Consider the following 70,984-nt stretch of genomic DNA (forward strand, 5'->3'; position numbering starts at 1 on the left):
CGAAATCAACGCCCAGGTTCCTATTTTGCCCGGAAGCATCCAGAACACACGAGAACCGCCAGAGAGGGGGCACGGGGCCACCAAACCCTAGGCCGGCGCGGCCAAGGGGGGGGGAGGGCGCCCCCCTATAGTGTGGCCCCCCCAGAAGTCCACCGACCTTGCCCTTCCGCCTATTTAAAGCCTCCGTCATGAAAACCCTGATACGTTCGACGAAACCAGAGAAAGCCTTCCAGAGCCGCCACCATCGCGAAGCCAAGATCTGGGGGACAGGAGTCTCTGTTCCGGCACGCCGCCGGGACGGGGAAGTGCCCCCGGAAGGCTCCTCCATCGACACCACCGCCATCTCCATCAACACTGCTGTCTCCCATGAGGAGGGAGTAGTTCTCCATCGAGGCTCGGGGCTGTACCGGTAGCTATGTGGTTCATCTCTCTCCTATGTACTTCAATACAATAATCTCATGAGCTGCCTTACATGATTGAGATTCATATGATGATATTTGTAATCTAGATGTCATTATGGTAGTCAAGTGAGTTTTACTTATGTGATCTCCGGAGACTCCTTGTCCCACGTGTGTAAAGGTGACAGTGTGTGCACCGTGTGGGTCTCTTAGGCTATATTTCACAGAATACTTATTCACTGTTATGCATGGCATAGTGAAGTGCTTATTTATATCCCTTTATGATTGCAATGTGTTTTGTATCACAATTTATCTATGTGCTACTCTAGCAATGTTATTAAAGTAGTTTTATTCCTCCTGCACGGTGTAATGGTGACAGTGTGTGCATCCGTGTTAGTACTTGGTTTATGCTATGATTGTGATCTCTTGTAGATTACAAAGTTAACTATTGCTATGATGGTATTGATGTGATCTATTCCTCCTACATAGTGTGAAGGTGACAGTGTGCATACTATGTTAGTACTTGGTTTAGTCGAATTGATCTTTCATGCACTCTAAGGTTATTTAAATATGAACATTGAATTGTGGAGCTTGTTAACTCCGGCATTGAGGGTTCGTGTAATCCTACGCAATGGTGTTCATCATCCAACAAGAGAGTGTAGAGTATGCATTTATCTATTCTGTTATGTGATCAAAGTTGAGAGTGTCCACTAGTGAAAGTCTAATCCCTAGGCCTTGTTCCTAAATACTGCTATCGCTGCTTGTTTCTTGCTTTTCTTTGCGTTACTCTTTGCTGCGTTACTACTGCTTGTTTACTGTCCTGGGCAAAGCACTTTTCTGGTGTCGTTGCTACTACTTATTTATACCACCTGTATTTCACTATCTCTTCGCCGAACTAGTGCACCTATTAGGTGTGTTGGGGACACAAGAGACTTCTTGCTTTGTGGTTGCAGGGTTGCATGAGAGGGATATCTTTGACCTCTTCCTCCCTGAGTTCGATAAACCTTGGGTGATCCACTTAAGGGAAAACTTGCTGCTGTTCTACAAATCTCTGCTCTTGGAGGCCCAACACTGTCTACAGGAAAAGGAGGGGGCGTAGACATCAGACCCCGACCACGACGAGAAAGAAATAAACAAAAAAAATGATTGGGATTAAGAATTATATGGGTAATAATTATCTTTGTAGTAAAACAATGTAAAAATAAAAAATGTGCATAATTGGCTGTGCCGACGGCCGTGGTTGTGTCGTGGGCCACCGTCGGCACAGCAGAAGAGGGACCCAGCAGTCAGTCCCTGTGCCGACGGCCGCTATTGCGCCATGGGCTACCGTCGGCACAGTGTAGACGGCGCCGTGACAATCTAACGGCTGGGCCCGCCTGTCAATACGTGTATCGACGATCGGAGCTGTACCGACGGTGACCTTCGGGCGCCATCGTCCTGTGGGTCCGCTTTGCGCCGATGGTGACCGTCGGTGTAGCCAGCAGTGTGCCGACGGCCGACCTGTCCGACGGTCAGCTCCGTCGCCGGTCGACGAGGGCTTCTGTGCCGACGGCCCCGACATTTGGCCGTCGGCACACGGCGTGTCTCCCGTAGTGTTTGGAGATGCATGTTCGGTGTTTTGGGAATAGTAGTATCTACATCGACATGAAACAAGTAGTATGCTAGTGTATCTTATTGATGTGATGCAATTGCGTAGCGTTTTCACTAGGGATGTTGCTTCTAGAACTCAGAATATAGTTGGTTTCATTCTATTGATGATCTTACTGTTGTTATTTTTGACCAGCTACTTCGTGGCAGTAGTAGCTTTGCAATGCATGGGGAGCCTCGCCATGGCCGTTGTGGATGTCTATGCAATTCTTGTCGGACGTTCCTTCCAGACACCCCGAGTTGTCAGCATACTTAGCATTGGGGACTGGGTCATGTTTTCCCACCACATGCGTTTCTAGTTCCCCGAAAAGGAATCCACATTTTGACCTTGATGTTGCTCTCTGCAGATCACAGGAGCCCTGACCTTCAGTGCTGCATCTGCAGCCTCAGGCATCACCGTTCTCATCAACGATGACCTGGAATTTTGCTATGATAATCCCTAACCAAGCTTTATGTCTGCTACAGCCATGGCTTTCCTGAGCTCATTTGCGCTTGCACCGTGTTGTGTTCTGAACTTGGGCCAGGTGATATACAAATTACAGAGACCGTAGTCTGCAGAACAAGAATCAGGAGACAGAAGGCGAAAAGGAAACCCTCCGCCCCCAACCCTAACCCTCCCGCACCCGACCCCCCGCCGCTGCCACCGCCGGTAGCGCCGCCGGGACAAAGTCCCTCGGGGCGTGGCGGCGACGGGGGCCTTCCTCGTCGCCGCGTGGAGATCGGCGGCCGGATCCCCACCATCTCGATGCTTGGCGGAGGACGCGCGTGGGATGGGCGACGGCGGCGGCGGCCTCCTCCCATCGGCTGTCCCCTGGGACCGGTCGGCGCGGGTGGGATGGGCAGCGCTGCGGTCTCCCTCTTCTCGTCGGCTTCCCGCAGCACTCCGGCAGGGGTTGGTGGTGGGCGGCGGCCAGACCCTCGGTCTGCGCCATGCCATCCACCCCCGCCTCTCGTTGGTGCGTGGAGGCGATCTCGGGTGTGGTGACCCTGCATACCACTGCATGTTGTAGTATGCCAGTCGTTGATATAACATTCACGAAGTACCATTCCGCAAATATTACATCACTCGGAGTAGTACAACAGAACATAGCAGGTCCATAACTCATTCATTTATTATTACAAGCATAATATACATATTGTCTCGGAGCTCCTCTTGGGTCATAAGAGGGATACTCCTGGGTTCGAGGCGAACCCATCTTAACTTACAATATAGAAGTTTCACTAGGTTATACATTTATTTCAACGAGCAGTTAAGTACTAAGAGTTCGCACTGCTCGGATACTACTACTACTCGGTTATTCTAGGCTTGATCTCCTCCGGAAGCCTCCCCGGTTCCGTAGACTATAAGGTAGTCTACGCCTTCAACACCTCCAGAGAGGTCTGGTTCTTCATAGCCGATGATCTCGGCTCCTTCAGGGTTGTCGTAGTCCTCCTCCAGACGGTTCAGACAATCTAAGCAGGGGATTTAAGAGTGGGATGAGTACGAGCGTACTCAACAAGTTCATTATAGATAAGAGGTGTTTAATGCACTAGCTACAATATTAGACCAGAAAGTCTAATACCAATGCAGGTTTTGATAAACATTTCTTCAAGAGGTTGCTTTTATTTCAAAGAACTATGTCCGTCAGCCTTCACCGATTTACTAGAACTTCATGGAGCTCCTTTCCGGCCGCGTTCGCAGTTCCATATCCCGGAACAGGGAGTGACAGGTCACGGTTCTTTACACTCTGCAGAGGTGTGTTGCTTTACCCATAAGAGATCTTAACCTTGGTGCCAACCGGGCAGCTTTCCCGTCCACACTTCCTTCGGTGTGAGGCCCGGTATAAGGTCATAGCCAATCATATTCCTCCGCTACCTCACACACCCACCCTTTGTTGCAGGCCCCGACCCTGGGTCCTCGCCGGTCCCATTATTCCCATCTTTCAGGGTGGACCCCGACCACGACGATAGTTCTGGGCTCATACCATAAACTCCTTCGCCGGTAGCTGCAACCCCTCATAGACCGCAATACCGTGGGGAATATTATGGCTTCCCAAACCTACCGCTTGCACTTCGGCGACAAGTGTGCTACGGACAAAGCCGTGGGGACTTTTTTTGGCCTCCCCAGCCTACCGCTTGCCCCGACAGATGAAAAGTGTGAAGGAGATATGCCCTAGAGGCAATAATAAAGTGGTTATTATTTATATCTTTAAGTTTATGATAAATGTTTATATATCATGCTATAATTGTATTAACCGAAACATTAGTACATGTGTGATATGTAGACAACAAGAAGTCCCTAGTATGCCTCTTAAAACTAGCTTGTTGATTAATGGATGATTAGTTTCATAATCATGAACATTGGATGTTATTAATAACAAGGTTATATCATTATATGAATGATGTAATGGACACACCCAATTAAGCGTAGCATAAGATCTCGTCATTAAGTTATTTGCTATAAGCTTTCGATACATAGTTACCTAGTCCTTATGACCATGAGATCATGTAAATCACTTATACCGGAAAGGTACTTTGATTACACCAAACGCCACTGCGTAAATGGGTGGTTATAAAGGTGGGATTAAGTATTCGGAAAGTATGAGTTGAGGCATATGGATCAACAGTGGGATTTGTCCATCTCGATGACGGATAGATATACTCTGGGCCCTCTCGGTGGAATGTCGTCTAATGTCTTGCAAGCATATGAATGAGTTCATAAGAGACCACATACCACGGTACGAGTAAAGAGTACTTGTCAGGAGACGAGGTTGAACAAGGTATAGAGTGATACCGATGATCAAACCTCGGACAAGTAAAATATCGCGTGACAAAGGGAATTGGTATCGTATGTGAATGGTTCATTCGATCACTAAAGTCATCGTTGAATATGTGGGAGCCATTATGGATCTCCTGATCCCGCTATTGGTTATTGGTCGGAGTGAGTACTCAACCATGTCCGCATAGTTCACGAACCGTAGGGTGACACACTTAAAGTTGGATGTTGAAATGGTAGTACTTGAATATGGAATGAAGTTCGAATATTTGTTCGGAGTCCCGGATGAGATCCCGGACATCACGAGGAGTTCCGGAATGGTCCGGAGAATAAGATTCATATATAGGATGTCATTTTATGTGAAATAAAATGTCGCGGAAGGTTCTATGGAAGGTTCTAGAAGGTTCTAGAAAAGTCCGGAAGAAACCACCAAGGAAGGTGGAGTCCACATGGGACTCCACCTCCATGGCCGGCCAGCCCTAGATGGGGTGGAGTCCCAAGTGGACTCCACCATAGGGGGCCGGCCCACCCCCCACATGGGAGGTGGAAATCCCACCTTTGGTGGGAGTCCTAGTTGGGCTAGGTTTCCCCTCTTATGGAAGTTTTTGGTTCGGGTCTTATTCGAAGACTTGGACACCAACACTTGGGGATCCACCTATATAATGAGGGGCCAAGGGAGGGGGCCGGCCACCCCAAGACCACAAGCTGGCCGCCCCCCTTGAGTGGCCGGCCACCCCCTCCCAAACCCTAGCCGCCCCCTCTCCTCCATATAGCCCGCGTAGCTTAGCGAAGCTCCGCCGGACTTCTTCACCGCCACCGACACCACGCCGTCGTGCTGTCGGATTCAAGAGGAGCTACTACTTCCGCTGCCCGCTGGAACGGGGAGGTGGACGTCGTCTTCATCAACAACCGAACGTGTGACCGAGTACGGAGGTGCTGCCCGTTCGTGGCGCCGGAACCGATCGTGATCAAGATCTTCTACGCGCTTTTGCAAGCGGCAAGTGATCGTCTACCGCAGCAACAAGAGCCTCATCTTGTAGGCTTTGGAATCTCTTCAAGGGTGAGACTCGATACCCCCTCGTTGCTACCGTCTTCTAGATTGCATCTTGGCTTGGATTGCGTGTTCGCCGTAGGAAAATTTTTGTTTTCTATGCAACGTTATCCTACAGTGGTATCAGAGCCGTGTCTATGCATAGATGGTTGCACGAGTAGAACACAATGGTTTTGTGGGCGTTGATGCTCTTGTTATCTTTAGTTTGAGTACTTTGCATCTTTGTGGCATAGTAGGATGAAGCGGCCCGGACTAACTTTACATGACCGCGTTCATGAGACTTGTTCCTCGTTCGACATGCAACTTGTATTGCATAAGAGGCTTTGCGGGTGTCTGTCTCTCCTACTATAGTGAAGATTCAATTTACTCTTCTATTGACAACATTAGTATCACCGTTGTGGTTCATGTTCGTAGGTAGATTAGATCTCTCTCGAAAACCCTAAACCACGTAAAATATGCAAACCAAATTAGAGACGTCTAACTTGTTTTTGCAGGGTTTGGTGATGTGATATGGCCATAATGTGATGATGAATATGTATGAGATGATCATTATTGTATTGTGGCAACCGGCATGAGCCTTATGGTTGTCTTTAAATTTCATGTTGAGTAGTATTTCAAAGTAGTTGTAATAGTTGCTACATGAGGTGAACAACCATGAAGCCGGCGCCATGAACCTTGACGCTACGCCGACGATGATGGAGATCATGCCCGTTGATGATGGAGATCATATCCGTGCTTTGGAGATGAAGATCGAAGGCGCAAAGACAAAAGGGCCATATCATATCACATATGAACTGCATGTGATGTTAATCCTTTATGCATCTTATTTTGCTTAGATCGCGACGGTAGCATTATAAGATGATCCCTCACATTAATATCAAGATAATAAAGTGTTCTCCCCTCGTATGCACCGTTGTAACAGTTCGTCGTTTCGAAGCATCTCGTGATGATCGGATGTGATAGATTCAACGATTCACATACAACGGGTGTAAGCCATGTTGCACACGCGGAATACTTGGGTTTGCTTGACGAGCCTAGCATGTACAGACATGGCCTCGGGACAATGGAAACCGAAAGGTTGAACACGAGTCATATGGATGATATGATCAACATGTTGATGTTCACCATTGAAACTACATCATCTCACGTGATGATCGGTTTTGGTGTAGTGGATTTGGATCGTGTACCACTTTACAACTATGAGGGATGTTGTATTAAGTGGGAGTTCATTAGTAATTAGATTAAAACATGAACTAATTATCATAAACATAGTCTGAGTAGTATTTTGAATTAATTTTGTAGTATTGGCATCCGTTTACTACTATGCGCTAGTCTTGTTACTGAGATAGAAATACTGTTAAAATCTGATAAGAAACTTTACGGATTGGTACCGTATTGTTAAAGAATCAAGAATTGATTAAGTCCTATTGCAAACTTTCAGTAAACCTCACATTGTTGATTCAAAGAGCTATGATTTCAATTAGTACCTAAAGTTATCTTGTCTCCGTGAAACTTGAAGTTCAAATTTGTTTGAAAAGTAAGGAGCTGAGAATTTAGTTTTCAGAAATAATCAAGGTATGAGATATAAGTGATATCTAAGACCTTATTGCAAGATGATAGAATATATTTTGGTGAGACTACATGAACTCATAAGTTTTTATGGGAATGTATGAAGGTTGAAGACGCAAGGCGTCACAATCCTCCAACTATTGGGGCACTAACGATATTCACATATCCATGAAGTGACCATCCTTAATATGCACCGTTGCGAAGACTCGTCGTTTCGAAGCATCACGTGATGATCGGGTGTGATAGATTCTACGTGTGCATACAACGGGTGCAAGCTAGATTTGCACATGCAAATACCAAGGTTAAAACTTTACGAGCCTAGCATGTACAGACATGGTCTCGGAAAGTCGTCATGATATGATGGATAAAATTATGAGTGAAATTGTTCATCATATTACAAAGTTACTAATAAATGAAATCTGGAACACTTGTCATATGATGATCAATTTCAAAGTAAGAACCTCAAGGTTATTGGTATTTGACCAACAAACCTAGAAGTTAATGATGTTGAAGTGTTTTTCTGAATAATGAGGAAAGCTAAAAGAGAAACTGCAAAAGATATTTTGGCAAAAAGAAAAGAAAAGACTAGAAAGTCTAGCTCAGGTGTATATAAATGATATACATGTTATGGTTGTATTCCTAGTTAAGTCACACTATGAAATTCTTGGGTATTAGTACTATATTGGTTGGTATGAAGTGTCATACAATACAACGCAATACAAGAATACAATGGCCTAAGTGATTGACAAAGAATATGATACGAATGCACGTCTGGAACAAAATAAAGTGTTATTATGTTCATCGTTAGCATTCTATCTAGCCCTTAGAATTTATAATAAAGAACTTAATAATTGTTATTTTGCTCTGGTCAAATGAAAACAATGAGTTGTTCATATTATGACATTACTCCATGTACGATGGATAAATTATTATAAATCTTAATGGTGAAACACACATACATAACACTGACACTAAAATGCCATAAGGCAAATGATTTGAATTCCACTTATTTGTGGAACCGCCATTTAGGTCATGTTAGAAAAGAACGCATGAAGGAACTCCATGCAAATGGTTTTTTGGAGTCATTTGATTTTTGAATCATTTGGCGCTTGCAAATCTTTTATAAAGAGAATGATTAAAATACCGTTCATAGGCCAAAAGTTGAACGGGCAACTAACTTAGTGAAAAATACATGATGATGTATGTGGTTCACTAGGCATAGTTGTGTGCGGGAGATTCTTCTACTTCATGAAAACGTTCAAACAATGAATTGAGTATATATGTGGATATATTCAATAAGGAAAAGTTTGAAACATTTTGAATGGATTCAAATAAATTTCAGCATGAAGTGGAAATCATCGTAATAGAAAAGTCAAATATCTATGATTGGATCATGGTGGAAATATTTGAATTACGAGTTTTAGCGAACATCTAAAAGAGTTATGAAATTGTTCTACAACTCACGTTTCTTGGAGTATCATAGTGATGATGAAGTATCCGAGAGATGTATCCAAAACTTGTTGGATTAATGATGAGATAAAATATTATGACGCCATTATATTTTTGTGGATTATGCTTTAGTGACTACCGCTTTTACACTTAATAGAGCATCATCATGATCCGTTGAAATGACACCATACAAGTTATGGTATGGGTATGAATCCTAATAGTCTTTTCTTAAAATTTTGGTATGCATAGCATAAGTAAATAAGTTTACAACCAAAATCGGATGAATGTCTTTGTTGGTTATCCCAGAGAATTGATTGGGAATTCTTCCCACTATGTAGACAAAGACAAAAGTGTTTGTCAATGTTTCTTATTTCCAAGAAATTGTTTCTAGTGAAGTATTTGAGTGGGAGGACAATATAATTTGATAAGGTTTATGAACCTGAGCATAATGATCAGTGTAGCGCAGCATCGGAAATTGATTCCGGAAGCGACCACGACGATCATGGCTCCCATGACTACAAAGTGTTTTAGCCATGGAAATCGAAGTACATATTGAACCTTGTAGGTATGGTTTACTTTGTGATCAAATAAATGATTTGTGGACAAAGGATTGATTATGAACAATGATAAACCAACTACAAACAAAGAAGCTATGATGGGCCACGACTCATTAAAATGGCTATACGCCATGAAATCCAAGATAGATGAATACTTTTTGAAAGTAAATGGATCTATAAAATTGATGGACTTGGATGAAATATCCTTGAAGAAGCTTGACTTGTCGAAAAGTTGTTTACGACAAAGTTCAAATAGTTGACTACAACAAGATTAGATCTTCCGTAGCAATGCTTATAGTCTATATGGATTATTCTAGTAATCACTACATATTTCTTTTATGAGATATGTTAGTAGGATGGCAAAATACATTACTTATCAAGAAGTGTGTATTAAAGGTGTATACAAGATACAACCAAGAGTTTTGCTGGTCCGTGGAATACTAGATAAGTATACGAACTTCAATTGGATGAAGTAAGTATCACGGAGTTAGAATCTTCACCAGATGAAATAGTCAAAGAGTTTTTTTTGATTTCATCAGAGACGATGAAGAGGCTTACATTTGCAAGAAATTAAGTGGGAGCGCTAAGACATATTTATAATACTTTATGTAGGTGACATATAGTTGGTTATAAATTGTGTAATTATATACTTGATTAAAAGGTTTCATTGAGAAATTAATTTCAATGAAAGGATATGGACTGAAACATATCTAGTGTCAAGATCTATGAAGATAGATTGAAACACAAAATAAGTTTAAGTCAAAGTACATAGAATGGATATTGAAATAGTTCAATATAGAAATATTAAGAAAATGTTCTTGTCATATGAAGGTTTAACAAGACTTGAGTGTATCTGACACTCGATGAGTAAAAACACATGAGTGATTTTAGATCACGGATAATATGTACAAAATCAGATATCTTGTGCTCTAAAATGTTATGAGCATATACCGGAATGATTCATAAGATGATCATGGGACGACAGTAAGAATATCCTTGAGTACTTTAGAAGAACTAAGGATATATATATATATATTTTTGTATGAAGAAATGACAAACAAATCACTGTAAGATGTTACACCGATATTGTTTTTGTCACATATAAAATATAATTTCAATCTCAAATTAGACTAAGTGTTATTTAAAAGGTAGCACAATGAGCTAGAAGTTGTCTATGCTAGATTTAGAAGAGTTCTAAATATTGTGACAGAATCTACAAAAGAAGGCAAAGTATGTCATTGTTTTGACAATGACATAGGATGTTAAGTCAAGAGGTTCTTTGAGAACTTGGTGTATTTCCGACAGAGTCAGAACTTTGAAGCTATATTGTGTGTGACAATGTTAGTGACATATTTCAGACCGCGGAATTAAGGTTCCACCAGAAAACCAAACATATTTAATGCCGACTCATTTGAAAATGAGTGATGCGTTGAGACGCAAATGAATTACAAAATACATACGTTTCTGAGCGTGTCAGATCCGTTGACTAAAACCTCTCCCGTGAGCAATACATGATTAAACACCGAAAGGCCAAGGTGTTATATCTTTACAAATGTAAACTAGATTATTGACTCTAGTGCAAGTGGGAGACTGAAGGAGATATGCCCTAGAGGCAATAATAAAGTGGTTATTATTTATATCTTTAAGTTTATGATAAATGTTTATATATCATGCTATAATTGTATTAACCGAAACATTAGTACATGTGTGATATGTAGACAACAAGAAGTCCCTAGTATGCCTCTTAAAACTAGCTTGTTGATTAATGGATGATTAGTTTCATAATCATGAACATTGGATGTTATTAATAACAAGGTTATATCATTATATGAATGATGTAATGGACACACCCAATTAAGCGTAGCATAAGATCTCGTCATTAAGTTATTTGCTATAAGCTTTCGATACATAGTTACCTAGTCCTTATGACCATGAGATCATGTAAATCACTTATACCGGAAAGGTACTTTGATTACACCAAACGCCACTGCGTAAATGGGTGGTTATAAAGGTGGGATTAAGTATTCGGAAAGTATGAGTTGAGGCATATGGATCAACAGTGGGATTTGTCCATCCCGATGACGGATAGATATACTCTGGGCCCTCTCGGTGGAATGTCGTCTAATGTCTTGCAAGCATATGAATGAGTTCATAAGAGACCACATACCACGGTACGAGTAAAGAGTACTTGTCAGGAGACGAGGTTGAACAAGGTATAGAGTGATACCGATGATCAAACCTCGGACAAGTAAAATATCGCGTGACAAAGGGAATTGGTATCGTATGTGAATGGTTCATTCGATCACTAAAGTCATCGTTGAATATGTGGGAGCCATTATGGATCTCCAGATCCCGCTATTGGTTATTGGTCGGAGTGAGTACTCAACCATGTCCGCATAGTTCACGAACCGTAGGGTGACACACTTAAAGTTGGATGTTGAAATGGTAGTACTTGAATATGGAATGAAGTTTGAATATTTGTTCGGAGTCCCGGATGAGATCCCGGACATCACGAGGAGTTCCGGAATGGTCCGGAGAATAAGATTCATATATAGGATGTCATTTTATGTGAAATAAAATGTCGCGGAAGGTTCTATGGAAGGTTCTAGAAGGTTCTAGAAAAGTCCGGAAGAAACCACCAAGGAAGGTGGAGTCCACATGGGACTCCACCTCCATGGCCGGCCAGCCCTAGATGGGGTGGAGTCCCAAGTGGACTCCACCATAGGGGGCCGGCCCACCCCCCACATGGGAGGTGGAAATCCCACCTTTGGTGGGAGTCCTAGTTGGGCTAGGTTTCCCCTCTTATGGAAGTTTTTGGTTCGGGTCTTATTCGAAGACTTGGACACCAACACTTGGGGATCCACCTATATAATGAGGGGCCAAGGGAGGGGGCCGGCCACCCCAAGACCACAAGCTGGCCGCCCCCCTTGAGTGGCCGGCCACCCCCTCCCAAACCCTAGCCGCCCCCCTCTCCTCCATATAGCCCGCGTAGCTTAGCGAAGCTCCGCCGGACTTCTTCACCGCCACCGACACCACGCCGTCGTGCTGTCGGATTCAAGAGGAGCTACTACTTCCGCTGCCCGCTGGAACGGGGAGGTGGACGTCGTCTTCATCAACAACCGAACGTGTGACCGAGTACGGAGGTGCTGCCCGTTCGTGGCGCCGGAACCGATCGTGATCAAGATCTTCTACGCGCTTTTGCAAGCGGCAAGTGATCGTCTACCGCAGCAACAAGAGCCTCATCTTGTAGGCTTTGGAATCTCTTCAAGGGTGAGACTCGATACCCCCTCGTTGCTACCGTCTTCTAGATTGCATCTTGGCTTGGATTGCGTGTTCGCCGTAGGAAATTTTTTGTTTTCTATGCAACGTTATCCTACAAAGTGTGCTACGGTAAAGCGCGTCCGTTGATGTACAAGAGGTGGAAATACGATTGACTATTCCGTCCCACTCCAGATCTTATGGTTAACACGGGTATTACGGCACAAGAATCACTGGCGACATTTGTTGTTTAATCCTAGATGGATATAAACCCTTGCAATGGAACCTCCACCATATCAACACAATCCATGGTTCCATTGCCCACCACATAGTCATATTCATAGTTATGAAAATAGTGGTTTTGGTTTTTTATGCAATAGTGATAAACATAGTACTTTGCAAGTAATTTGGTAAAAATACTCGAATGACATGAGCAAGTGATGAACTTGCCTGAATACTGCAAAGTGTTGCAGTTGGATGGTGTGGACTGACCCTTGTCCTCTGTTTCTGAAAAATAACATCATTGTCCGATAAGGGCAATGGTTAAAGAAGCAATTATGCATGATTCCAGTTTTAGGGTTTGTTTTCCCCCTCCGATGTCGTTATTATTTCATGTGAGAGGTTAATACTAAGAATCATTTGGGGATACTTTGTTTAGGGCAAAATACAACCTTGAAATGTTGTCAAGGTGTTTTTAAAGTCCAAAGGAACTTATGGACTTATTTTCATTTTTGAAAATAATATATGTGATTTAAATGATTATTTTAATCCTCAAATTAAGTCTTATTTTTAATTGTCTTCCAAAATTCCATTTGATATTTTATTATGATAGAGGATTTTATGCTGAGTGGTTTTCATATTTTTATTTATTTTTTTAGAGCCCTTAACCATTTTCTATTTATTTTCAAAGTTTATGGTTTATTGGAAATGTGAAATGACTAATTTGCCCCTGGACCCACCTGTCAGTGCGGCCCAGCGGGTTAGGTCGAACCCGAGCCACCCGTTCGGCTCGGTCGGCCCACTCGTCCCTTCCTCTCTTCCTCGCGCAGAAACCCTAACCCCTCCTCGTCTCTCTGGCGACCCGCGTCGCCACGCCGTCGCCGAATTAATCCGGCCGTTTCCGGCCATCGCCGCCGGCGAGATCGGTGTCAATCGAACCGCCGTTCGACGGCGCACCATCTGGTCCGCGTCGATCTAGCTGTCGCCGCCTCATCGTTTCGCGTCCAACACTCCTGCTCGCCTGGCCGTGGTGATCCACGGCGATCTCGTCGCCGCCGATGTTCCTGGTGACGTGGCGCAGCCGTGTGCCTCGCCGTGGTGATGCTGGGGCTCATGCGCCTGGCGACGCCCTTTGGCTTTGGGCTGACTTTGGCGCTGCCGTGGTCGGCCTGTGCCGCCGTGCCGCCATGGGCACGTCGCGGTGCTCTGCTCCAGGTACGTTCGCCTCCTTCTCTCCTGTCTTCTCTACCTCCTTCCCTCACTCTGGATGCCTGGGCATCCAGCTTGTAGTGCTGCTGCTGCTACGCCTCTGTTCCTTGCGCCATGCTTGCTCTGGTGCTGTGCTAGCTGCTGCTGCCTACATGCGCCATGACTCCTAGCTGTTGTGCTTGCTCTACTGCTATGCGTATGCTGCTTGCTGTGCTGCAACTGCCATGCTTGCCCTAGTCTATGCGCGTGTGCAAATCTTACTGTGGTGTGTGCCTCCTTTGTTTCCTATCTCTGCTCACCCTTGTGGTTATACATGCTATTATCTGTCTAGATGCTCATCTGAGCATCACTAGCCATTGCTGTTGCTTGCTTGCTTGTGCTGTGCTATGCTCTGGCTCCCCTGGTTCACTACTGTGAGTGATTCTTGCTGTTTAGCAAGTACCAGTGCTGCTTGGGTGATGATTAAAGGTTGTTGGCTCATGGTAGGCTTGGCCTTGCTTAATTGTTGTCCATATACATCAATTCCTTGATGATATGCTTCTGGATACAATAAAAAAAGTTTCTGTATTTGTCTGTGATTCAATTGTTGCTTAACTGTGGCTGTTTAATTTATATGATTCCTGTGTGATGCCAGTGATGCCCTAGCATGCTCTGGCATGCTCTAGCAAGCTTCTGATGATCCTGTGATCATCAGTTGCTTGTAAAAGCTGGGGTGCTCCATCTTGTGCCTTACTAGTGCTCAATTTGAGCTGTGTGTGGTTACAGATTAGTGCGGGTGTGTGCTGTGGTTGGCTCAAGCAATTGCTGTTGCTTGCAGTGATCAATTGGATCCACTGCAAGGCTCTGGTGTAATGATTATTTGTATACATCATTTATCTGTGTAGCTTGGCAAGATTTATTTGATAAATGAAATGAACTGTTTCTGCAGTTATGATTCTTTAATTTAATTGACTTGAGCTAGAGGGATGCCAACACTTGTTGGGGACCCTAGCTCACTCTGAACCCTCTGGGTGATGATGGGTGGCTTGGTTGGTTAGTTTTGTGGTTGAGGTGGCCTCAACAGCAAGTATTTGCTGTTCAGGAAGCTCCCACCCCTTTGTTGGCTTGCTGTGGCTTAGTGAATATCTCACTGTAAATCCTTGTTGGTTTTCCATTGACCTTTGCTGTTGACAAACAAGAGTAGACATAATCTGTCTATCTGTCTGATGGCTTGCTGGGCTTTAGGTGCTAGATGATTTTGGATGGCTAGTTAGGGATTAATCCATGTTGGATTTCTTTGGTATAGTCACCATGCTGACATACCAATGTTCCCTTGGTGATTTCCTTCTGGCTGATCTCTAGTTTGCTTGCACCAAAAGGCTTAGTAGCCAGATGATGATACAAACTGGGTACTCACACCCCCTGTCTTGTGTGTGTTTGATGCACATGCTTATTTATGAGCAAGATAGATGCTTGCTCATGATTCTATGTGTATACCTCACTCCAGCTCCTAGAATGAGTTGTTGGTGTAGAGGATTTCTTCTGGTTTGATCTGTTTGCTTGTCCTGCTCCTCCTGGCAAGCTTGGGATGCTTGGTTTGCTTCTGTTTCTTACTGGAATAGGTTGAACAGTTGTGGCTGTTCTTCATGTTCTTGTTGTGCTAGCTGTTCTTGGTGTTCTTACCCTGGTGATGCTTGTCGATGAAATGGCTAGGGTTTGCTGTGAATAACTTTTATACTGGCCCTCTCCATGCCTCTCTTGGTCGACAGCACATGTCTGGTCACTTTGGTGACCCTCCCCTGGCCATGTGTGTGTGGCATGCATGCAGCACTCCCTGGCTTGCTGTTGAGCATGCACTCAAGTTGTGTAAGCTGCTTGTGTGTGTGTATGGGACTTGGCTCTGGGATGGATCAGCTCGGCTGATCTTTGGTCATATCCTCTCCTATTACTTTGTTTTTGCTAACCTGCCAAGTGGCAATGCCACTTGGCATAATGCTATGTTTGATTGGTGTTTTATGCAGGGATCAAAATGATGATCCAGATGGACATGAAGATCATCAAGTCCAAGGTCAAATGAAGATTACCTTGTAGTATTTAGGATATAATATTAACTTGTACTCTTCTTTTATTTTCTTCTTCTATTTTTCTAATTTGTGTAATGTGTTGTAATATTTCATATTTCTATTCTGAATATTGTAATTGACAATGTATCATGTGTGATTATCAATAAAGCTCCCATTTTCCTTAATGAGCTTTATATAATTGTTGTACTATTTATATTCTTGATTACTTATAATTGTTTATTGAATTATCTCAAGTTTGTATTATGAGATATCACTTTAATGTTTGAATTTGAAATTCAAATTCAACTTTAGGTTTGAATTCCATCATGCAACTTAATTTTGAATTCAATCATGCAACTTAAGATTGTGATGCAATACCTCTTCTCTCTTCTCAAAACCCTAATTTAGTTGAGTAGGAACAAGTTTGTCGCACTCTCGAAACCCTAACCCTGTAAGATGTCGAGAGAGAAACCTGTCCCCCTTCGATGCAGTTTTGTTTTAAAAGCGCGAAATTTCCCCAGAATTTACGATGCAATGCACATCCCTTTCTAAAATCTACCCCTCGATCGTCTCTAAACCTGGGACATTACATCGGGCATCTTCCGCGGCACGAGGGCGCCCGGGGCAGCAGCCTTGGGTTTGACGGAGGAGGTGGCCTCTTCTTCGCCGGAGAGGGTCGGCCTGCGGTTGGTGGTGGTGGATTTTTGATCTATCATCGCCATCCGGCGGTGAGATGGAGGTGCTTGGAAGCCGTCGATGGTGTCGCCGGTGGAGGGTTGGGTTGGCCAGCCCGGGATGGTCGCCGACGTGGGGGTCCGACCTGAATAAAGGCGGCGGTCCTAGGGCCTCTCTTGCGTGAAGAGGAGGACCTTCCGGAGGCCTGGACTCGTGATCTGGCCGGAGGGTTGAGTTCCGGAAGGCTCCGCCGGCGAATGTAACAGTGATTTGCCTGGAGTTTGCTGGATCGGAGGTATTTGGTCGTGCACACCCATGCGTTTATTCCGACCGTTTGGTTCTGGAGGGAGCGGCGCGAAGCTCTTTTTCTGTGTTGACATCAAGTGACTATGGATCCATGATGAAAGTCGGAAGAAGAGAATTTCATGAAGGCCGGAGGGGAGGACTAGCTAAGGGAGGTTCAAGTCTCCGCGCTGTTGAGGGGCTTGCTTGGTGTCCGGGCTTCACAACAGCGGTATGAAAGTGGGGGTGACAACACATGTGAAGCGCAGAGTCCTACCTTTCAGGGTGAAAACCCAAGGTCTGGCCTTAACTGGTTGTGACCTTGGTGGATGCATTGTTTTGAGAGTGGAGACTATCTTCAGGGTGAAAACCTAAGATCTTTGATCGGGCGACGACAGTGTTGGAGTATTGTTCCCTTCTTGGAGGCGTCGTTTTTTGGAGAGTCTGCAATTCAGGTGTTGTCATGGTGGTGGATGTATTGCTGTTGTTAGGTTCGTGATACTGTAGCGGGACTTTTGTTTCTTAGTTTTCTTTTTCTTTTTTTGGCTGTGTGCATCCGTAGTGCCATTAGGGTGGTGCGTTGTTGCAGAGGCTGGGTGTAATTGGTATCTCTCGATATTAATATATTCCCTTTATCAAAAAAAAAAACAAGAATCAGGATCTGTTTGTGCACCGATGCCCTTTCATGACCAACCAGGATACAGCGTGGCGCAGTTAATGACACTAGGACCGAGAAGTAACAGGTGGATGCCTGTCGAACGGCGTGTGTTACCAAATCTTATGTAGAACTCAGGGAGTAGCTCGCATGTTATCAAACTTTCTGTATAAATTAGGGAGTAGCTCGTATGTCATCGGATTTTCCACGGAAATCATGGAGTAACTCGATGTTTAGAAGGGTGCCTGTGAAGCTCTGCCTTTTGTTAAAGTTTGCAGCGTATGCCTTCTGATATATGTGAAGGTGGACTGGTGGTTTATGATCCGTGGATGAACTGATGAGCTACTTGTGTAGGCTCAAGGTTGCTGATATACTAATATCTGGTTAATTATTGACACCCGAATCTTACATCTCGAGATTTCTTGTGTAGTGTGGTTGTCGCTATGAGTTATGGATTATAGGTTCATTTAGCATTTCCCTTGTTTCAGATTTATTCCGTTTGTGAAGTACAATAGTTAACATTGCATATTTGAAGTTATTTGTACTCCTTGTTGGCCTTGAATGTTAAAACTAAAAAAGAGTTGATTAAGTTACAGTGAATTCTTATTTTTTCGATAATGATAGTGATTTCTTATAGCCGCTTTGACAATTAGTGTAGCATATTGTTTGTGTTAGATGTATATATTTGTATATTGTAGTTTCCCCAGATGTTAGGGGGCTTCCTGCATATTTGCACCTGTACATGTACTATATATTGTGGCCTTTGGCCCCCTGGTAATACAACACGCATATTGCTCTAACATGGTATCAGAGCTGAAGGTTTAGCTCCTCTTTTCTCCTCGTCACAGTCGCCACCTCGCCCCGGTCTCCGTTGCCGGTTCCGATCTGGCCGCTGTTTCTTCTTTCCCCGTCGCCGCCAACTCCCACGATTCGGCCGCTGCAATCGCTCCCGATCGTCTCCTCGCGCGCCCTGCCCGATCGCCCCGCGGCGCACCCTACCCGATTGGCTGCTCTTGGGGAGGCCGGATACCACTGCTCGCCGCCCGATCTGGGAGCTGCTCTCGCTCCAGCGCCAGGCCGCCCGACGCCAGCCCGGATCGATCGACGCCAGCCCGGATCTGGGAGCTGCTCTCGCTCCAGCGCCAGGCCGCCCGACTCCAGCGCCAGGTCGCCAGGTCTCCTGCTCAGCTCCCCGATCCGTGCTGCTCCCTGGCCTATCGTGGCCTTGCTCCTTGTTCTGCAGTTGATTCCGTCGCCCGCCTCCAGCTTGGCCGCCTCCGCTCAATCTGCCTCCGCTCAAGATTGATCTGCACTTGACTTCCGTCTGAAGAAAAAAAAAAGCAAAAAGAAAAAAAAAGAAAGCTATGTCTTCCGCTGATCCCGCCCCTTCTTTGGGCCTACCTTCGGTACTTGTATTTGTCCGCTGCCTCCGTGCATGACTGCTAGCTATTCTTTGTCGCCGTTTGCGGCCTCTTCACGCGGCTCTGCCCGCGTTTCACCGACTCCGTCTACGTCGGCTCGCCGCTCTATACCGACTTTCGCGGCCTCTTCCCGCGGCTCTGGCCGTGTTTCGCCGATTTTGTCTTCCTCGACCTGCCGCTCTACATCGACTTTTGCGGCTTCTTCACGCGACTCTACCCGCGCTTCGCCGACTTCATCTATGTCGGCCTACCGCTCTACATCGACTTTTGCGGCCTCTTCACGCGGCTCTGCCCGCGCTTCGCTGACTTCCTCTATGTCGGCCTGCCGCTCTACATCGACTTTCGCGGCCTCTTCACGCGGCTCTGCTCGCGCTTCGCCGACTTCGTCTATGTCGGCCTGCCGCTCTACATCGACTTTCGCGGCCCCTTCACATGGTTATGACCGCGCTTTGCCGACTCTTTCTTCATCGGCGTGTTGCTCTCCGTCGCCCCCTTTGGTGGCCTCTGTGCGTGTGGGTGATAGCTCCTCGTCGGCACCTGGTTGTACGTCGACCTCTCCAGTCGCTCCCCTCTCTGCGCATGAGATAGCGCAGCTTCACCGCCTGCTTGATGCTTGGGATTCCAGTTTACGTCAGCAGCCTCGCGGTCCGAGTTTCCGCCCTCGTCCTCATTGCACCTACTGTGGCAAGGTTGGCCACACTTCCTCCACCTGCTGGACGCGGGATCCCAGTTTACGTCAGCAGTTCCAGGATCGTCAGCAGGCTGGTTCTTCAGTATCTTCTGCAGTTGCACTCTCTGATCAGGACATTCTCAGGGGTCTTCGTGGTCTGCTCGCTACTACAGACTCTTCCTCGCCGGGCGCTACTGGTTCTGTGACTGGCTCTTCTGGCACTGCGCGACCACCACTTTCTACACAGTCAGGTACGTCCCCGTGGTATCTGGATTCTGGAGCTTCCTTTCATATGACCTCTGAGTCTTCTATTCTGTCTGCTCTTCGGTCTCTTATTTCTCATGTCCGTGTTGTCACAGCTGATGGTACCTCTATTCCTGTTTCTAGTAGAGGCACCCTTTCTACTCCCTCTTTCTCTGTCCCTGATGTTTCTCATGTTCCTCGCCTTCAGATGAACCTTTTCTCTGCTAGCCAGCTCACCGATTCTGGTTGTCGTGTCATTCTGGACGCTGAATCTTGTGCGGTTCAGGATCGTCGCACACATGCCCTGGTTGGAGCTGGCCCTCGTAGCCGTAAGTCTCCGGGGCTTTGGGAGTTAGACTGGCTTCGTATTCCTTCCGCTGCCACTCCATCTGCCAGTTCTCCTCCAGTTGTCGCCTCTGTCACCGGCTCTTTTCAGCAGTGGCATCATCGTCTTGGTCACCTTTGTGACTCTCGCCTGTCGTCTTTGGTTCATCGTGGCCTTCTGGGGCCTGTCTCTGGAGATGGGTCGTTACACTGTCAGGGCTGTAGGTTAGGCAAACAGATTCAGCTTCCCTATCCTACTAGTGTGTCTGTCTCCCAGCGACCGTTCGATTTAGTCCATTCAGATGTTTGGGGTCCGGCTCCCTTCGCTTCGAAAGGGGGCCATCGATACTATATCTTATTCATTGATGATTTTTCACGGTACACCTGGGTGTTTTTCATGCGCTCTCGCAGTGAGGTGCTCTCTATTTATCAGCGTTTTGCGGCCATGGTCCGCACTCAGTATTCCTCACCCATTCGTGTGTTCCGTGCTGATTCTGCTGGTGAGTATATCTCCCAGCACCTTCGTGGTGTCCTTGCTAAGGAGGGCACCCTCGCTCAGTTTTCTTGTCCCGGCGCGCATGCTCAAAATGGCGTCGCCGAGCGCAAGCATCGTCATCTTCTTGAGACCACTCGTGCTATGATGATTACTTCTTCTCTTCCGCCACATTTCTGGGCTGAGGCTGTCGCTACATCGGCCCACCTCATTAACATTCAGCCTTCCGCTGCTCTACAGGGTGGCATTCCTCTCGAGCGTCTCTCTGGTGTTTCTCCAGACTACTCGACTCTCCGTTCATTTGGTTGCATTTGCTATGTTCTTCTCCCTCCTCGCGAACGCACCAAACTGACCGCTCAGTCTGTTGAGTGTGTTTTTCTCGGATACAGTGATGAGCATAAGGGCTATCGCTGTTGGGACCCTGTTGGTCGTCGGATGCGCATCTCTCGTGACGTCACGTTTGATGAGACGCATCCCTTCTATCCTCGTCCCACCTCGAGTACTTACCCGGTGGATGATATCTCTTTTCTTCTTTTTCCGGATGCACCCCCTGCTGTCCCTCCTCCTCTCCCTCCTACTTCTGATGCGCCCCCTTCGGCGCCATCCTCTCGTTCGTCTAGTCCACCTAGCACTCCTCGTTCTCCGGCTTCGGATCCTTCCGATGATGTCCCTTCTTCTTCTTCTGATGAGTTGTCTTCTCCCGATGAGCTTCCTCCATCACGGCCTGTTCGTCAGCGTCGTGCTCCAGTTCGTTATTCTCCTAGTCAGTATGGTCTCTCTGTTGTTTCCGAACCGACTTCTTATCGGGATGCCGAGCGTCATCCTGAATGGCAGCTTGCCATGGCTGAGGAGATCGCTGCGCTTGAGTGCACTGGCACTTGGGATCTTGTTTCTCCCCCTTCTGGTGTTCGTCCTATCACGTGTAAGTGGGTCTATAAAATTAAGACTCGCTCTGATGGATCTCTTGAGCGCTATAAAGCGCGTCTTGTGGCTCGTGGTTTTCAGCAGGAGCACGGCCGTGACTATGATGAGACTTTTGCCCCTGTGGCTCATATGACTACTGTGCGTACCCTTCTTGCTGTTGCTTCTGTTCGCCGCTGGTCTGTCTCCCAGCTTGATGTTCAGAATGCTTTTCTTAATGGTGAGTTGAGCGAGGAGGTTTACATGCAGCCTCCTCCTGGGTATTCTGTTCCCGATGGGATGGTTTGTCGTCTTCGACGTTCTCTCTATGGTCTCAAACAGGCCCCTCGTGCCTGGTTTGAGCGCTTCGCCTCTGTGGTGACTGCTGCTGGTTTCTCTCCTAGTCTTCATGATCCAGCACTCTTTGTTCACACTTCTCCTCGTGGACGTACTCTTCTTCTTCTCTATGTTGATGATATGATCATTACTGGTGATGATCATGAGTATATTGCCTTTGTTAAGGCTCGTCTTCGCGATCAGTTTCTAATGACTGATCTTGGTCCTCTTCGCTATTTTCTTGGCATTGAGATTTCCTCTACTTCTGATGGCTTTTTTATCTCTCAGGAAAAGTACATTCAGGATCTTCTTGCTCGTGCTGCTCTTGGGGATGAGCGCACGGTTGATACTCCTATGGAGCTTAATGTTAAGCTTCGTCCTACTGACGGTGATCCTCTTCCTGATCCTACCCGTTATCGCCATCTTGTTGGGAGTCTTGTTTATCTTGCTGTCACTCGTCCTGATATTTCTTATCCTGTTCATATTCTGAGTCAGTTTGTCTCAGCTCCTACCACTGTTCACTATAGTCATCTCCTTCGTGTTCTTTGTTATCTTCGTGGCACGATCACTCGTCGCCTTTTCTTTCCTCGTACCAGCTCTCTCCAGCTCCAGTGCTACTCGAATGCTACGTGGGCGAGTGATCCTACGGATCGTCGTTCCCTTTCTGCTTACTGTGTGTTTCTTGGTGGTTCGCTTGTTGCTTGGAAGACGAAGAAACAGGTAGCAGTTTCCCGTTCGAGTGTTGAGGCTGAGTTGCGGGCTATGGCTTTGTTGATTGCTGAGGTGACCTGGTTACGGTGGTTGCTTGCAGATTTTGGGGTCTCTGTTATGACACCCACTCCGCTTTTGTCTGACAGTACATGTGCTATCAGTATTGCACGTGATCCGGTCAAGCATGAGCTGACCAAGCATATTGGTGTTGATGCCTTTTACACACGTGCTCAGGTGCAGGATGATGTTGTTGCGGTTCATTATGTGCCTTCAGATTTGCAGTTGGCGGATTTCTTTACGAAGGCACAGACTCGAGCGCAGCATGATTTCTTACTCTCTAAACTCAGTGTTGTGGATCCACCATGAGTTTGAGGGGGGTGTTAGATGTATATATTTGTATATTGTAGTTTCCCCAGATGTTAGGGGGCTTCCTGCATATTTGCACCTGTACATGTACTATATATTGTGGCCTTTGGCCCCCTGATAATACAACACGCATATTGCTCTAACAGTTTGTACTCACAATATCATGTCCTATCTTTTTTTTTTGTCAGAATAATGTGTACTATGGCAATATGGTTGGCGAGTAGTGCTATTCAATTATTTCATTATGTAGCATCACACTTCACACGGTAGATGGTGAATAATTTGGTGAGCCGCTCACACCATGTCCATATACAACGAGAACGAGCACCATTTTGATTGTAGATCTCAAGAAAAATGACAAATGTTTGTCATAAGAACATAACAACCCTTATTTCATGAGAAGCGGTATGCGAGCTATAGGCTTGGGAGGTATCAGGAATTTAGTTGAACCATTGCCATCACAAAGAAGATATGCCGGATATTTCATATTCCATATGTTCGATGCAAATCGATCAATTTGTCGATGATATCGAAAGATGCTACACAAATGATGGAGCTGGCTCCTCTAACTTTGCTCTTACCATCAGGACCTGACATAGCCTCTGCTAGTACTAGTTTCTGTTGTTGCTCAGTTTTGGAGGGGAAATGCAATGTGCATTTGCTCAGTTTACCGCCAAAATGCTCTTTCTCATTCCCCTTCTCACGGTTCCTTCCATCTCACGGGCATCCATTAGAACAACCAGCTCCAAAATGAAGCTGCAGATTACTGCCAAACATACACACCAGTGGAAGCAAAGCACTGCAAATCGATCACATAAGGGACATGCAGCAGTACCGAGCTGGGAGCTGTGGATTAATTTCTAATTGAGAACTAGTCAAATGCAGATTTCTTTTAGACGAAAATCAGATGCACGTTCAAACAAGTGGACAATCAGTCACTTAGTTGCGATGGAGCACATGGAGAGATCGAGTATTGGATTAGAGCACGCTCCACTTTTTACTAATATTTAAGAACTAAAAAACGTGTTTTATGTTTTTCATTGGTTTCCATGGATCATTTCTCGGAAAAGACACCGAGATGTGTAAAGCGTATAGGTGGAATTTCTGGACCAATAATGCAGATATGAGTACATAAGAGCCCAATACCTACCTAGTAGCAAGCGCTCAGTGCAAAGTCCTCTAATTTCTCACGTCAAATATACATGTGTAATCGCACTTAAATCTGGTGTAATTTTCTCTTAATATGAATTGTTTAATTTTCATGCCAGAAACCGTATGGCTTAAATCTAGGAACGGAGGGAGTACTACTTGCGTAAATCTCTTATAAAAATAAATCATAACTTGTAATCATGCATTAAAGGTATAGTTAGAGCTAAATAGAGCATAAATGATAAGAAAAAAAGTATATGTTTATGTAGTGAAAAAATATTGCCTTTTAGACTTATCACCGGCTGCCCCATCTACGCCCGAGGTAGGACCTGTTCTACCTTCTAGGCCAGCGCCTAGCTCTTCGTGGCGTCGCATGACGATTTTCTCAGGGGCAGCTCTTTGCCTGCCAGCTGCACACCGAGGTTTGGCCAACCTCTAGCCCGACCGAGTTGGGCTCTCCCAGACGGGCGTTTGGGTCTTTTCTCCGGGCTGAACTGTGGGACACGTCCTAGCTGCTGAGAGTCGTCGTCTACCTCGAGACCGCCATTCGGTGAGTGCTATTTAGGTGGGTGGTGCTATACATCGACCGGATCAGTGGATACTGGATGCCGCACATACCCGATGGTAAGTTTCGGGCTGGCCCAGCGTTTTTTTTTTCCTATTTTGAATTTTCGCTTCTTTATATAGTTTCTTTTGTATTTTTTGTGTTTTTTAAATTTGAACATTTTTTAATTATGAACTTTCTGAAACTTGGATTGTTTAAAATTTGAATATTTTTCGAGTATGAACATATCCAAATTTTCATGATTTTTAAAATTTGAACAAAACAATTTCTACAATTTCTTGTGTTTTTAAAATTTGAACATTTTTTAAATTCTGAACTTTTTTCAAACCTATTTTTTTTAAAATTTGAACAAAAAATATATTTTTACAACAACTAACATTTTTAGAAGAATGTGAAACATTTACAAATTTGAACATTTTTAGAAGAACGTGAAACATTTTCAAATTTTGAAATTTTTTGATTCTTTTAAAAAATTGAACATGAAAACATTTTTTTTTGGAAAAACGATAAAACCGAACAAACACGTAAAAACCGAAAAAACGAACCGGAAATGTCTAAACTGGGCAATAAAATATGGACAGGCCCATAGAACGATGGGGGTGTGCGGTACCTGGTCAGTGTCGACCTGGTCGGTATATAGGGATCACCTATTTAAGTTTCTCAAAAAGATTACCTAGCGCTCCTCCTCTTGTAGAATTATTTTTATAATTCTTTTTAAATTTTGAAATAGTTTTTTGGTGGCAGGAGCATATACATTCAAGATCAAAAGTTTTGGGAAGTAATCAAGGAGAACCTAATGACGCTATTTGCTCCGTTGCATAAAGGGGATTTGTCTCTGTTTAAACTGAATTATGGCATCATTACTTTACTTCCTAAAAAGGAAAACGCAGTTCAGCTTCAGCAATATAGGCCTATTTGTTTGGTTAACGTAAGATTCAAAGTGTTTACTGAAGTCGGTATTAATCACGTCACGGAGATTGCTTCGACAGTGATTAGACCCACCCAAACAGCTTTTATGCCGGATAGACATATTTTGGAGGAGGTTGTTATATTGCATGAAACTATTCATGAGTTGCACTCTAAGAAACTGGATGGAGTTTTATTTAAAATAGATTTCGAAAAGGCTTATGACAAGGTTAAATGTTCCTTCGTACAACAAGCGTTGCGCATGAAAGGTTTTGCGCCAGAATGATGTCGTTTCATTAAATACTTTGTCTACGATGGTAGCGTCGCGGTCTAGGTAAATAATGATATTGGACACTATTTCCAAACTAGGAAGGGCCTAAGGTAGGGCGACCCTCTCTCCCCATCCTTTTTAACATTGTTGTAGATATGTTGGCTATCTTAATCGAGCGTGCTAAGACGGATGGTCAAGTTGGAAGTCTTATCCCTCATCTTGTTGAAGGAGGTATTTCAATTCTACAGTATGCGGATGATACGATTTCTTTTCATGGAGCATGATCTGCAAAAGCCGTTAAATATGAAATTGATTTTGTGTATCTTTGAGCAATTGTCGGGCTTGAAAATTAACTTTCACAAGAATGAATTATTTTGTTTCGGAAAAGCTAAGGAAGAGGAGCAGCAATATAAACATATTTTTGGGTGTGGGGCTGGTTTGTTGCCGTTTAGGTATCTTGGAGTCCCCATTCACTACAAAACTCTTAGAAATTCATATTGGTGTCCAGTAGAAACTAGATTTGTAGGTAAGTTGGGATGTTGGAAAGGAAAACTCTTATCCTATGGGGATAGACTTATCTTGATCAATTCTATTTTGACAAGTTTACCAATGTTTATGTTATCTTTCCTAGAAATTCCAAAATGGGTATTCAAAAGACTTGATTTCTATCGGTCGAGATTCTTTTGGCAGGGGGCGAAGAAAAACGAAAATATAGATTAACGAAGTGGAACGTCATCTGTAGGCCGAAAGACCAAGGGGTCCTTGGCATTTAGGTTTTAGAATTAAAAAATAAATGTCTTCTAAGTAAATGGCTTTTCAAATTATTGAATGAGGAAGGGATGTGGCAGGAGCTACTGCATAATAAATACCTATCTCAAAAGACTCTCTCTGAAGTTTAGGCTAAACCATCTGATTCACCTTTTTGGAAGGGACTAATGCATGTGAAAGATTATTTATTTGCTCGAGGTCACTTTAATTTGGGTGATGGTTCGGCTATTAGATTCTGGGAGGATGTTTGGGTAGGTGGATACTACTTTAGCGCAGTAGTACTAATCTTTATATCACATTGTGCAACATAGAAATGTCTTGGTTGCGGATGTGTTATCTCATGCACCTCTGAACATTCGATTTAGAAGAGTGTTAAATGGGAACAAATGGATGACCTGGCTGCATCTATGTAGACGCCTAATGGCAATTAATCTTGGTGATGAACCAGATAAATTTGTTTGGAATCTTACAACCTCAGAAATATTCATTGTTAAGTCTATGTATGGAGACTTGATGAATGACCACACTCCTTTTTCGAGGAAATATCTATGGAAGCTAAAAATCCCACTCAAGATAATTTTTTATGTGGTATTGATACGTCTCCGACGTATCGATAATTTCTTATGTTCCATGCCACATTATTGATGATATCTACATGTTTTATGCACACTTTATGTCATATTTGTGCATTTTCTGGAACTAACCTATTAACAAGATGCCGAAGTGCCAGTTGCTGTTTTCTGCTGTTTTTGGTTTCAGAAATCCTAGTAAAGAAATATTCTCGGAATCGGACGAAATCAACGCCGAAGATCTTAGAATCCCCGGAAGCATCCAGAACACACGAGAGAGGCCAGAGGGGGGCCACAGGCCCACCAAACCATAGGCCGGTGCGGCCTAGGGGTGGCCCGCGCCCCCCTATAGTGTCGTCGCCTCGTTGACCTCCTGACGCCGCCTCTTCGCCTATTTAAGCCCCCTCGAACTAAAACCTCGAGTCGGAAAAGCCACGGTACGAGAAACCTTCCAGAGCCGCCGCCATCGCGAAGCCAAGATCTGGGGGACAGGAGTCTCTGTTCCGGCATGCCGCCGGGACGGGGAAGTGCCCCCGGAAGGCTCCTCCATCGACACCACCGCCATCTCCATCAACGCTGTTGTCTCCCATGAGGAGGGAGTAGTTCTCCATCGAGGCTCGGGGCTGTACCGGTAGCTATGTGGTTCATCTCTCTCCTATGTACTTCAATACAATAATCTCATGAGCTGCCTTACATGATTGAGATTCATATGATGATGCTTGTAATCTAGATGTCGTTATGCTAGTCAAGTGAATTTTACTTATGTGATCTCCGGAGACTCCTTGTCCCACGTGTGTAAAGGTGACAGTGTGTGCACCGTGTGGGTCTCTTAGGCTATATTTCACAGAATACTTATTCACTGTTATGAATGGCATAGTGAAGTGCTTATTTATATCTCTTTATGATTGCAATGTGTTTTGTATCACAATTTATCTATGTGCTACTCTAGCAATGTTATTAAAGTAGTTTTATTCCTCCTGCACGGTGTAATGGTGACAGTGTGTGCATCCGTGTTAGTACTTGGCGTATGCTATGATTATGATCTCTTGTAGATTATGAAGTTAACTATTGCTATGATAGAATTGATGTGTATTATTCCTCCTACATAGCGTAAAGGTGACAGTGTGCATACTATGTTAGTACTTGGTTTAGTCGTATTGATCTTTCATGCACTCTAAGGTTATTTAAATATGAACATTGAATTGTGGAGCTTGTTAACTCCGGCATTGAGGGTTCGTGTAATCCTACGCAATGGTGTTCATCATCCAACAAGAGTGTAAAGTATGCATTTATCTATTCTGTTATGTGATCAAAGTTGAGAGTGTCCACTAGTGAAAGTCTAATCCCTAGGCCTTGTTCCTAAATATCGCTATCATTTGCTTGTTTCTTGTTTCTTTGCGTTACTACTGCTGCGTTACTGCTGCTTGTTTACTGTCCTGGGCAAAGCACTTTTCTGGTGCCGTTGCCACTGCTCATATATATTTATACCACCTGTATTTCACTATCTCTTCGCCGAACTAGTACACCTATTAGGTGTGTTGAGGACACAAGAGACTTCTTGCTTTGTGGTTGCAGGGTTGCATGAGAGGGATATCTTTGACCTCTTCCTCCCTGAGTTCGATAAACCTTGGGTGATCCACTTAAGGGAAAACTTGCTGCTGTTCTACAAACCTCTGCTCTTGGAGGCCCAACACTGTCTACAGGAAAAGGAGGGGGTCGTAGAAATCAAGCTATTTTCTGGCGCCGTTGCCGGGGAGGAAAGGTAAAAGGCACTCATACTTCGGTTCCAGGTAGTACTTTTCTGGCGCCATTGTGTTTGTGCTCGAAGCTATTTCCTTTAGATCCTGCAATTGCAACTTTTTGTTTCTTGTTTACACTAGTTAGGCATAATGGAAAACAACAAAAATATGAGAGATCTTTATGAACTTTGTCTTGAATTAGGACATGATGTGTTTGAAGAGAGAATTAAAAAACCCATGGAACTTTATATGCACACTAATGGGAATGTTATTAATATGAATGCTTTGAACACTATTGTTGCTAATGCTATGAAAAATTCTAAGCTTGGGGAAGCTGGTTTTGATGAGCTTGATCTTTTTAGTCCCCCAAGAATTGAGGAGAAAATTTACTTTGATGATACTTTGCCTCCTATTTATGATGATTATAATGATAGTAGTCTTTTGTTACCACCTGTTATGGAGGATGAATTTGATTATGATTACAATATGCCTCCTATATTTGATGATGAGAATAATAATGATAGCTACTTTGTTGAATTTGCTCCCACTAGTACTAATAAAATTGATTATGCTTATGTGGAGAGTAATAATTTTATGCATGAGACTCATGATAAGAATGCTTTATGTGATGGTTATATTGTTGAGTTTTCTCATGACACTACTGAAAGTTATTATGAGAGAGGAAAATATGGTGGTAGAAATTTTCATGTTACTAAAACACCTCTCTATATGCTTAAAATCTTGAAGTTGAGCTTGTCTAGTTTTTCTATGCTTGTTGCATTATGTTTCTTGAATTTGTTTATTTACAAGATTCCTTTGCATAGGAAGCATGTTAGACTTAAATGTGTTTTGAATTTGCCTCTTGATGCTCTCTTTTGCTTCAACTACTATTTCTTGCGAGTGCATCATTAAAACTGCTGAGCTCATCTTAATGGCTATAAAGAAAGAACTTCTTGGGAGATAACTCATGTGTTATTTTGCTACAGTACTTTGTTTTATATTTGTGTCTTGGAAGTTGTTTACTACTGTAGCAACCTCTCCTTATCTTAGTTTAGTGTTTTGTTGTGCCAAGTAAAGTCGTTGATAGTAAAGTTCATACTAGATTTGGATTACTGCGCAGAAACAGATTTCTTTGCTGTCACGAATCTGGGCAAAATTCTCTGTAGGTAACTCAGAAAATTATGCCAATTTATGTGAGTAATCCTCAGATATGTACACAACTTTCATTCAATTTGAGCAAGTCTGGTGCCCCAATAAAATTCGTCAATACGAACTGTTCTGTTTTTGACAGATTCTGCCTTTTATTTCGCATTGCCAGTTTTGTCATGTTCGATGGATATTTCGATTCCATTGACTTTCAGTAGCTTTGTGCAATGTCCAGAAGTGTTAAGAATGATTATGTCACCTCTGAACATGTATATTTTGATTGTGCACTAACCCTCTAATGAGTTGTTCTAAGTTTGGTGTGGAGGAAGTTTTCAAGGGTCAAGAGAGGAGGATGATATACTACGATCAAGAAGAGAGAAAAGTCTAAGCTTGGGGATGCCCCGGTGGTTCATCCCTGCATATTTCAAGAAGACTCAAACATCTAAGCTTGGGGATGGCCAAGGCATCCCCTTCTTCATCGACAACATTATCAGGTTCCTCCCCTGAAACTATATTTTTATTCGGTCACATCTTATGTACTTTGCTTGGAGCGTCTGTGTGCTTTTGTTTTTTGTTTTTGTTTGAATAAATGTTTGTGTGGGAGAGAGACACGCTCCGCTGTTGCATATGGACAAGTATGTCCTTAGGTTCTACTCATAGTATTCATGGCGAAGTTTCTTCTTCGTTAAATTGTTATATGGTTGGAATTAGAAAATGATACATGTAGTAATTGCTATAATGTCTTGGGTAATGTGATACTTGGCAATTGTTGTGCTCATGTTTAAGCTCTTGCATCATATACTTTGCACCTATTAATGAAAAAATACATAGAGCATGCTAAAATTTGGTTTGCATATTTGGTCTCTCTAAAGTCTAGATAATTTCTAGTATTGAGTTTGAACAACAAGGAAGACGGTGTAGAGTCTTATAATGTTTTCAATATGTCTTTTATGTGAGTTTTGCTGCACCGCTTCATCCTTGTGTTTGTTTCAAATAGCCTTGCTAGCCTAAACCTTGTATCGAGAGGGATTACTTCTCATGCATCCAAAATACTTGAGCCAACCACTATGCCATTTGTGTCCACCATACCTACCTACTATACGGTATTTCTCCGCCATTCCAAAGTAAATTGCTTGAGTGCTACCTTTAAATTTCTATCCTCTACCTTTGCAATATATAGCTCATGGGACAAATAGCCTAAAAACTATTGTGGTATTGAATATGTACTTATGCACTTTATCTCTTATTAAGTTGCTCGTTGTGCGATAACCATGTTCCTGGGGACGCCATCAACTACTCTTTGTTGAATATCATGTGAGTTGCTATGCATGTTCGTCTTGTCTGAAGTAAGAGCGATCTACCACCATATGGTTAGAGCATGCATATTGTTAGAGAAGAACATTGGGCCGCTAACTAAAGCCATGATCCATGGTGGAAGTTTCAGTTTTGGACAAATATCCTCAATCTCATATGAGAAAATTAATTGTTGGTACATGCTTATGCATTAAAGAGGAGTCCATTATCTGTTGTCTATGTTGTCCCGGTATGGATGTCTAAGTTGAGAATAATCAAAAGCGAGAAATCCAATGCGAGCTTTCTCCTTAGACCTTTGTACAGGCGGCATAGAGGTATCCCTTTGTGACACTTGGTTAAAACATGTGCATTGCGATAATCCCGGTAATCCAAGCTAATTAGGACAAGGTGCGGGCACTATTAGTATACTATGCATGAGGCTTGCAACTTGTAAGATATAATTTACATGACACATATGCTTTATTACTACCGTTGACAAAATTGTTTCTTGTTTTCAAAACCAAAGCTCTAGCACAAATATAGCAATCGATGCTTTCCTCTTTGAAGGACCATTCTTTTACTTTTATGTTGAGTCAGTTCACCTATTTCTCTCCACCTCAAGAAGCAAACACTTGTGTGAACTGTGCATTGATGACTACATACTTGCATATTGCATTTGTTATATTACTCTATGTTGACAATATCCATGAGATATACATGTTACAAGTTGAAAGCAACCGCTGAAACTTAATCTTCCTATGTGTTGCTTCAATGCTTTTACTTTGAATTATTGCTTTATGAGTTAACTCTTATGCAAGACTTATTGATGCTTGTATTTAAGTAATATTCATGAAAAGTCTTTGCTATATGATTCACTTGTTTACTCATGTCATATACATTGTTTTGATCGCTGCATTCACTACATATGCTTTACAAATAGTATGATCAAGGTTATGATGGCATGTCACTCCAGAAATTATCTTTGTTTATCGTTTACCTGCTCGGGACGAGCAGGAACTAAGCTTGGGGATGCTGATACGTCTCCGACGTATCGATAATTTCTTATGTTCCATGCCACATTATTGATGATATCTACATGTTTTATGCACACTTTATGTCATATTTGTGCATTTTCTGGAACTAACCTATTAACAAGATGCCGAAGTGCCGATTCTTTGTTTCTGCTGTTTTTGGTTTCAGAAATCCTAGTAAAGAAATATTCTCGGAATCGGACGAAATCAACGCCGAAGATCTTAGAATCCCCGGAAGCATCCAGAACACACGAGAGAGGCCAGAGGGGAGCCACAGGCCCACCAAACCATAGGCCGGCGCGGCCTAGGGGTGGCCCGCGCCCCCCTATAGTGTCGTCGCCTCGTTGACCTCCTGACGCCGCCTCTTCGCCTATTTAAGCCCCCTCGACCTAAAACCTCGAGACGGAAAAGCCACGGTACGAGAAACCTTCCAGAGCCGCCGCCATCGCGAAGCCAAGATCTGGGGGACAGGAGTCTCTGTTCCGGCACGCCGCCGGGACGGGGAAGTGCCCCCGGAAGGCTCCTCCATCGACACCACCGCCATCTCCATCAACGCTGCTGTCTCCCATGAGGAGGGAGTAGTTCTCCATCGAGGCTCGGGGCTGTACCGGTAGCTATGTGGTTCATCTCTCTCCTATGTACTTCAATACAATAATCTCATGAGCTGTCTTACATGATTGAGATTCATATGATGATGCTTGTAATCTAGATGTCGTTATGCTAGTCAAGTGAATTTTACTTATGTGATCTCCGGAGACTCCTTGTCCCACGTGTGTAAAGGTGACAGTGTGTGCACCGTGTGGGTCTCTTAGGCTATATTTCACAGAATACTTATTCACTGTTATGAATGGCATAGTGAAGTGCTTATTTATATCTCTTTATGATTGCAATGTGTTTTGTATCACAATTTATCTATGTGCTACTCTAGCAATGTTATTAAAGTAGTTTTATTCCTCCTGCACGGTGTAATGGTGACAGTGTGTGCATCCGTGTTAGTACTTGGCGTATGCTATGATTATGATCTCTTGTAGATTATGAAATTAACTATTGCTTTGATAGAATTGATGTGTATTATTCCTCCTACATAGCGTGAAGGTGACAGTGTGCATGCTATGTTAGTACTTGGTTTAGTCGTATTGATCTTTCATGCACTCTAAGGTTATTTAAATATGAACATTGAATTGTGGAGCTTGTTAACTCCGGCATTGAGGGTTCGTGTAATCCTACGCAATGGTGTTCATCATCCAACAAGAGTGTAAAGTATGCATTTATCTATTCTGTTATGTGATCAAAGTTGAGAGTGTCCACTAGTGAAAGTCTAATCCCTAGGCCTTGTTCCTAAATACTGCTATCGCTGCTTGTTTACTGTTTTACTGCGTTACTATTGCTGCGTTACTGCTGCTTGTTTACTGTCCTGGGCAAAGCATTTTTCTGGTGCCGTTGCCACTGCTCATATATATTTATACCACCTGTATTTCACTATCTCTTCGCCGAACTAGTACACCTATTAGGTGTGTTGGGGACACAAGAGACTTCTTGCTTTGTGGTTGCAGGGTTGCATGAGAGGGATATCTTTGACCTCTTCCTCCCTGAGTTCGATAAACCTTGGGTGATCCACTTAAGGGAAAATTTGCTGCTGTTCTACAAACCTCTGCTCTTGGAGGCCCAACACTGTCTACAGGAAAAGGAGGGGGGCATAGACATCAGGTATCTAAATAACAAAGTGTTGTTAACCAAATATAATCTTGCAAAGAGAAATTGGAAAGGGTGTATGAAGTGTTGTTTTTGTGGTGCACAAGAATCAATTGAACACCTATTTTTAGCTTGTCCTTTTGCAAAATTACCGTGGCGCGTGATTTATTTCGCATTTGATCTCCCGTCTCCGACTAAAATTACTAATATGTTTGACAATTGGTTGAATGAAGTTGACAAAAAAGCAAAAGATCGTATACGCATTGTTGTGTGGGCCTTGCACTGGTCAATTTGGAGGTGCCGAAATAATGTTGTGTTTAACAAATCATCTTCTTTCAATATTTTGCAGGTTATTCATATGGTGGTCCACTGGGTGCAGCTCTGGGCCTTGCTCCTACCTCAGGACCAGCGGGATATTATGAATACTGGATGCAACCATCTCCAGACGGTTGCTTAGAATATCTTGTGCTAGGCTCGATGGTGTCATACTAGTCGACTACATGATGCTTAGTTGGCTTTGTTTTGGGCCTTTGGTGTTTCGCGGGTTGATTTATGTATCGACTATGAGCGATTCGTGACTTTTGTATTAATCACTATTGTGTTTGAGACTTATTAATAAAAGTTGTGTGCAACACACGATGCAGAGGCCGAGGTGTTATCCCCTTTTCAAAAAAAACATTCAAGATCAAAAGTGAATTTCTACGGTGCTCCTACCTAGAAGAAAGACGCATAGAGTGTGTGAATGTACAACGTGGAGGAAATTTCGTCGCAAGACAGGTACGAACCACTGAGTTCCAGTTTCAGGCAAGTGCGCGTGGAGACGGACGCGCTTTTGCCAAAAATGGAAGAAGGCCACTCTCACTCACTGAGGACTGAAGTAGAAGACGAAGCTCGGACAGAAATGGCGGCTCCTCCTCTCCCCTGATAAAACCCCTGGCCCTGGCCGGCTCCTCCACCGCGTCTCGAAGCCGCACGTCCGATCCGAGGAGGGGCGGAGGAAGGAACGATGATGCCGCGGCTGCCGTTCAGCCATCCGCTGGTGCACCCGGACCCCGCTCCGGTTCCGGTTCCGGTTCCGGCGCCGGCGCCGCCCGCTCCCGCTCCGGCTGCGGCTCCCGCTCCCGCTCCAGCTGCGGCTCCGCAGGCCCCGGCGCAGGGGCAGGGCAACGCGGGCCCGAACGCGCCGCCTGGGGTGCTGATGCACGGCCTACACGGGGGCGCTCTCGTGGCCCGCCTCGCGCAGGCGCTCCTCGCCGCCGCCGCCGTCGCCGCCATGGTCTCCGCCAGCGACTTCGCCTCCCTCACCGCCTTCCGGTTCGTCCCCGCTCAACATTTTCTCCCTGCTACGGCGCCGTACCAGTACAGTCTAATCCCTCGATTGATAGGATCAGAACGGTCCTGAATCAGTAGTATTCCGGCTAGCAGAATTTTGATCCAACCAACCTACATGTGAGGTGTGGTTTCAGGGATTTCGTTGCCTCTTGCCTGGGTTGCCTGGGTTGATGGCCCGATTCTGCAGAGCCCCTCTGCTCTGTAAAGATAGAGATGTGGAATAAGTTCTCAGCAGAAACTACCATTGGGCCCTCTCTAAATTCTCGCTAGACACATTGTTGATATTTAATCTGCAAAGAGAAACTATTACTACTACATTACGCCTTCTGGATTAATTTGGCATCATGATTCATGATGTCACTCTCAGAGTCCCAGTTGTCTTCTTTGGAATGATACAGCAGTGTTAGACGGAGTCTTGTTTGCTGATCATGACCCTTCTCATGTGAAAACCAAAAATTTGGTTAACATTCCGGTTGTGAATGCGTACATGTTGTCTTTGAGGAAAACATTCTTTTTGAAGAATCTAGTGCTGGGATAGCATTGGTACCTACACTAAACAAGTGCTACTTCTGAGTAGTTCTGAAACCAGTAGCGTGTCTTATTTTCTGTCATGCAGTTAGATAGCATTTTTTACCTCTAAGATGCTGTCTCTACAATTCAGAGTACCTAACTGATTTCGTTCTGTCGATCACCTCGATGTTCTTCTTTTGGCCAGCTACCTCGTGGCAGCGGAAGCTCTGCAATGCCTGTGGAGCCTCGCCCTGTCCATTCTCTACTGCTACGCGCTTCTCGTCGGGCGTTCCTACCGAAGTCCCCGAGCCATCGCCATACTCTGCGCCGGGGACTGGGTGAGCCATGTTTTCTCATCTCAGGCACCTTCTGATCTAAAAAAGACAGCCAACTGCCGTTCCTTGTTGTGGACTCGCTCACCTTTTTTACCTTGATGTTGCTCTCTGCAGATCACAGGAGTACTGACCTTCACTGCTGCGTGCGCGTCGGCAGGCATCACCACCTTCGTCAACGATGACGTGGAAGCTTGCTTTGAGAACCACTGCCCAAGCTTCATGGCTGCGACCGCCTTGGCTTTCTTGACATGGTTTACAGTTGCACCGTGCTGTGTCCTCAACCTTGGCTCGGTGATCCATAAATTGCAAAGACCCTAGTTTACAAAACAAGAATCGGGGTTGGCTTGTGCAGCACAAATTACATGGCGTGGCACAGATAATTACACTAGGACCGAGAAGCAACGGATGGTGCGTATACCTTCTTATATACTAGAACCGAGTGGTGATGTCGGAGCCATATATGGTGGTAGAGGTCATACATTTTGTTGGTATAAGTTTTCCGGTATTGTCAGACTGATGGCTACATATGTATAGAGGCTTTTATAACTGAACATGTATGCCAGGTTTTATGTACTGTCAGTCAAAGTAGGAAAATGACCCCTCTCTCTCCGTTGTGTTCATGAGCTGTAGCACAGTGTCAACAACTGCCGAAATCATGTGTTCAGCATGAATTTAATGTCTGAAACAGTTCTCTTGGTATGTTGCTGGTGAAATCTTAGGTGAAAATTTTACCATAGGTATCATGTAGAGGGTATTGATAAAACATCCTTGATTTCTAGTTAGTTGTGGCGTGATGGAAGCCTAGAGTCTTTCATTGACTCAATATATGAGATGTATATCCTATTTCGAAATGATATATTATTCTACTAATGAGTTGTTTCATAGCAGTTCCATCTATTTATCATGATTTATTAACACCAGATTGGCCCGTTCCGCCATAGGTTAGTAACCCCTTCTCAGTTGAGTATAGGATTCGACAATTGCTGAGTTCACAATGGTCCTGAATTAGTGAGTTTAAATAATTAGCCACATTTCCTTAATCTCAGTCTGGATCCGCGTGGCAAAAATGATGATACTACAAAAATGGGATCTTTGCTTTCAAATTTTTTTATTACTAACTCTTGCGCTGGAAAGCACACAATCCTTGTTTATTGGAAAGTCTTCTTTGTAGTGAATAAAGAACTGTCCAGTAAAACTAAAAAAAATTGGTGTGAAGGATGTTTACAAGTTCTAGCACAGAAAGAGTCACACGTTTTTTTAGAGTATTTGCCAAGTTCTATATTTTGTCCATATCCTACGGTTATGATTGAAACATACCCATAATTTTGTAAGCATAAATATATATATTTTTTAGCTGCATGCCGAGGTGATAAACTGCTGACATGGTAAATGTGCTACATCTCCTTTTACTTGCTTGTTCAAAATATGATATGCTCCTAAAAAGGAAATAAATGCTCTTCTTCAGTTAGAACCAAGGACCAGGAAGCGATTTTGAAGAGCTTATACTTTTGATTATGTGGAGTTCAATATTTATCAGAATAGTAGACATATATTATTTTTATTGTGTTGTGAGATTCATAATTTTATTAGCAGAGAAGGTAATGTGTAGTGAAGAATTATGGTGGATCTTTGTGCAAATGATGTCATGTATATATACGGATAAATTTGTAAAGGATAAAGCCGTCCAAGAGGAGTGAACAGACTCATATCTTGGTAAATATTGATGAAACTATTACTCCCTCCGATTCATATTAGTTGAATTTAATATAGATGTATCTAGAACTAAAATGTATCAAGATACATCCATATTAGAGTCAATTAATATGAACCGTATTAATTTCTCTATTCTGTATGGTAAGTGTTAAATGTGTGCTTATATATAGTTCTCTTGGGAACATGAACTGCACTTGTGTACCTTTTGTACCTGGGACTGGGAGAGACGTAATCTTCAATAGAGAGCTTTCAAGTTGTTTACCTACTATTCAAGTGATCTTTGTTGTTAATTTCAATCGCTACCAGTGTGAAAATTTATACAGTTTGTTCTTTTTTGCACATCTGGGATGGCCTCTACGGGAGCGAGGATGGCGACAGGACTAAGAATAGTGCTGATCAAATCTTGCAGCTGGCAAAAAATAAAAAAAAATCTTGCAGCTGGCATCTGCTCTTCATTCCGATGCGGCAACGGCTGAAGCAACTCCTACAGCAAGGGCGGGATTGCTGATGAGTACAAACAGCGGGGTTTGCTTGCAGCCCTAGATATTTTTGGTTGTCGTTGTTTTCGTGATCTTGTAATATGTGTAGTTATTATATTAGGTTTTTTTTTTTTTTTTGAACAGGGGGTCGGTCCCGAAGGACCGAGAAGCTAGTATTCATTCACAGCGGTGGAGTTACAATAAACAAAAGGGACTGTAGAAAATAAAGAAATTACAATCAAGTCCCTACATTTTGCACAGACGACCCTATATGTAAAACTTGAAAAGCAATCGGGTCCAGCTCCCTTCTCCACCGTGACCACGCATCGCAACACGGCCAAGCACCCCGTCACCGGGGACGCTAGCACTTGGGACAGAGCACCGGGAGCATGCCGAGTTGGGAGCAGAGGGGCCTCCTAGTTGGCTTAGTAGCCTGGAGGTTGGACAAAGCCTTCATCTGCCGGTCGGAAGAAACGGTGGCCGGCGACAGATGTTGGGAGGGTCGCCTTTCAACCATCAAAGGCGGCAGCCAAGACAGGGCTACCACAAATGCCTTCCCAAGAGAAGCTTCACTACTCCCCTGTCGCAGAACCAGCACCACACAGCCAAGAACGAAGAACTTGCTTCCTTCAGCATCACCACGAAGAGAGAGAAGCAGCTTCAAACCTTGAACAGCATGGACGAATCCGTAGAGACTACGCGAGCTTATTGTCGGAGACGCCGGAACAGCTCCCAACTGCCGCTCGTAGTACCACCCCACCAGCGCCCAGAGGGAGACCTCCGTCAGCCACCGTCCGCAGCTCGACAGCGGCGGCGACACGCTCCAGAAACACGGCATCTAGCCAGAAAACTGAGAAAAGACTCTCAAACCTACACTACAACTATACAGGGAGGGGTCCCCCACCCACCACAACGCCGGTGACCACCGGAGAGGGGAGGGAGAGGGGCCAGCCGGCCCAGATTTGAAGAAGCTAGAAGAAGGTTACTGTAGCAACCTGAGAGACGGGAGGGGGAGGAAATGAGACTAGTGACATGTATTATATTAGGTTATTTTCTGCAAATGTTGGCTACTTTTGCCTCTCTAGTGTAAGGTAGGTTTTTCCCCCATACCTGCGATGTCGATATCAAGCAGCGGGTTTTCCTACCAACTAGGTTTTCTAAGCGTGTCTTTCTTCCATTCCGTTTCCCTTGTCTGTTGTTTGCGAATCTCACCTTGCATTTCCGTCCCAATTAAGTTCATTCCCGACCTACTCTCTCCCCATCCCGTCTCTCTCGAAGCGTCCCCCAGTTTCGCCACAGTTGAGAGTCGGCTGCTGCCGGCCGGGCCGATCCGATGTCCCTCCTGCCGGAGTTGCTGGCTGGAGATGGAATAGGAGAGGCGCCGGATCTAGGGCTGTAAATAATAGTCTCAGTAGTTGTAGGACTTGTGTGTCTCGGCGGCCTGCCGGTCTTCAGCGTTTTGCTGCTCGTCGGCTTCTTGCCGGGAGGTGGGGACTGAATCCTTTGAGCTGGATTCGGGCCTTGCTAGTGGTGGCTCTTCACGCCGCGGCGCTCCGGTGGTCGGAGCCGGAGGCGACGGGGAGGACCACTGCTGGGACCTCCGTCAATAAAGCTCAAGCTTATGGCGATGTCTTCGGATGCCGGTTCTGCAGCTGGCTACCTTGCTTTCTCTGTCGACGAGGTGCCGAGAGAGGAGATCAAGCTGCTGCTGTAGAAGGCGGATCTGGGAGGTCGAAGGGAAGATGGAGAACTGGCATCGGCAACTGCGTTTGTTCTTCTGCTGCTACGTTGACCTCAATCTGCTGTTGGAGCTTCGGTACCTTCAATCAATTTTCTCCAGCATGCTCTTGGGTGGCTAGGGTGGCACTCCGGCCTCCGTTGGCTTCGCCGGGAATTTCCGACGCCCCCTCTTTCACCAACCTCCGGCGGGAGGCCCTTTCTACCTTGCCCGATGGCAAGGACGCAGCTGGTGATGGTGGCAATTGCATCGCCGCGAGGTCGAAGATTTCTCAAGGACCCGATTGCTTTTCTACGCTTTCTTCTGGGGTCTCTTTTGCAGTCTGGAAGGACAGAGTTGTAATTTTATGTTTCCTTTTAGTCCTTCCTGCAGTATTGTATCATTTTTGTTATATTAATGTCAGCTCTAGGACCTTCGGGTCCCTTCCCCTTGTTCAAAAAAAAAAAAAAAAAAAAAACCTTGCATTTCCGTTATGGTAAGTAATGGAAAAGGGAGAAGTCCCATTTTGGAAAAAATAAAATCAAATTCTACTTGCAACAAAAAACATGGTGTGTGAAAATGTAGCACGTGGAGGAAACTTCCTGGAGGGTGTAGGAACCACATTGCCTGGACGCGCTTTTGCCGAAAATGGAAGAAGGCCACGCTCACTCACTGAGGACTGACGAGAAGAGAAATGGCGGACTCCTGCTCCTGCTCCCTCGCTTCCTCCCGCATTCATCCGCCGCCTGATAAACCCCCTGCCGGGCTCCTCCGCGGCTCCACCGCCACCGCGTCCCGAAACCGCGCACATCCGACGGTGGTGAGTCCAGTCGGTGAGGAAGGGAAAGATGGTGCCGCTGCGGCCGGTGAGCCGTCCGATGGTGCACCCGGACCCGGCTCCGGTGGAGGCGCCCGCTCCCGCTCCGGCTGCTGCTCCGGCTGCGGCTCCCGCTCCGGCTCCCGCTCCGGCTGCGGCTCCGGCTGCGGCTCCGCAGGCCCCGGCGCAGGGACAGGGGGACGCGGGCCCGAACGCCGCGCCGCCTGGGGTGCGGATGCGCGCTCCGATCCGGGGCCGTCTCGTGGTCCGCCTCGTGCAGGCGCTCCTCGCCGCCGCCGCGGTCGCCGCCATGGCCTCCGCCCGCGACTTCGCCTCGCTCACCGCCTTCCGGTGCGTGCTCCCCTTCGATCTCATCTCCCGCCTGCTCACAGTTCCTCTCCAAATAGGGTTTTTTAATAATATACCTCTGAAGTTAGTCTTCAGTTCACGATCTCAGGGATTTCGTTTCGGAGGTTTCCTCTCCTCTCCCTGTTTCAATTCAAATCTTAATTTTGCGTATGCGGATTCATGACTGCATTAGCCAAATTTTGTTGTGGCGAGAATTACGAGCTTCGTTACTTGAAGTTGTCTTATTTAGGATGATGACCCAGCAGTGTTTCTTGCGCGAATTAGAGCTTCATGTTTGCGTGCAAAGTTTCCTAGGCATTCAGCGGAAAAACATTTTCCTTCTTTTCCCTTATTTTTTTTTTCGAAATGGGGTGTACCCCGACCTCTGCATCGGTTGATGCACACAGCCTTTTATTAAAACATTCCAAATTCAAAGTTTACAACTCATGGATCAACGAGGATCGATACACAAATCAACCATCGGAAAAATAAAAAACTACTAAGCAAACTAAGCATCATGTAATCTCTTAACATGCCGCCAAGTAGCCTGGTAGAAAATATCCTGGGCAACCATGCGAAGACGGTTGCATCTAGAAACCATGCATTCCCGCTGATCCTCCGGAAGCAAGAAATGCCAAAGCTGGATCCAGTGGACCATAGTGTGGATAACCTGCAAAAAATTGGTAGAGTCTATTTTGTTAAAAACCATATCATTCCTGCAATTCCAAATTGACCAACATAAAGCCGAAATGCCAATACGAATTCTAGCTTTATCATCTTTGTCAACTCCATTAAGCCAATTTCCAAACATATTTGTTATATTGGATGGAGGTGGAATATTACACGCAGCGAAAAGAACCCGCCAAATAAGTTTAGCAAACGGACAAGAAATAAACAAATGTTCAACTGATTCCTCGGCATCACAGGAAGAACATTTTGTATTTCCATTCCAATTCCTCTTTGCTAAATTATCACGGGTTAACAAAACTTTCTTACTAAGGAACCACATAAAGATTTTTATTTTTAGTGGGATTTTTATTTTCCAAAGATACTTGCAGAGATATCGTGTGTGTCCATTTAACATATCATTATACATCGATTTAACCGTGAATTTCCCTGTGGAGGACCTTCTTTTCCCTGATAAACATTCTGGTAATTGTCAGGATTCAGAACAGTGTGATTGACATGTTTGCCTCCGAGGAAAACATTTGAAAGATCTGCATTCAGTGTTGGGGATAACATATTCTTACTACTGAATACTGCAAGCTACACGGAACGAGCAGTATGCTACTAGTGCATATCTTATTTCTGTGATGATGCAATTTTGTAGTGTTTGCAGTTAGGATCTTCCTTTTAAAACCGAGAGTATCCGGGATTAGATTTCCTTGTGTAGATGAACTTACTGCTATTCGTTTGGCATGCTTGTATCCGCCGCCCGCCGCAGCTTCCAGTTCGCAGTGCAATTAGATGTTGGCATGCTCATGTTCTATGTGAGATGCTATCTCACTTGTCTTCTTTCCATTAAGCAAAGTTTTACTTGATTTTTGTTTGTCTGTCGTAACCGCTTCTATGAAAATTAGGATTTTGATGTTTGCATCCTTGGTTCCTAGGAATTCAACAACAACAAAAAATCTCGTCGTGTATGCCGATAAGTTTGCTTAACATTCTGGTGATTGTCGGAACTCAGCACAGTGTGATTGACATTCTGCCTCTGAGGAAAACATTTGAAGATCTGCATTCAGTGTTGGGGATAATTAGATGGTCTTTCAACTAGGATGTTGCTTTTAAAACCAAGAATGTGGGATTGATTTTCTTCTGTTGATGAACTTGATGTTATTCGTATGACATGCTCATTCGTTTAGGCAATGCAATTTGATGTCGGCATGCTCATGTTCTCCGTGATACTATCTCTTTTGTGTTCTTTGCATACAACAATGATTCACTTGAGTTTTGTTTGTCTATTGTAACCGCTTCTGTGAAATTAGGAGTTTGATGTTTGCATCCTTAGTTCCTAGGCATTCAGCAAAAAAAAAAAAGACTTCTCACTGTGTAGGCTGATAAGTTTGCTTAACATTCTGGCGATTCTCGGAATTCAGAACAGTGTGATTGTAATGGACACTCATATGCATACATGTCTTTGAGGAAAATCTTTAAAGATCTACATTCAGTGTCGGGAATAGCATTTGGAACTACCCGAAACAAGTACTATGCTACTAGTGTATCTTATTTCTGTCATGCCATTAGGCAGTACTTTCACTTGGGATGTTGCTTTTCCAACCCAGATTGCCGGATCGATTTTCCTTATATAGATGTATGAACTTACTTCTTGTTCTTTTGACCAGCTACCTCGTATCAGCAGCAGCCTTGCAATGCCTGTGGAGCCTGGCACTGACCATTCTCTACTTCTACGCGCTCCTCGTCGGCCGTTCCTACCGAAACCCACGAGCCATCGCCATACTCTGCGTCGGGGACTGGGTGAGAGTCATGTTTTCTCAGGCAGACAGGCACCTACCTTGATCAAACGGCCATGTGCCCTTCCTTGTGGACTTGCTCGCCTTCTGACCTGCATGTTGTTCTCTGCAGATCACCGCAGGACTGACCTTCACTGCTGCATGCGCGTCGGCAGGCATCACCACTTTCATCAGCGATGACGTGGAAGCTTGCTATGACAACCACTGCCCAAGCTTTATGTCTGCTACTGCCATGGCTTTCTTGAGCTGGTTCACAGTTGCGCCGTGCTGTCTCCTGAACCTCTTCTCGGTAGTCCACAAATTACAGAGGCTGTAGCCTACAGAACAAAAACATGGGATTGTTTGTGCACCAGATCCTCTTCCATGGCCAACTGGGGCACTGCGTGGCGCGGCTAATTACAGTAGGACCGATAAGCAACTGATGGTGCAAATACCTTCTTATATAGTATATTATTAGTGTTGGCTGGTGGTTGTGACCTGTGGATGAACTAATGGGCTGCTTGTATAGAGCTCAAGGTGGCTGATATGCCACTCTGTTCTCTTTTTTATATCCAGATCTTAGATCCTGAGATTTCTTGTGTATTGCAGTTGTCACTTATGAATGTCGGATTATCAGGCACTCGGTTTATTCTTCTAGATAATATAAAAATGCAAATAGATGCTGATTTCTGTCTGGTCTAGTCTTTTCTCAGGATTTCAATTGCAAACAATTTGACATGGCACTTGCTTGGCTTAACATATTATCCTCAAATTAAACAAACAGAATCAGAAAGTCACACATATTAAATAAAAGACAGAAAGAGAAAGCCACATGGTTGATCACTTGCGGTCAAGGAAATTCCATTGTTATAATAAGGAAATGTATAATTTGTTACATATGATACAAGAGTTTTGATTCAAAAATTTCAAGGCACAACAAAGATTAACCACTCTGGATTTCTACGCGTGTAAGAACCTTCCTCTGTAAGTACATGTGTAAATACATTGTTAAAATGGCAAAGGGAAAAACTGGCACAACGAAACATCTTGGCAACTGGTCAAATCCATTCCATTACAGTTTCGAACTAAAACCTAGGAGGGTTCGTCGGGATTCTTGAAGCCCCTTGCATTAGGGTCGTCTGCCTTTTCCGGAAATATACAAACGGGCCGCTTACCAACAACATACCAGCCATGAGGACCTGCAAATGGCAAAGCTTTGAGATTCAGAGCCACATTAAAAAAATAAGTAAAACTCATCTTGGATAACGGTCACTACGACAGTGAGGGATAGGCAAGAAGAAACCAGGTTATCAACAAATGTCATGTGACTAGTAACCATTATGCAAGTTGTGCAACAAGCAAGACAGATGGTTCACTTTCCTAAGGGTACATAGGTAGACTTCAAGTTTTCACTGGAGGATAGTTTCAACATTTGAAAGTAATGGGCACTGATGCAGTACTATATGTCATCTAAATTTCATGCCCCAGAAACCCACTGCCACAAACTGAATAAAATATCTATGTATTCATTCTTGCTAGTGTGTGATAACTGATAAAAGCCAAGTTTTTTTAAAGCTTAGACAAGATTCTCGCTTTCTCAACAATTTTTGCAAGATCTTTCAGCGTTTAAGACTTTGTACCAAAAGAGTATGCGATAGGATAGGAAACAAGAAATTGATGGCAGGGTGATACATCATACAATCTTAACAGTAAGAATGAAAAAAAGGCTTAAATAGTATTAATACCTCAAAACCAAGAATAGATAACTTCTCTTCATCCTCCAATGGTACACAACTCCTGTAAGTAACATAGTGTTTTGCGCCACCTGACGTGGGTGTTTCACCCAACAACTTTCTTTGCTTGGTATTGTCCCCTTCCTTTGTAGCATTTTGTACTTGTACACATTTCAAAGGTAAACGGTAGCCAGTTTCGCTGCAGCAGTACTTATCATCATTCTATAAAAAAATAAGACAAAATGACATATTAGTAAGCTTGGAAACCAATATACAAACATGTCATTTCAGTATTTTATGGTGTAGTGCTTGCACGGTGTTGATTAAAAGATTTGTACCCAGGTTTGACATTTTTGAAGTGTTCCATTACATTTAAGCTTGCCAAGTAAATACAAAGGAAACTATTTTCTAGATAATATTATGTTGGTACTGGAATCTCTGTAACTGCGGAAGCTATTTTCCACATAAATTTCCGAATGAGCAATCATTCGAGAGGACAAAACTACTATGCTACACATAGTTAAGAAATGGGGAATCTGACCAATAAAGACAATGTGTGGTATATGAGCCCATAGTCCTTTCATGAACTCTGTCTCAAACAATAACACCAATTATAGAAATGAATCACTAATATGAATGAAAAAACAATACTGTTAAAGTTTAGAATTTAGACAATACACACACTGGTATAAGATTAAGAAAGGAACGTTATAGAAGGTTTAGTTTCCAATTCCAGTAGGCAAGTTTGGCTTCCTATAGCACAGAGATGCTCACTTCAAGGTCATTCACTGATACACAACTTCTTATTCCAGTTCGATTCACTCACGGGTACAGGAGAAATAGAAACCGCTGCGGCAACTTAAAACATAAAATTAGAATTTTCCCAACATGCCACAAAAGATCTGTATTTTCACCATCGATGAAATATCCTTCTTTTGGATAGCAGATAATTTTGTTCCAAATATCACATATTACTCTATGGTAATTATCAGCAGGTTCTTCATGCCAAACATTGCCGAAAACTAAAGTACAACAGGTTCACCTAATTCATAGCCACCGGACGTTCTGATTCGGACAGCGAATTCTGGCTCAGAACCTTCTACTTTACCTACAATGAACTCAATTTCAACCCTTTTCATACATTTTGAGCATCAAAGCTCGACTGTTGGTCATTTCGCCAAAAAAAAAGAGCTCCACTGTTCGTCTTTTCCAATCAACAGTATCCAAGATCCAGACCCTTTCTTAGCCAACACATCATCTAGTCCAACAAAGGAACGCAGATCATATAGGAGCTACACCGAAACAGTAGAACCAATGAGCACGACAAACCCCAAATCCCATCCATTCAATTTTATTTGAGGTGAATCGTGCTTCAGTTTCATCCTCCCAAGTCCCAAGATCGATGTTTTTTCTCCCCCCACAGGAACACGGCCAGATTGAGAATTCAAAGGAAGGAGGAGAGAGGACCGGCAGGCTGACCTTCTCGGAGTACTGGCAGGGGATGCAGGGGCCGGAGGGGCTGCAGCGGTAGGAGGAGTTCCCCTGCGCCTCCACGAACCCCAGCAGCGACCTCCGCGCCCCCTTGGCCGTCGACGCCGCCGCCGCCATCGCGATCGCCGGCGGGATCCAGCACAGCGCTGCCACCGCCAGCAGCAGCAGTAGCAGGAGGCGCCACCGCCACGAGGTCGCCGCCGTCGCCTTGCTCGCCATGGCCCGCCGATGGAGTAGTGGTGGCTCTCTCTCCCTCTCTCCCTCCCTGCGCGATGTGACGGTGGGTGGACGCGCCCGTTAGCTCTTAGCGGGTAGGAGTCTGTTAACGGGTTCAGTTTTGTGCTAGTAGTTGTCGGAGCTGGCTTCGTGCTCTCGTTCGAAGCCAAACCCAACCGCCCGCCCGCCGCCGCCGCCGCCGCCGCTCGCCGGTGATGTTGCGCCGCCTGCTGCCCCTCCACCAGCGCTACTCCACCTCGAACGCTGCTGCCGCGCCGACTCTCTACACGGACGGCGCGTACCCCGTGTCTCTCCTCTCGTGGGGGCGGGGCGCATCGGGCCAGCTGGGCGGCGGCAAGGAGGAGCGCCGGCTTTACCCGGCGCCGGTCGCGCACCTTCTACTCCCCGAGCCGTCCCCGCGCCTCCCGCCCACCCCGGGGCGCCTCCCCTCCGCCCCCGCCGGGGAGACGGCCGCGCGAGTGGAGGTGGGGATCTCCTGCGGGCTCTTCCACTCCGCGCTCGTCGTCGGCGGCGGCGCCTGGGTGTGGGGCAAGGGCGACGGAGGCCGGCTCGGGCTCGGCGACGAGGCCTCCGCCTTCGTGCCCCGCGCCAACCCCAACCTCGCCCCCGACCTCAGCGTCCTCGCGCTCGGCGGCATCCACTCCGCCGCCCTCACCGCCTCCGGCGACGTCTTCACCTGGTGAGGAAAAGGGACTGCCACATTGCTCATCTTGAAGTTTTTGTGGCTTCGTTAATTCAAACCCGGGCTCATTTCGAGCCTACCTTCACAAACAAAAAAGTTGTTGAGAAGAAGAAGAATGTGTGGATGATTACTGCATCACTCAGTTTACTCTAGTAGTCTGCAGGGGCTACGGTGGATTTGGAGCTCTGGGGCACTATGTCTACCACAGGGAACTGCTGCCCAGGAAAGTGGAAGGTCCTTGGGAAGGGAAGATAGCGCACATTGCCACGAGCGGAGCACATACTGCAGCGATCACAGACTCAGGTTGTTCTTAACTTCTTATTTTTATCATCGACTACTGCCTACCGCAGATGGATGGTTACTGCCTTCTGAAATGACACTTTTGTTGTCATCAGTTTCTACCTTGTGCAAATGAGTAGTGTGAGAAACTCAATTTCTTGAAACTTTTGTTATTGTCACTTGCGAAACATTGGCCTTGTGACTATCGAACTCATCTGCTCCGGTCCTTGCATTTTGACGGCCTGTGACAGGTGAGCTTTACACATGGGGTCGTGATGAAGGTGATGGAAGGTTGGGGCTCGGGAGTGGGGGTGGTCCAGGTGAAGCTGGCTCTCTCAGTGTTCCTTCCAAGGTGAACGCCCTGCCTGTTCCTGTTGCTGCGGTTTCTTGTGGTGGCTTCTTCACCCTTGCGCTCACTCCAGATGGGCAGCTATGGAGTTGGGGAGGTGAGGGCGTTGTTGTGTATATTATAATTTACTAATAGTGAACACTGCGTATATACTTCAGTTCTTCAGTGAACACTAATAAAACCTATCTTTCTGAATTGAGCTGTGGATTGTGCTACCAAGGCCGTGCGGTTCACCTCAAGCTGCAATTATGAATTTACAATGTTCTGCAATTATGATTGGACATAAGTACCCTGAGATGCCCTGAAGCTTTCGTAATCAGTATTTTAACAGTCTTTGGCATGCCACACCATGCTTTCAATTGGCTTTCCTAGTATTAGTTAGATTCTAAAGTTAAACGATCTTCTTGTGTTATTGGAAAAGATTACATCTCTTCATTCTGCCTTTTCAGGTTTCATCATAATAATTATGTGCTAATTTTGATTTGAAATGCACCTCTCATCAACTTGTGTACCTGCTCTTTCATCTAATTTCCAAGTGTCTGGTGGCAACATACTGTTTTACTGAGTTTCTCTACCATATGATCTTCAGCGAACTCAAACTTCGAATTGGGCAGAGGAAGCAATTCCAGTGATTGGAGGCCACAAATTGTCCCTAGTCTGAAAAATGTCCGTGTCATCCAAGTAGCATGTGGTGGATACCACTCTCTTGCTTTGACTGGTAAGGAATATGTGCATTTAAAATGCATTTTTCGCAAGAAGTTGATTGATTTTCCCTTTTACTGTTGCTTATCGTTACTGCAATAATGATCTTCAGTCATAAGATTACATTTTTATTATAAATCAAGTTCTTACAGCAAGCAACCAGTACTAAAGCCACAGTATTTGTAGAGATATATTTTATTGTATTAATTTCAGACTGCTGTTACAGCTAGTACACAACAGTATGCTGGTTGTTGGAGCACACAAGTATGTGACATATCTTGTGGCTGTTAACTGTGGTCAGATGAAGGCGAAGTTCTCTCATGGGGGCATGGTGGACACGGCCAGCTCGGGCATCCCACGATTCAAAATCATAGAGTTCCACTTGCCATTAAAGCTTTATCTGAGGAGCGAATTGTCTACATAGCTTGTGGAGGATCAACTTCTGCTGCTATATCAGGTGAAAGCTACACCTTCTCGTTTTCTTCTTAAAGTTTGTCATTCCGTGCCCTGTACCTTGTTACTGTGCACGGAACTCTTGATATGTTGTTAGGCTCACTTATCTTCAGTTCGTCATTGTCTTAACCACTCCCTCCGATCCATAATAAGTGTCACTGATTACTAAATCAGTGACACTTATTATGGATTGGAGTGAGTACATAATATGTCTATACTGTAGTTCCATAGGAAATGGCAGGCATGCAGGACCACCATATGACATCGGTAATTAAGAATAAAGTTTTCTATTTTGAAAAAAGGACATTAGTAATTTAGCAAGTCCAAGAAAGTATCGGAGCCTCATGTATTAATGTGTAAGGCAGCCAGATAACTAGTAATTTGGTATTGTTGTAAACTTTTAATTATGCTGGAAACAGGCATTGCATACTAATTTAACTGCATGTGTACTGTTTATGAATAAGGATTTTAAGATCTGCTAGTTTTGTTGCACATTATTATTTCATGAATAATGAAGGAAAAATGGCATTGTCTTGAGCAGAACTTGAGTCTGTCGCTCTATTTTGATAGCTGAATCCCAGATATACTGCACCGTAGAAGTCACTTTTTCTCTTCATAAGATGTCTCTTTATTCTCGTTGGCTTAGTTATTACATTGCCTTATTCTAGTTCTACATCACATTGCCTGTCAGCTAAGTGCATGTGAGTAAAATTTCTTGTGAGTAGCTTACCTGAATTTACTTCTTTTTGTGTGGCCAGACAAAGGTGACTTATACATGTGGGGAAATGCAAGAGATTGTCAGTTAGGTGTTCCTGATCTCCCAGAAATTCAGCCATTGCCAGTAAAAGTTAATTTTCTCACTGACGGTGACGAGGATCTGAGCCCTCCTCGTGTCATCTCGGTTGCAATAGGTGCTTCCCATGCCATGTGTTTGGTCTCAAGGCAACGAATCGAGAAATAGCACCCACTGGTTCTTTAGCTTTGTAAATGCACTCAAATTTAGATCTTCTAACATGCGAGTAGACCCAAGAGAAGATCATGTTCTCTACTGGTTGGAGCCTGCCTACCCAGTTGGCGAAACTCCTGCTCGTTGAAGCCCAACATCCGCAAGAAATAATAAATCGCTTGTCTGATAAAACAGGAGAATGCTGCAATTGCTTGAATTTGAGCATTGGAAGTTCTCCTAGTGGTAGAGTTCTTGATGCGACATCAGGGATGAAACTGCGAGAAGATCGTGTGTAAACCATGTCCTTTTTTATCTCGAATTTGATCCTTTGCTGTAGCTGTTAAGATGAATCAAATTTTGTAGCAGGCTGATATTACTACAGGCCTGCACTGGACACTGGTTCAATCAACTGAGGAATGTTTATGCATTTGGATCCTTGGTTATGCCCCCTTTCATACTCTCAAAGTCATGAAACATGAGGTGTTCATAGAAATTTTCTTCTTTTTGGTCAGCCGCTGAGGAAATCTGTCAAGATACCCATTGAGCTTGTGGTGTATTGAGGATAAAATGCCAATGCTTATTCCATTCACGATGATACTCTGATGGTCGCCATTACATGTCTGCAGTTGCAATTGTACGTACCTCCATAGTAATGTGTACTGAGTTGATCCTAAAAATGATTCATCTAAAAGCGGATAAAGTACTTAGTGTGAGTTTTTTATGTTTGCAAAATCCCTGATGTTGCTTGTAGTTTTTTTTTTTGGAAATTTAGATATGATGTCAAATAATAATAATCTGCAATTGGTATGACCAGTTTGTATTGGCTCACAAGTGCTATACTGTAGCATGTTTCCGTGGGGCTCATAGTAACTTGGTCTATCTACATTTTTTCCAGCTACTACGACATTATGGTGGGTTTGTATTCATTCAATATGTAGATTCATGGTAGATGGTCAATAATTGCATGGGACACGTACACTGTCTTTTATAAGAAGCAGTAGTTTGGAAGCAACACCTCAAGAAAAATTGACTGGCTGGTCCGGAAGGAAACCAAACCATTGTTTGCATAGGAAGCAATACGGCATCTAGGCATGAGAGGTATCTGAAATTTAGCAAGTAGCTGGTTTAAATGACACAGTTTGCAACAATAATTCCATTCTTCTTGCAAGGAATGATTTGGATTTGAGGAAGTGCACACGCAATCACATATGCTGTTTGTGTCGTATCCATAAAGAGACATGCCTTCTTCTTTTCACTACCTGCTCGTTCTTGATCTATGCGATTGTTGAGTGAACGACAAGTCTAGCATGCGCAAGTCTATGAAATCGCGCTGGAGTGTGATAGCCATAATCGCTTGGTTGATTATCTGTAAAGAGAGAAATGCCAAAGTGTGTTACAGGGTTGCCTGCAGTGCTTGCTCGATTCGAGACACGATATTTCTCTAGAAACTAGGAGGTGTTCAAGACAAGGTATTGTTCTAATTAGGATGTTGTTGTAATTATCTCCACCTACTCATCTTCCTTGTACATTTTGTTTTTTCGCCTTCTTAATATGTGGGAGCAGCAGCGTCTCATTTCTTTTTAAAATTATTCCATGTGGTGTAAGTGTGAGATTTCCATAGCCACTTGGAGTCTTGGTCTTGGTTTTTCAACCATCTTGGACCCCCTTGGTAGCCGTGGGTTTTGGCACATCTCTTTTGTCACGGTGCTTTGTTAACTTCAAATAAATAAATGATATAAATACTCCACTGAACCTAAAAGGCGACAATATTAGTGTTTTGGCACATGTGTGTTCCATGTTCTGACGACTAGACCATTCCCATTCAATGTTTTAGGCTTAAGCATGGCTGAAAGGGTCGAGGTCGCTATGCACATTAACAGGGCTACGAACCACAATTTTGACCGCTAATTTATAGTGAATATATTTACGAAATCCAACAGAGCTGAAGTGGTGAAGTGCTTTTTTAGACAAATTCATACATACCATTTCCATGTTAGTCTTGAAAATATTAATGGTCTGACTATATGTCGGTAGCTCATGTGTTAGCTCAAACGTCTATGAATATCAGTTTCAGAAGGTTGTTGGTAGAAAACAAATGGACTTTATGGTTACAATTATGCCGAAAGCTTATGAGGATTAATTTATCTGAGGACAATGATCAATTTGTATGGAGTTTGACAACAAATGGTTTGTTTACAGCGAAATCTATGTATGAGAATCTTATGAATGACCACACACCTTTTTTACGAAAATACCTATGGAAAGTTAAAGTTCCCTTAAGATAAAAATATTTATGTGGTTTCTGAGTAATAAGGTTTTGCTTACTAAAGATAATTTAGCTAAAAGACGGTGGAATGGGTGTACAAAATCTGTTTTTTGCGGAGAGCAGGAGACTATTGAACACTTGTTCATCACTTGTCCTTTAGCTAAAATACTTTGGAGCACGGTTAATTTTACTTTCGATCTTCCACCTCCAACCAATATTACGAATATGTTTGATAATTGGTTAAATGGAGTTGATAGACAATCTAAGGCTTTCATCCGTATTGGGGTCTCTGCCTTATGTTGGTCTATATGGAGGGCGAGGAATGATATTATTAAAAAAAAACAATCTTTTCACTTTTTGCAGGTTATCCACATGGTGTCACATTGGGTTCAGTTGTGGGCTCTACTATCACCGAACGGACAGCGGGATGCTATGGCTACTGGATGCACACGGCTCCAGATGGTCGCTCAGATTATCTTGTGCCAGGCTGGCTGGCGGCATAATAGACGGCTACGATGATGTGTAGTCCAGTTTCACTTTGTTTCTTTCACTGGTTGATTCTTGTATCAACTCTAGGCGATGACTGAGATGTTTTAAACTATGTACTCGTAACTCTTTTTAATAAAAGGCCGTGTGCATCATCATGATGCAGAAGCCGGGGTTTTATTCCTCATTTTAAAAAAAAGATAAGCAGTCATTTGGGGTGGAAACTATGCTGCTGATGGCATGTATGTGTAATAGTAGGAAACAAGTTCAAATGATATTTAGACATTCAATGAGCACACAAGGGAGAAGGGAAGAACTAGAACGAGGATTATGCATTTGAACATTTGAACAAAAAAAAGTTCCACTCCATGGAAGAATTATGATTAATTCAGGAACGAGTACATTGGCGCCGCTTCATGGATATGTTGGGCAGATCTAGGGCCCTGGTTGCATGAGGCAGTTGGGTGTTTTCACGTCTCATCAAGGAGCTGAAAATGGATTTGCTATCGTCACGCTCGGTGGTTTTGTTTTGATCGTTTTGGTTTGTATGATCTTTGTAGTGGCTTTTGCCAGACTTTTGTTGTCTAATAATAAATAAAGGCTGTGTACATCGCTCGATGCATAGGCCAGGGTTTTGCTCCCCATATACAAAAAACTAAACTTACTGAGAATGAAAATGAGAGCATGTTGTAGACTAAAATGGCATGGATTGATTCCACTTAAGTTGCCTTGTGCAATAGTACTTCCGAATAATACATCAATCAACTATCTATTCTTCGAGAAAACTCTGATAATATCTAGCGTTATAATTTGAACTTTGCTATGATAGATTTATCCTAGAAGTTTCCATTCTAAATAAACAGTTTCTTTATGCAAGCTCCCAGGTCGATCCAATTATCTCAGGAAAAATACCGTCTGTTAAGGATCCTTGCAAATATCACATTGCCCTGAGGTTGTCCAGAATTCCACTTTAAAGTTGGCAAACATGATTTAAACACACAAAAGCTTCTTGATCCATCAGACTTGTTTGTTCTTGTTAGAACCATCAGCATCTTCTTGCTCCCTTTCACTTGTGGAGGCATTCTTAGTGCTACCTGCATCCTGAAAATGGAAAATTTCAAAAAATTAAGATAGTTCAAAATGCATGGTTCTACGTAGTATTGTGCCTCTGATTCAGAGCTGCCAATCGTTCCATTGAAGCTTTGAGCTCGCTAGTTGGCACACTGGTCAATATGAAGGCATCCATGCATGGCCGTTTCTGATTACTTGTCTTGTGATGGAACATGTTACCCACAGTACCCACATACAAAGGGAACTTTTTTTGATCTCAAATACAAAGGGAACTTGGTCATTCAGTGGAGGGAATTTTTTATAATTGTAAACTAATTAACTTTTCAAGTTGGAAGGGTTGTAGGCTGCAGCTACTGCTTTGAGATTTACTTTAAATACCAGCTAGCTACTATGACACTAGCTTATGAAAAACGGAGTATTAGAATTGAAAGAAAGGGCAGCAAGCATGCCCAATCAACAAACATGTTAAAATTGGTTCAAACTAATAATTAAACAGTACATGATACCCAAGACATATATGTTCATGGAGTAGTCCAACTAAGAATTAAGATGCTTGATAAGAAAAATTAGGGCACCTTCAGGCTAGGGCGTGGCCATGCCATGAAGTAGGGTTGCAGCCATCCACTGGAGCTGCAGAAGTCTGCCAAGATTAGCGTCTGCGGCTTGGTGTCGGTGTTGGTCTTGGTGGCGCCTTCCCGCCGGAGCGTGTCCTTGATGCGAACGGCAACGTAGCGGATGCCGTTGTGCTTGTAGCCAACGGAGAGCAGCACGACGCCGGCGGTCACGTCGTAGACCTTCCGCGCATGGCTGCTGCGAGCCGCCGGAACGGCCAGCAGATCCAGCTCATCCGAAGCGTCCACCCTCCACTGCCGATCCCATGGCGACGACGACAACGACGACCCATGTTCCCCCATCTTAAGCAACCAGACCCGCATGTCGAGCTTCTGCTGATGCTCGGCCGAGACGGCTACGAGGCAAGTCGTGCCGTCCTCCGCGTCCCCAACCGCGTACGACGACAGGTGGTTTAGGCCGCCCGGGAGGGGCACGTGGGAGAACTCCATGGAGCCGACGTCGAACGAGGTGAGCACCGCCGCGTGCGTCCTCCAGTAGACGCGCCCGCCGCCGGCGTGCATTGGCAGGTTGTGGTTCGAGTGCGGGTCCACCCTCCTCGGTGGCTTGATGGTCTTGGGCGCCAGCTGGTGGGATTGCCACTCGCCGGTGCGCGAGCTGTACACGTGTGGCCGCACCCTGCCACCGCTCGTGCACTCCAGACAGAGCACGCGGAACGACGTCGCGTCGGCGCCGCTAGCCAGGAGGATGCAATGGAACGACGACGACTTGCAATGGCTGATCCTGCTCGTGCAGTGGGTTATGGGAAAGTGCTTGTCGGTGAGGGGGTCGAACACAGCCATGCTACTGTCGCTGCTGAGGAGCAGGAGGCCATGGCGGCAGTCCATCAGGCGCCAGCTGTAATCATCGAAGTCCGCGAAGTGGAACTTGCCATGGCGAACGATGCTAGCGACGTCGCGGTCGGAGCCGAGGAGCGCTCGGTGGAAGGATGGGGCGGCGCCGCCGATCACCGATATGAAGTAGCCCACGAGCGGAGCCGGCGAGCTGATGCGGCTAGCGACGACAGAAGAGTAGGTGCTCGAGGAGATGACGTTGCGCAACCGCTTGCAGGCGAAGGCGGCCCTGGCGAACGAGGACAACGACGTGAGGCGGCGGAGGATCTCGGCGAGCATGTCGTCGCCGAGGGACATGAGGGTAGTGGGTTCCTGCTGGCACTGGCGCTTATGCGGGGTTGCCATCTCACCCTACCCCAGAGTTAATCGCGCGCGCTTCCTAGCTCGGTGACGACCACCGGTGTATCAGCGCGTACCGGGATGGAGAGGTTTGGCGGCGGCGCTGGATCTGATGTGCGGGAGAGAATCTTTGTGCGCGCGCCGAGGGGAGGACGTGACCTTGCCGTCCAGCTCAGGTGATTCCTGCCTTCCTGGTGCGTGAGATGCCTTGCCAGATGCAATCTCTAAGTCTTGTTCGTTTCTCGGTCTGATGCGATCTCCGCCGGGTCCCGTTCAAAATTTTACCTCTTTGACCTTATAGAATTCATGCGTGACACAGCCCGGCAAAAAAAAAATTTGACGGAAAAGCCAACATGGCTTTTTTACCAGCAAAATATTGTTATAATTAGAGAATTATAGAATTATAGAATTATACTTGTGGCAATCTAGTCATATTTCACCCTTCATTTTACCTAAATTTGCGACAAGAATTTTTAGGAGGGAGAGAATCCATGATGAGTTGGACTCAGATCCTCTGATGGATGGTCCGGCAGGTCAAGCATGATGACCTAGGCTCATGTACATTTTGAAAGATTTGTATTCGGAAAATTAAAAAAATAGGAACCGGACGAACATGAAACTGGATGTGTGATAAATATCAGGATCTATTTTAAAATACATACAATAAAATATGGTATTGTATTTTGAACCAATGTGGACATGTAAAAAGATATATTTGTACCTGTATAAAATGGTGCAGCCTATTTTAGTAAATTTATGCTCATATGCGAGTTATTCAACCAAAACTATCAACAAAGTTGTAAAATATATTTTTTATGATTAAGCTTGAAACTACTGTGTATTATATCATTATACGGTTGACTCAATATAAGATACAAAACTAATATTTCGTTATTCATATATGTTCTGAATTGAGAAAGCATCCGGCACTCATATGAATTCGAACGACATCGTCTTCGTATTTATATCTGAGGACACCCATATTGGCATCCGTATTTATTTTCAAAATTACAAGTTTTAGAGTGGTTGGCATTTTTAATAACTGTCTATCCACCCTGATTTGACGGTGGTAAATAGACCGAATCAAACTGAGTTGGACTGAAATCTCTAATGTATTTTACGAATATTGTAAAAAAAACGAGTGTGCTTTTAAGCGACCGAAGCATCTATTGAGAATTTGAGACTGCACGAATCTTACAACAACAAACAATTGAGCATCTCTCTCTCACTGAAGTATCTCTCTATCACTGTCAGTCTCTCACCATTCATCGTATCGCACTCTCTCACTGATGTGATGGTCTCTCCCGTGCGATCCTCGTGTTGCTATTGGGACTGCACCATCGAGCCGTCTAGGTTAGAAGGGGCCGCGGTAGAGGAAAGTGGCAGCGATGTTAGACGTGGCCGTGCAGGGAAGGAGCGGCGGCAGCATTCAATTTGAACCGTTGTCTCGTTGGGAACGGTGTTACCTACCGGGGGGGGGGGGGGGGGGGCTTAAATTGGGGTCCATACTTACATCGAACATATCGCAGTGATGTCAAAAAAATAAGATCACCTCATTGCCGACCTACAAGAAACGTTTGATAACTTGAGAAAAAGTTCCAGATGATGGTGAATTCCAACAAGTGCTTCTTCGGGGTGCTAGTCGGAAAGTTACTTGGTTTCGTTGTCTCTCACAGGATCATCGAAGTTAACCAGGAAAAGATCATAGTGATTCTTGATATTACGAGACCCATATGTCTGAAGGACATCCAACGATTAGCCAGTTGCGTTGCCGCTTTTAGTCTGGCTCGTCACCGTCTTGGTGACAAGGGTTTGCCTCTCCGTCGGATCCTAAGAAATTCTGACAAGTTTGTTTGGAAGGATGAGGCAGATGCCTCCTTAGCAGAGCTTAAGCACGTGCTTTCTACTGCCCCATACTCGTAGCTCCAGGGATATCACAACCTATGCTGCTCTATATCGTTACATCCAGCAGGGTTGTCAGTGTTGTCCTGGTGGTAGAGCGTGACGAGGAGGCCGTCCTCCGTGTCCCCCACGGTGTACGACAATAGGTGGTTCAGCTTGCCCGGGAGGGGCACGTGGGAGAACTCCATGGAGCCGGCGTCGAACGAGGTGAGCACCGCCGCGTGTGTCCTCCAGTAGACGCGCCCGCCGTCGGCGTGCATCGACAGGTTGTGGTTCGAGTGCGGGTCCACCCTCCGTGGCAACTTGATCCCTTTGGGCGCCAGCGGGTGGAGCTGCCACTCGCCAGTGCGTGAGTTGTAAACGTGCGGCCGCCACCTGCCGCCGCTCGTGCACTCCAGGCACATCACGCGGAACAACATCGCATCGGCAGCTGCACTAGCTAGGAGGATGCAATGGAACGACGACGACTTGCATTGGCTGATCCTGCTTGTGCAGTGGGGTATGGGAGAGTGCTTGTCGGCGAGGGGGTCGAACATGGCCATGCAGCTGTCGCTGGTGAGGAGCAGGAGGCCATGGCGGCACGTCGCGATCGGACCCGAGGAGCGCTTGGTGGAAGGATGGGGTGGCGCCGCTGATCACCGATATGAAGTAGCCCACGAGCGGAGCCGGTGAGATGATGCGGCTGGCGACGACGGGTGAGTAGCTGCTCGAGGAGATGACGTTGCGCAACCGCTTAGAGGCGCAGGCGGCCCTGGCGAACGGGGCCAGAGATGTGAGGCAGCGGAGGATCTCGGCGAGCATGTCGTCTCCGAGGGACATAGGGTAGTGGGTTCCTGCTTGCACTGGCGCTTATGCGGGGTAGCCATGTCACCCTACCCTAGAGTTTATCGCGCTTCCTAGCTCGGTGACGAGCACCCGTGTAGCCGGTGGGGGCAAACCGCTGACGACGGATCGAGCTGGTGCAGGGGAGAGAGGGCGGCGGCGGTCGATGTGATGCGGATTAGAATCTCTTGCGCCAATGGGAGGAATTTCAAGTGACTCTTTCCATCTGACACAGCTCCTTGCTCCGCATATTTCAGATGCAATCTCTGCCGAGTCCCCGCTCAAAATTTATTTCTTGACCTTCTAAAATTCATGCGTGACACAGCCGGCAATTTTTTCTTTTGAGGAAAACCAACATGGCAAAATTTATTAAATTGGCAAAATATAGGGGGGGTGAAATTTGCCAAGGACACTATTATTTTTCGGCATTTTCTAAAAAAACACCGCCCAATTATGTCTTTACCAGGTACCATTACAATTTTGTGGAATATTTGTCAGAACGCATAATTGGACTACCGCCCAATTATGGCTGATCCTGCTTGTGGAGTGGGGTACAGGAAAGTGCTTGTCGGCGAGGGGGTCGAACACGGCCATGCAGCTGTAGCTGCTGAGGAGCAGGAGGCCATGGCGGCAGTCCAGCAGGCGCCAGCTATAGTCGTCGAAGTCCGCGAACTGGAACTTGCTGTAGCGAAAGATGCTAGCCACGTCACAGTCGGAGCCGTGGAGCGCTCGGTGGAAGGACGGGGTGGCGCCGCCGATCACTGATATGAAATAGCCCACGAGCGGAGTCGGCGAAATGATGCGGCTGGCCACGACGGAAGCGTAGGAGCACGAGGAGATGACGTTGCGCAACCTCTTACAGGCGAACGCGGCCCTGGCGAACGAGGACAACGACGTGAGGCGCCGGAGGATCTCGGCGAGCATGTCGTCGCCGAGCGACATGAGGGTAGTGGGTTCTTGCTGGCACTGGCGCTTATGCGGGGTTTCCATCTCACCCTAGAGTTAATCGCGCTTCCTATCTCGGTGATGACCACCGGTGTAGCCCGTGGGGGAAATCCCGCCGATGACGGATCGAGCTGGTGCAGGGGAGAGAGGGCGGTGGTGGTCGATGTGATGCGGATTAGAATCTCTTGCGCCGATGGGTGGAATTTGACGTGACTCTTTCCATCTAAAGCAGAGTCCTTGCTCCGCATATCTCACGATTAGATGCCTTCTTCTTCCTAAGTTTTGTTCGTCTCTCATTCAGACGCGATCTCTACCGAGTGCCCCCTCAAAATTTATCTCTTGACCTTCTAGAAGTCATGCGTGACAAGCCAGCAATTTTTTCTTTTGAGGAAAACCAACATGGAAAATTTTATTAAATCGGAAGAATATATGGGGAAAACTTGCCAAGGACACTATTATTTTTGACATTTGCTAAAAGACACCGGCCAATTATATCTTTGCCAGATACCATTACAATTTTGTGGCATATTTATCAGAACGCATAATTGGACTGCCGCCCAATTATGGCTGATCCTGCTCGTGCAGTGGGGTATGGGAAAGTGCTTGTCGGCGAGGGGATCGAACACGGCCATGCATCTGTCGCTACTGAGGAGCAGGAGGCCATGGCGGCAGACCATCAAGCGCCAGCGATATTCATCGAAGTCCGTGAACTGGTACATGCCGTAGCGAACGAAGCTAGCCACGTCGCGGTCGGTACCGAGGAGCGCTCGGTGGAAGGACGGGTTGGCGTCGCCGATCAGTGATATGAAGTAGCCCACGAGCGGAGCCGGCGACTTGATGCGGCTGGCCACGACGGAAGAGTAGGAGCACGAGGAGATGACGTTGCGGAACCGCTTACAGGCGAAGGCGGCCCTGGCGAACAAGGATAGCGTCGTGAGGCGGCGAACGATCTCGGCAAGCATGTTGTCGCCGAGCGACATGAGGGTAGTGGGTTCTTGATGGCATAGGCGCTTATGCGGGGTTGCATCTCACCCTAGAGTTAATCGCGCTTCCTAGCTCAGTGACGACCACCAATGTAGGAGGTGGGGGCAAACCGTAGACGACAGATCTAGCTGGTGCAGGGGATAGAGTGTGGCGGCGGTCAATGTGATGCGGATTAGAATCTCTTGCGCCGATGGGAGGAATTTCACGTGACTCTTTCCATCTAACGCCGTGACACATCCGGCAATTTTTTCTTTTGAGGAAAAACCAACATGGCAAAATTTATTAAATTGGCAGAATATACGGGGCAAATTTGCCAAGGACACTATTATTTTTTGACATTTGATAAAAACACCGCTCAATTATGTCTTTGCCAGGTACCATTACGATTTTTTGACATATTTGTCAGAACGCATAATTGGACTGCCGCCCAATTATGGCTGATCTTGCTCGTGCAACGGGGTATGGGAAAGTGCTTGTCGGCGAGGGGGTCGAACACGGCGATGCAGTTGTCGCTGCTGAGGAGCAGGAGGCCATGGCGGCAGTCCATTAGGCGACATCTATAGTCGTCGAAGTCCATGAACTGGAACTTGCCGTAGCGAACGATGCTAGCCACGTCGCAGTCGGAGCCGAGGAGCGCTCGGCGGAAGGACGGGGTGGCGTCGGCGATCACTGATATGAAGTAGCCCACGAGCGTAGCCGGCTGGCACGACGGAAGCGTAGGAGCACGAGGAGATGATGTTGCGCAACCGTTTATAGGCGAAGGCGGCCCTGGCGGACGAGGAGAGCGACGTGAGGCGGCGGAGGATCTCGGCGAGCATGTCGTTGTCGAGTGACATGAGGGTAGTGGGTTCCTGCTGGCACTGGCGCTTATGCGGGGTTGCCATCTCACCCTAGAGTTAATTGCGCTTGCTAGCTTGGTGACGACCATCGGTGTAGCCGGTGGGGGCAAGCCGCTGACGATGGATCAAGCTGGTGCAGGGGAGAGAGGGCGGCGGCGGTCGATGTGATGCGGATTAGAATCTCTTGCACTGATGGGAGGAATTTCACGTGACTCTTTCCATCTAACGCAGAGCCCTTGCTCCGCATATCTCACGGTTAGATGCGTTCTCCTTTCTAAATTTTGTTCGTCTCTCATTCAGATGCGATCTCTGCTGAGTCCCCGCTCAAAATTTATCTCTTGACCTTCTAGTACTTATGCGTGACACAGCCGGCAATTTTTTCTTTTGAGGAAAACCAACATGGAAAAATTTATTAAATTGGCAGAATATACGGGGGAAATTTTGCCAAGGACACTATTATTTTTTGACATTTGCTAAAAAAACACCGCCCAATTATGTCTTTGCCAGGTACCATTATAGTTTTGTGGCATATTTGTCAGAACGTATAATTGGACTGCCGCCCAATTATGGCTGATCCTGCTCGTGCAGTGGGGTATGGGAAAGTGCTTGTCGGTGAGGGGGTCGAACATGGCCATGCAGCTGTCGCTGCTGAGGAGCAGGAGGCCATGGCGGCAGTCCATCAGGCGCCAGCTATTGTCGTCGAAGTCCGCGAACTGGAACTTGATGTAGCGAAAGATGCTAGCCACGTCACGGTCGGAGCCGATGACCGCTCGGTGGAAGGAAGGGGTGGCGCCGCCGATCACTGATATGAAATAGCCCACGAGGGGAATCGGCGAAATGATGCGGCTGGCCACGATGGAAGCGTAGGAGCACGAGGAGATGATGTTGCGCAACCTCTTACAGGCGAACGCGGCCCTGGCGAACGAGGACAGCGGCGTGAGGCGGCGGAGGATCTCGGCGAGCATGTCGTCGCCGAGCGACATGAGGGTAGTGGGTTCTTGCTGGCACTGGCGCTTACGCGGGGTTTCCATCTCACCCTAGAGTTAATCGCGCTTCCTAGCTCGGTGACGACCACCGGTGTAGCCCTGATACGTCCATTTTGCATCACTATTTTATATCATAATTTCCGGTTATTCATTGATATATTTCATATTTGGAGATGATACTTATGTTATTCCATCTATTTTACATGTTTCACGATTATTGGAGGATCGCGCACCGGAGCCAGGATTCTGCTGGAAAAAGCGTCGTCAGAAGGCAATATTTCGGAAGATCAACAATTACCAGAAATTATATGAAAAATCCTATTTTTCCAGAAGACGAAGGGAGCCAAAAGGGGGAGCCGAGGAGGGCCGCCATGGGCCCCCCTCATAGGCCGGCGCGGGCCCTGCCCTGGCTGCGCCGCCCTGTGAGGAGGGGGCCCACAGCCCCCTCTGGCCTCCTCTCCTCCGCGTACTTCTTCGTCCCGAAAACCTAAGCTCCGGGGGATGGTCGCGAGGAGTCACAGCCGCCTCTGCGGGGCGGAAAACACCAGAGAGAAAAGAGCTCTCCGGCAGGCTGAAATCTGCCGGGGAAATTCCCTCCCGGAGGGGGAAATCGACGCCATCGTCACCGACATCGAGCTGGACATCATCTCCATCACCATCGTCATCATCTCCACCGCCATCTCCACCGCTGCACCTCGTCACCGCTGTAACAATTAGGGGTGAATCTTGATTGTTTGATAGGGGAAACTCTTCCGGTATTGATCTCCACTTGTTATTGATGCTTGATAACCCACAAGTATAGGGGATCGCGATAGTCTTCGAGGGTAGTATAACCCAATTTATTGATTCGACACAAGGGGAGGTAAAGAATACTTATAAGTCTTAACAACTGAGTTGTCAATTCAGCTGCACCTGGAAAAGCACTAGCAACAGGGGTGATGTGAAAGTAGCAGTAATATGAGAGCAGTAGTAACAGTAACACAGCAGCAGTAATAGCAATATGAGAGCAATGGCACCAGAAGATAGTTGATACTACTTCCAATGACATGTAGAACAAGTATATAATGATGAGATATGGACCGGGGTTCCCAGCGATCTACACTAGTGGTAACTCTCCAATAAATGACAAGTGTTGGGTGAACAAATTACAGTTGGGCAATTGATAGGAATCAAAGCATTAAGATAGAACATCAATTCATTAATCATGTAGGCATGTTTTCCATATATAGTCGTACGTGCTCGCAATGAGAAACTTGCACAACATCTTTTGTCCTACCAGCCGGTGGCAGCCGGGCCTCAAGGGAAACTACTGGATATTAAGGTACTCCTTTTAATAGAGTACCGGAGCAAAGCATTAACACACCGTGAAAACATGTGATCCTCACATCACCGCCATCCCCTCCGGTTGTACCGATTTCTGTCACTTCGGGGCCATTGGTTCCGGACAGTGACATGTGCATACAACTTGTAGATACAATCTAAGCAATAAGTATAGAGCTCAAATCTAAGATCATGCCACTCGGGCCCTAGTGACAAGCATTAAGAATAACAAGATTGCAGCAACAATAATTTCACAAACTTTATAGATAGACTAATCATAATGTATCATCCATCGGATCCCAACAAACACAACACCGATTACATCAGATGAATCTCAATCATGTAACGCAGCTCATGAGACCATTGTATTGAAGTACATGGGGGAGAGAATACCAACTAGCTACTGCTAGAACCCGTAGTCCATGGGGGAACTACTCACGGAGCATGGCGGAGGCGGTGGCGTTGATGGAGATGGCTTCCGGGGGCACTTCCCCGTTCCGGCAGGGTGCCGGAACAGAGTTCTGTCCCCCGAATTGGAGTTTCGCGATGGCGGCGGCGCCACAGTAACTTTTCTGGAGTTTCGTCAATTGGTACTGCGTTTTTAGGTCGAAAGGGATTTTATAGGCGAAGAGGCGGCGCAGGGGGGCACACAGGGCGCCACACCCTTGGCCGGCGCGGCCAGGGTCTGGCCCGCGCCGCCATGTGGTGTGGTGGCCCCACGGCCCTCTCCCAGGCTCTTCTTCGGTGTTCTGGAGCCTTCCGGGAAAAATAGGAGGTTTGGCGTTGATTTCGTCCAATTCCGAGAATATTGCCCGAACAGCCTTTCTGGAACCAAAAACAGCAGAAAACAGGAACTGGCACTGTGGCATCTTGTTAATAGGTTAGTTCCGTAAAATGCATAAAAACATTATAAAGTGCAAGCAAAACATGTAAGTATTGTCATAAAACAAGCATGGAACGACAGAAATTATGGATACGTCGGGGACGTATCAGCATCCCCAAGCTTAGTTCCTGCTCGTCCCGAGCAGGTAAACGATAAAAAGAATAATTTCTGTAGTGATATGCTACTTACATAACCTTGATCATACTATTACAAAGCATATGAAATGAATGAAGTGACTCAAGGCAATGATCTATAGTTGCTAACAAGTAGATAACATATAGCAAAACTTTTCATAAAGAGTACTTTCAAGACAAGCATCAAAAGATTGCACAAGAGTTAACTCATAAAGCAATAGATTGAAAGTAAAGGCATCGAAGCAACACAAAGGAAGAAATAAGTTTCAGCGGTTGCTTTCAACTTTCAACATGCATATCTCATGGATAATTGTCAACACAAAGTAATATGATGAATGCAAATATGCAAGTATGTAAGAATCAATGCACAGTTAACACAAGTGTTTGCTTCTAAGATGGAAGGAAGTAGGTATACTGACTCAACATAAAGTAAAAGAATGGCCCTTCGCAGAGGGAAGCATTGATTGCTATATTTGTGCTAGAGCTTTGGTTTTGAAAACATAAAGAGAGCATAAAAAGTAAAGTTTTGAGAGGTGTTTGTTGTTGTCAACGAATGGTAGCGGGTACTCTAACCCCCCTTGCCAGACAAACCTTCAAAGAGCGGCTCCCATTTTATTTTATTTTTGGGTGGCACTCCTTCCAACCTTTCTTTCACAAACCATGGCTAACCGAATCCTCGGGTGCCTGCCAACAATCTCATACCATGAAGGAGTGCCTTTTTATTTTAGTTTTATTATGATGACACTCCTCCCAACCTTTGCTTACACAAGCCATGGCTAACCGAATCCTTCGGGTGCCGTCCAACAATCACATACCATGGAGGAGTGTCTATTTTTGTTAATTAATTTGGGACCGGGAATCCCATTGCCAGCTCTTTTTGCAAAATTATTGGATAAGCGGATGAAGCCACTAGTCCATTGGTGAAAGTTGCCCAACAAGATTGAAAGATAAACACCACATACTTCCTCATGAGCTATAAAACATTGACACAAATCAGAGGTAATAAATTTTGAATTGTTTTAAAGGTGGCACTCAAGCAATTTACTTTGGAATGGCAGGAAATACCACATAGTAGGTAGGTATGGTGGACACAAATGGCATAGTTTTTGGCTCAAGATTTTGGATGCACGAGAAGCATTCCCTCTCAGTACAAGGCTTAGGCTAGCAAGGTTGTTTGAAGCAAACACAAGTATAAACCGGTACAGCAAAACTCACATAAGAACATATTGCAAGCATAATAATACTCTACACTGTCTTCCTTGTTGCCCAAACACTTTACCAGAAAATATCTAGACCTTAAGAGAGATCAATTATGCAAACCAATTTCAACAAGCTCTACGGTAGTTCTCCACTAATAGGTTTAAACCACATGCAAAAACTTATGATCTACTTGAGAGCTCAAAACAATTGCCAAGTATCAAATTATCCAAGACATATGAGGCATTTTCTTTTCCCAACCAAATAACCAATAAGTATTGTAGCTTCCAACTTTTATCATTGAACATTAAAAGTAAAATGAAGAACAAGTGTTCATATGAAAAAGCGGAGCGTGTCTCTCTCCCAAACAAGGGTTGCTAGGATCCGATCTTATTCAAACAAAAGCAAAACGAAAATAAACACACAGACGCTCCAAGTAAAGCACATATGATGTGACCGAATAAAAATATAGTTTCAGGGGAGGAACCTGATAAGTTGATGAAGAAGGGGATGCCTTGGGCATCCCCAAGCTTAGACGCTTGAGTCTTCTTGAAATATGCAGGGATGAACCATGGGGGCATCCCCAAGCTTAGACTTTTCACTCTTCTTGATCATATATCATCCTCCTCTTTTGACCCTTGAAAACTTCCTTCACACCAAACTTCTCATAAACTTCATTAGAGGGGTTAGTACTCAAAAAATTTGAATCCACCTTGGTCCCGTAGTGGCACATTGCAAGAACTCAATAAAACATTAGCTACAGCCCTCTATGTCTAGAAAACCTCGCTTAAAGTCCACAAGAGACAATGCAAAAAACAGAGACAGAATCTGCCAAAACAGAACAGCCAGTAAAGACAAATTTTAATAAAATATTTACGTTGCTCAAATCAGAAAACTCAAAACTAATGAAAGTTGCGTAAATATCTGAGGAACACGCACGTAAATTGGCATAATTTTCTGAGTTCCCTACAGAGAATTAGACCAAGATTCGTGACAGATAGAAATCTGTTTCTACGCAGAAATCCAAATCTAGCATCAACCTTCGATTAGAGGCTTCACTTGGCACAACAAAACACAAAACTAAGATAAGGAGAGGTTGCTACAGTAGTAAACAACTTCCAAGACACAAATATAAAATAAAGTACTGTAGCAAAATAGCACATGGATCTCCCAAGAAGTTGCTTTCTTTATAGCCATTAAGATGGGCTCAGCAATTTTAATGATGCACTCGCAAGAAATAGTATTTGAAGAAAAAGAGAGCATCAAGAGGCAAATCCAAAACACATTTAAGTCTAACATGCTTCCTATGCAAAGGAATCTTGTAAATAAACAAGTTCATGAAAAGCAAAGTAACAAGCATAGGAAGATAAAACAAGTGTAATTTCAACAATTTCAGCATATAGAGAGGTGTATTAGTACCATGAAAATTTCTACTACCATATTTTCCTCTCTCATAATAATTTTCAGTAGCTTCATGAACAAACTCAACAATATAACTATCACATGCAGCATGCTTCTCATGATTTCCAAACATATAATTTTTATCAAGTTCAAGAATAGTGGAATTAAAACTTTCAAACTTACTTTTATTAATAATATAACAAGGTAGTTGATCAATCTCAAGAGATATGGGACACATAGATAAAGTCAATAACTCTCCAATCCCATTTTCATTAGTAGTACAATTAATAGTATCAAGTAACATAGGACCATCATCTAGAGCTTTATCATAAACATTTGCTAAGCAAAATTCTTTAGTACCATGCATTTCGACATCAGGCACAAACAAAGCATTATCATAAGATTTATCAAAGTAGCATGGATTATCATATATAACAGTAGCATAATTATTCTCACAAGTTTTACTCGTAGGTACTATTTCAAGAGAATCCACAGGAACATAACATTCAACCTCTTCCGGTAAGCATGGAGGACAATCAAATAGTGTAAGAGATAAAGAGTTACTCTCATTAGAAGGTTGGCATGGGTAGCTAATCCATTCTTCCTCCTTTTGTTCGTCGCTCTCCTCTTCTTTTTCATCCAATGCGCTTTCAGGTTCATCAATTTCTTCTTTCACCTGTTCCTGCAAATTGTGAGTGCATTCTTGTGCATTAATGTGTCTCTCTTTATAATCAAGGATATAAGGATTCCTACTGTAGCATTCTATGCAAGAATTAAGGATAGTAGAGACATAATCTTTAAGGTCCTTACAAATAGCACAAGTTTCATAATTCTCAACCATGAAGGATTCTATCTCAGAGGCTCCCATAAATAAGACAAATTGCTCTACCTCTTCGAACCCATAATGAATATAGCAATTCCGATTATAGCTCTTAATAAAATATTCCTCACTAAAGCCACATTGAAATTTAAGATGTTTAGTATCCTGTTGAGAGCAACAGTTTATATCATGGCGTCTAAGCAAGATTCTAGCAATTGTATTTAATTTCTCTATCATAGCACTCATTATTTTACCAGTTCTTGATTCTCTATAACAATTATAACATTCCATAAGCTCCAAGTAGGTTGTAGGTTCTCCCATAATAGCAGTTTTTAATTTTTTGGTTTTTCAAATTTTTATGGATTTTTGGGTATATGAGGAAAATAAAACAAGACAAAAAGAAACTAAGCAAAAGTAAACTAAGCAAAATAATACTACACAGAAATAAACTAAGCACAAGTAAACTAGACAAAAGTAAACTAAGCAAAACAAAATAAAATAAAATAAAAACAGAGAGAGTGGTAGAGTGTACTCCCCAGGTGAACTTATGAGTAGAGCTATGCCTCCCCGGCAACGGCGCCAGAAAACAGTCTTGATAACCCACAAGTATAGGGGATCGCGATAGTCTTCGAGGGTAGTATAACCCAATTTATTGATTCGACACAAGGGGAGGTAAAGAATACTTATAAGCCTTAACAACTGAGTTGTCAATTCATTTGCACACTGAAAAGCACTAGCAACAGGGTGATGTGAAAGTAGCAGATAATATGAGAGCGATAATGTGATAACACAGCAGCAGTAATAGCAATATGAGAGCAATGGCACCAGAAGATAGTTGATACTACTTCCAATGACATGTAGAACAAGTATATAATGATGAGATATGGACCGGGGTTCCCAGCGATCTACACTAGTGGTAACTCTCCAATAAATGACAAGTGTTGGGTGAACAAATTACAGTTGGGCAATTGATAGGAATCAAAGCATTAAGATAGAACATCAATTCATTAATCATGTAGGCATGTTTTCCATATATAGTCGTACGTGCTCGCAATGAGAAACTTGCACAACATCTTTTGTCCTACCAGCCGGTGGCAGCCGGGCCTCAAGGGAAACTACTGGATATTAAGGTACTCCTTTTAATAGAGTACCGGAGCAAAGCATTAACACACCGTGAAAACATGTGATCCTCACATCACCGCCATCCCCTCCGGTTGTCCCGATTTCTGTCACTTCGGGGCCATTGGTTCCGGACAGTGACATGTGCATACAACTTGTAGATACAATCTAAGCAATAAGTATAGAGCTCAAATCTAAGATCATGCCACTCGGGCCCTAGTGACAAGCATTAAGAATAATAAGATTGCAGCAATAATAACTTCACAAACTTTATAGATAGACTAATCATAATGTATCATCCATCGGATCCCAACAAACACAACACCGATTACATCAGATGAATCTCAATCATGTAAGGCAGCTCATGAGACCATTATATTGAAGTACATGGGGGAGAGAATACCAACTAGCTACTGCTAGAACCCGTAGTCCATGGGGGAACTACTCACGGAGCATGGCGGAGGCGGTGGCGTTGATGGAGATGGCTTCCGGGGCACTTCCCCGTTCCGGCAGGGTGCCGGAACAGAGTTCTGTCCCCCGAATTGGAGTTTCGCGATGGCGGCGGCGCCACAGTAACTTTTCTGGAGTTTCGTCAATTGGTACTGCGTTTTTAGGTCGAAAGGGATTTTATAGGCGAAGAGGCGGCGCAGGGGGGCACCTGGGGGCGCCACACCCTAGGCCGGCGCGGCCAGGTTCTGGCCCGCACCGCCATGTGGTGTGCTGGCCCCCTGGCCCCTCTCCGACTCTTCTTCGGTGTTCTGGAGCCTTCCGGGAAAAATAGGAGGTTTGGCGTTGATTTCGTCCAATTCCGAGAATATTGCCCGAACAGCCTTTCTGGAACCAAAAACAGCAGAAAACAGGAACTGGCACTGTGGCATCTTGTTAATAGGTTAGTTCCGTAAAATGCATAAAAACATTATAAAGTGCAAGCAAAACATGTAAGTATTGTCATAAAACAAGCATGGAACGACAGAAATTATGGATACGTCGGGGACGTATCAATGCTATTGAGTGAAACCATTGAACCAAGGTTTATGTTCAGATTGTTATTCATCATCATATCACCTCTGATCAT

General features: G+C 44.8%; 4 protein-coding genes across 6 annotated transcripts; 3 read left to right on the forward strand and 1 right to left on the reverse strand.

Moving 5' to 3' along the window:
• Positions 1–1,856: 1,856 nt before the first annotated feature.
• LOC139831850 (CASP-like protein 5A1) lies at positions 1,857–2,488 on the forward strand. The gene is made up of 3 exons (XM_071821198.1): positions 1,857–1,987; positions 2,182–2,314; positions 2,393–2,488. Exons 1-3 carry the CDS (start codon positions 1,857–1,859, stop codon positions 2,486–2,488), a joined length of 360 nt encoding a protein of 119 aa, XP_071677299.1.
• Positions 2,489–35,174: 32,686 nt separating this feature from the next.
• Positions 35,175–44,754, forward strand: LOC127302963 (CASP-like protein 5A1). 3 transcript variants are annotated; one of them, XM_051333699.2, is made up of 3 exons: positions 35,175–35,673; positions 36,407–36,539; positions 36,651–37,235. In XM_051333699.2, exons 1-3 carry the CDS (start codon positions 35,366–35,368, stop codon positions 36,852–36,854), a joined length of 645 nt encoding a protein of 214 aa, XP_051189659.1. In that variant the 5' UTR covers positions 35,175–35,365; the 3' UTR covers positions 36,855–37,235. The 3 variants fall into 3 exon arrangements, with proteins under 3 accessions (XP_051189659.1, XP_071676612.1, XP_051189658.1); XM_071820511.1 differs by lacking the exons at positions 36,407–36,539; positions 36,651–37,235 and adding exons at positions 43,953–44,085; positions 44,194–44,754 and having other exon boundaries at positions 35,190–35,673; XM_051333698.2 differs by lacking the exons at positions 35,175–35,673; positions 36,407–36,539; positions 36,651–37,235 and adding exons at positions 41,076–41,613; positions 43,953–44,085; positions 44,194–44,754.
• Positions 44,755–44,904: 150 nt separating this feature from the next.
• Positions 44,905–47,544, reverse strand: LOC127302965 (uncharacterized). The gene is made up of 3 exons (XM_051333700.2): positions 47,273–47,544; positions 45,806–46,015; positions 44,905–45,259 (listed from the first exon to the last, which is right to left on the reverse strand). Exons 1-3 carry the CDS (start codon positions 47,501–47,503, stop codon positions 45,146–45,148), a joined length of 555 nt encoding a protein of 184 aa, XP_051189660.1. The 5' UTR covers positions 47,504–47,544; the 3' UTR covers positions 44,905–45,145.
• A 95-nt stretch (positions 47,545–47,639) lies between these two features.
• LOC127302962 (RCC1 domain-containing protein RUG3, mitochondrial) lies at positions 47,640–51,359 on the forward strand. The gene is made up of 6 exons (XM_051333697.2): positions 47,640–48,200; positions 48,367–48,506; positions 48,734–48,928; positions 49,421–49,549; positions 49,835–49,990; positions 50,745–51,359. The coding sequence occupies exons 1-6, from the start codon at positions 47,716–47,718 to the stop codon at positions 50,945–50,947; spliced, it is 1,308 nt and encodes a 435-aa protein (XP_051189657.1). The 5' UTR covers positions 47,640–47,715; the 3' UTR covers positions 50,948–51,359.
• The last annotated feature ends 19,625 nt before the right edge of the window (positions 51,360–70,984 follow it).

The sequence above is a fragment of the Lolium perenne genome, chromosome 5, assembly GCF_019359855.2.
Source record: "Lolium perenne isolate Kyuss_39 chromosome 5, Kyuss_2.0, whole genome shotgun sequence".
In the NCBI taxonomy this organism is placed as follows: Eukaryota; Viridiplantae; Streptophyta; class Magnoliopsida; order Poales; family Poaceae; genus Lolium; species Lolium perenne.

Excerpts from the sequence above, each read along its gene's own strand:
- LOC139831850 (XM_071821198.1), top strand. The coding sequence starts at position 1,857 with ATGGTGACCGTCGGTGTAGCCAGCAGTGTGCCGACGGCCGACCTGTCC. Across the intron at positions 1,988-2,181 it reads CGGCACACGGCGTGTCTCCC|CTACTTCGTGGCAGTAGTAG; the intron begins GTAGTGTTTGGA and ends ATTTTTGACCAG. Across the intron at positions 2,315-2,392 it reads TACTTAGCATTGGGGACTGG|ATCACAGGAGCCCTGACCTT; the intron begins GTCATGTTTTCC and ends TGCTCTCTGCAG.
- LOC127302963 (XM_051333698.2), top strand. The coding sequence starts at position 41,294 with ATGGTGCCGCTGCGGCCGGTGAGCCGTCCGATGGTGCACCCGGACCCG. Across the intron at positions 41,614-43,952 it reads GCCTCGCTCACCGCCTTCCG|CTACCTCGTATCAGCAGCAG; the intron begins GTGCGTGCTCCC and ends TCTTTTGACCAG. Across the intron at positions 44,086-44,193 it reads TACTCTGCGTCGGGGACTGG|ATCACCGCAGGACTGACCTT; the intron begins GTGAGAGTCATG and ends TGTTCTCTGCAG.
- LOC127302965 (XM_051333700.2), bottom strand. The coding sequence starts at position 47,503 with ATGGCGAGCAAGGCGACGGCGGCGACCTCGTGGCGGTGGCGCCTCCTG. Across the intron at positions 46,016-47,272 it reads CCTGCCAGTACTCCGAGAAG|AATGATGATAAGTACTGCTG; the intron begins GTCAGCCTGCCG and ends ATTTTTTTATAG. Across the intron at positions 45,260-45,805 it reads TATCTATTCTTGGTTTTGAG|GTCCTCATGGCTGGTATGTT; the intron begins GTATTAATACTA and ends TGCCATTTGCAG.
- LOC127302962 (XM_051333697.2), top strand. The coding sequence starts at position 47,716 with ATGTTGCGCCGCCTGCTGCCCCTCCACCAGCGCTACTCCACCTCGAAC. Across the intron at positions 49,550-49,834 it reads CCACTCTCTTGCTTTGACTG|ATGAAGGCGAAGTTCTCTCA; the intron begins GTAAGGAATATG and ends AACTGTGGTCAG. Across the intron at positions 49,991-50,744 it reads AACTTCTGCTGCTATATCAG|ACAAAGGTGACTTATACATG; the intron begins GTGAAAGCTACA and ends TTGTGTGGCCAG.